At 31.7% G+C, this 72,089-nt stretch overlaps 1 protein-coding gene across 2 annotated transcripts; it reads right to left on the bottom strand.

The window, feature by feature from the left end:
• Positions 1–40,746: 40,746 nt before the first annotated feature.
• Positions 40,747–44,508, bottom strand: LOC142637382 (putative disease resistance protein RGA4). 2 transcript variants are annotated; one of them, XR_012844618.1, is made up of 3 exons: positions 42,825–44,508; positions 42,633–42,708; positions 40,747–41,075 (listed from the first exon to the last, which is right to left on the bottom strand). XR_012844618.1 is itself a non-coding variant. In XM_075811664.1 (2 exons), the coding sequence occupies exon 1, from the start codon at positions 44,448–44,450 to the stop codon at positions 42,855–42,857; it is 1,596 nt and encodes a 531-aa protein (XP_075667779.1). In that variant the 5' UTR covers positions 44,451–44,508; the 3' UTR covers positions 40,747–41,075; positions 42,825–42,854. The 2 variants fall into 2 exon arrangements, 1 of the variants encoding a protein (XP_075667779.1); XM_075811664.1 differs by lacking the exon at positions 42,633–42,708.
• Between the last annotated feature and the right edge of the window lie 27,581 nt (positions 44,509–72,089).

Below are 72,089 nucleotides of genomic sequence, written 5' to 3'. Positions count from 1 at the left end.
ACTTAAGCTGCATCTAATTTGCTTCTATAAGGATTCTAGTTAGCTGCATCTAGATTGCTTCTATAGGGATTTGTAGGACAAATTAATTTTTTACTCATAAATATTTGAAATATCTCTTTATGATTAGCGAGACATTATTTTTGTAATTTCAATATAATAAAACTTGTAATACTGGTATGACTCATAAATTAATGATGTCTTGTGTGGCAACCAAAAAGCCCATGACACAAAACACTCTGACAAAGACGCCATAAAAATTGCAAACAAAACAATGGTTTTTTTTTTTTTTTTGGAGCCAATAAAAGCTGGGAGCATAAACACCCACCAGCTTGTGTTCTTTGTGACCAAACCCAACTCCATTGTTGAAGAAAAATGCGAGCTTTGAGAGAGAGAGAGAGAGAGAGAGAGAGAGAGAGAGAGAGAGAGAGAGAGAGAGAGAGAGAGAGAGAGAGAGAGAGAGAGATTGTTGAGACTTGAGAGTGTACTGTTTGAGCTTGCATTGTGGTATTTTTGAGAAAGAAAGATGGGTCACTAAGAACAGCACCCAACCATAGGTGAGAGAATCAATCAATGGTTGTAGGATTATCTATGTTAGTTAATGTTTGTAATGATGCCCCTCTCTATGTCTTGTGTTTTATTTGTGTGTGTGTGTGTGTGTGTGATTTAGATTGGTAATAGATTGAGCTAGAGAAGAAACTATGCAGCCAAAGATATAAAATTTGGGCTTTTAGCCTGGGCTCTGTCTTATGCTAAAGGGTGTGGAGGAGATTGCTGTTGCTGTCAAAGTCACCATGGGTCCTAATCACACCATTCCTTAATTCATATTTTGAGTATTTTGGAGTAAAATTTTATTGTAGACCATACAAGAAGTTCATTACTTAATTGGGGGAAACGCTTTGAAATCATTATTGGGATCACTCGTGGGATTTTGTATCTTCATCAAGACTCAAGATTAAGAATTATACATAGGGATCTTAAAACTAGCAATGTTCTCGTAGATGGTGAGATGAATCCAAATAGCTCATATATTCAAAGGGGACCAAATTCAAGTCAAGACAACTAGAGTTATCGGAACATAGTAAGTACTTATGTGCACACAAAGCCTTGCACACTTTCCACAGATCGAAAATGAAGGCCTATGCAAAGCTTAACTCTTTTTTTAATACTATTCACATGCAGTGGTTATATGTCACCGAAGTATGCAGTATTTGGGAAATTTTCAACAAAATCAGATGTTTTTAATTTTGATGTCATATTGTTGGAGATCATTAGTGGCAAGAAGAATAACAGTTCTTATCAAACACACCCTTCCTTAACTCTGATAGGGCATGTATGTAACAAAAAAACAATTGTCTTTTCCATTTGCATTTATAATACAACCCCTTTTAGATAATGCTATAAACCATACAGGTTTGGGAACTATGGAGAGAAGATAGAGTCTTAGATATAGTTGATTCATTGATTACTGAGTCATTTGTTTCTCATGAAGGTTTGAGATGCATTCAAATTGGGCTCTTATGTGTGCAAGAAGATGCAACGGATCGACCAACCATGTTGGCTACTCTTCTCATGCTAAGCTGTGAAACAACCATTCCTTCTCTGAAACAACCTGCATTCGTTTTTCAAAAGACCAACAAATGATTTGGGATCAATCACTAAAAAGGGGTTTTATTCTACAAATGACGTGACAATAACTATGTTTGAAGCTCGCTGAAAGGTAAAGATTGTTGCATCTAAATTGCTTCTATAAGGAATTATGGGAACAATTAACATTTTACTCCGTTTATAAGAACAAATATAATTCTTATTCTTTTTTTCTTCTTTCTTTCCTTTTGTACCAGGTGATTCTAAAGTAAAATATAAGTGGTAGAGAATTTAGCCTCCTTCAGTGGACTATACTTTCCCCTAACCTCTGAATATATATATAACTGCAATGTAAGCCTCATATGCTAATAAGTAATAGTTGAAATATATTAGAGAATGATGTAAGCTACAGATAATTTCCTGTGCTCCAAGCATAAGAACTTTTAGGAAAGCCAAAAGGCAAACATGCAGTCTGTGGTGGATAATACTGTAGAAACAATGTTCTTTCAAATTTTCAAGTAAATATCGTCGTCATAATCAAATGACAAGACTGTGTTTGCTGTTTATTCTCACTTAGTAATAGCTTATTTAATCTAATTACCTGAAACCCTTGGATATTTTGATTTTGTAATGTATGTCAAGTTCAAGTTTCATAGGCCTAAGATGCAGCTCAAAAGAAGACTGTTGTTTATGAGTAATTCGTAATTTAGACATCTATTCAATCGGTTGAAAGATGATTTTTGAGGGATGTTGAATTTGATAGTGGCTCGATGCATTGAAAATTGTGAAAACAAAATCTGATTATGTTCATTAAGTCGATTGCTGCCTTGTTTTTCACTCCGTACATGACATCATATAAAAGGCTTATTATAGCATGACTTCAACAAGAGGTTTAGAGAGAGAGAGAGAGAAGACCTAAACTTCATTTTGATCAGCCTATGATTCAAAAGTCTTTATTCAACAATGGAGTTGGTATTTTGGTGATCAAGAGCTAAAGTCACAGAGACTATTATCTCAATAGATTGCAGCAGAGAACAATTTTTTATGGTGGTCCTTGGAGTTGTTTAGAGGGTCTAATTGTGATCACAGATGCAGATTGTGAGAGAAGGGAGAGAAGGGTTTCATAGGCAAGAGTCCAAAAGGTCTGAAACTGGGGTGGGGTCATGAGAAATGACACAGAAGGAATTCATAAATTGTATTATTCTAGCACAAAAACTATCAAAGAAAACGAAGAGATAAACATAGAATCATGGGTTTGTACAATGCCCTTAAGTGTTTGACAATGTCTTTTTAATGGCTTAATGCACATACTCTTCAAAGGGTATGTCTAATTTTAGCTAAGTATTATGCCTCTCACACTTGACCATACGGAATTTTTTATTTTATCAAATTATTTATTGATTCACAAAATTGGATTCCCTTAGTATAATAATAAGGATTTTAGTGTCCCGCTTGAAAGTTCAGTTTTGATTATCTGTACAAGCTATTCAATAGCTACCTAATGATGAAAATTTGTGCTGAGATTTGGTGCTGCAAAAGATTACGACAGAGAAGAAACTAAGCGAAGAAGAAAATTGAACAGAGACTATGAAATCTTAACTAACTTGAGATCAACTCTAGCAAACTGAACCGACTCATAACAACTTTTTTAACCTGCTCACTATAACGGCTACATAAGATGACACCGTTCAGTGCTTTACGCTTAAAAAGGCTTTGTTAAAACGTCATGATTTGTACCATTAGTAATTTCACGTGGATAGGCCACTCTGTTTTAATGACGGCATGTGAGGCCTAATAAGAAAACCCATTGTTAGGTTAAAATGCAAATTACATCTTTTAAGTTTTCAGTCTTCTAACTTTACTTTCATATAATCGAGTTTTCTAAATTTAGAATTTATTCAATTTAGATATTTTGTCCAATTCCATTAAAAAATGTCATTAAATATACCGTTAACTAATGGAAAAATAATTATCACTTAAAAAAATCTATAAAATTAATAAATAATTTTATTTTTTTATTTGAAAACAATATTTTTTAATTACATTTTTTTTAACAAAATTGGATAAAAGACTTAAATTGAATAAATTTGAAAATCACTGACTTAATTGAACGAAAGTAAAGTTAAATAACTGAAATATCAAATTTGAGATCAATTAGCATTTAGCCTTTTTTAAAATTATTTACTATTATTTTTTTTATGTACATTTATGGTTCTTTATGGGTTTTAGTTAGTTTAATTAGTAAAATCTAAGATGATTAAACAAGAGATTTGGATTCAATCTCTGCCTACACCAAAAACCAATTGGTGTCTTAGTATGATTATAATGAGCTATCCTCCGGAGCAGAAGTCATAAGTTAAAACTCTTTAAAAAATATTTATAAAAAAAATGTTGCTTCTGTTGGGCCTAAAACGATGTTACTACCACACCATTAGTCACACCCTAAACCCAAAAGGCTCTAAAGCATGAAAAATTGAGCCTTCAAGAGATATTGTAGGGTTTTTTTTTTTTTTTTCTTTCCATTTGATAAAATAAGTAAATATACTAATCTCTCCACATTATACGTCAAAGCTCTATGACACACTTACAAACAATACAAACTATAAATCATGTCTCCAAATATACATGAAAATCCAAAACTCCAAATAAATAAACACAAAGTCATGATCCTCTCTAAAATATGTAACCTCAATAAAAAATCTAGGCCTATCACACCCAAGGCTAACAAACCTTAGGAGCCCAACCTCCAATAGAATTAGCTATGGCCTCGAATAATTTGGTAAGTTGAGTTACCAACAATTTATAGCACAAATCTCTTACTTAGCATAGTACTCTAATCACCACCAACAAAATAAGCTCCATGCCTGACATGTAGCTAATTTATTTGTAAAAGTATTGGAGAGTGGAATGAGTTAAGGTCGAGCAAGTAGCATAATTAAAGGGGGGCATGGGGAATGCAAGTCTCATGACAATTAGCATTTTTACAAAACACAAAACACGTTACACTTCAGGAGTTTCCACTTAATTTCTGCAAAATCAATCTTCATGGATAAAATGACAAGAATGATTGAAACAGTGTACAACAAAGTTTTTTCAAGATATCTACATGTGAAACTACATACTATATATTGTGAGCAATAATAACACCATTCCAAAACCAGAAAATCCAACCCAAAGCCGAAACTCAATCACCATCACAAAGCCGGATATCATTGCCGACACAAAGCTAAAACTAATCTACTAACACAAAGCCGAAACTCATTACCGACACAAAGCTGGAACTAATTCGCTAACACAAAGCCAATACTTAATAACCATCACAAAGATGAGAGCTAACATACCAATGTCACAAACTATAGTATCTAGCCAAGTAATCACCGGGTAATCACATGTCACGGCCTAAGGGTAAAAACATAAAGAGCTCACAATTTACATGAAATCAAAACACAATTCAATTCCAAGTAGTTTAAAAAAAACCTTTGAAATACCATACCAAACATATTCACAAGGTTCTCAAAACCTTCAAACTCATTGCTTGTCAAGAAGATATTGTATCAATTTTCCAAAATATCACAAGTCAAGATAAAAGCATCTTTTAATTTTGCAAATAATGCAATAAATCCATAAAATCCATTCTCTAGAATTTAATCAAAGATGCTAGTCTTTCCCATGCTAACAAATCATGCGTTTCCCCATACGCAATAAGAAATATGACACACTTTTGATACTTCATGCATTTTCTATGAATGATTAATAATAGTACACATAGTACGTTTTAAGAAGGCCATGAATAATGTTCCAAAATGAGTTTAACCATGAATACTTGAGTGCAATAATAATTATGTTTCGAAAATCCCATTAAGAAGTTACTTACCTCAGAAGGAAAACTAATTTACCACAACCAGGCACCATGAAATCAACCAATCCCATCACTAGGTCCATCATAAAAAATCTTGGAACCTAGAAACAAAATGATCAAGCCTATAAACAACAATGTCCATCACAAATTTCAATCAAACTTGTCTCCATAGAGTTTATAAAAAAAAAAAAAAAAAAACCTTGTCCCCAGAGATAAAAAATGTCCCATAAAATCAAATTGAGGGCCTAGAGCTTAACTTGACCATCCAAAGGCACCTATTCCCGAAGGATTCCAAACAAGCATATAAATGATCCAAAGGACCATAACACAACCAAAGCATTATAATACGCTACTACAAACAATATGCATTTATTAGATAACATAACACATCACTTTAAAAATGAGGTAGCTAGTCTCAAGAATTTCTTTTGGATACCAACTAATAAAACCAAGCCATTATAACAATTCTTATAAATTCCCAAGTGTTCACAACGAAACAACCATGTTTAAGTGTTACACTGACTCATGTATTAATAATGTCAATACATATTACATCACATAGGAATCAATTATAACATCATCTAATTTTTTTTTTGTTGATAATCATCTAATATTAACACATCTAATTACTTTCAAAGTTCTAAAACTCAATACATATCTCACAAAGTCCAGCATTGAATTGAATAACTCCATGAGGTAAAATATCAAACACTTGACGTGCAAAAAGCAAAACCTCAAAGCACCCATACCATCAAAGTTTTAAAACAAATTCATAGCACCCATACCATCAAAGTTTCACGTACCAACCTCTTCACAACTCCAAGACCTCCATACCCCCATTACCCAAGACAAAAATCGTGATTGGGTGAACACTCAAGACCAAACCAAACTTTTCATTCCAAATAAGAATTTCTTACATAAACCCAATAAGCTTGCTCTAGCACAAACCCCGTAGCTAGATTTTACTTAGTTTTGTTTGGAAAATAGGAATTTCACCTCAAATTCCTTGCTTGGCCGAATGGGTCCCTCTCTTCCCAAAATCTTTTCTTCACAACCGGTGGTGGTGGCTTGAAAAGAAACTCATGGCTGAAGTATCTTTAGTGGAGAAAGAGAGAGAGAGAGGGAGGGATTCAAGTGAGAGAAAGGGAGAGGGGTGGCAGCCCAAGAGAGAGAGAGAGATAGAGAGAGACGTGAATGTGAAAGTGATGACACCATTTTTTTTTCTCTTCTGGTATCATGGTCAAAAAAAGAAATGGGAAAAGGAGATTCGCCGTTATTTAAAAAGTATCAGATTTCACATGAAAGTCAGGTACTCAATGGGTGATTCTAAGTTCAACTCATGTTTTTAAGATTACTTTCACTTCAGGCACACAGTGGGGAGTTTATTAGAGTACTCTCTCCATTGTTGTCCGACATTTTTCTCTGTGTTGTGTTTTATTTGTGTGTATACGATTTGTTTATTTAGTTGTTTTTGTTCAGTGTTTGTGTGTGTGTTAGATTGGTAGTGGATTGAGTTGGAGAAGAAACTATGCGGCCAAAGATATAAAATTCGGGTTTAGGCCCATTCCTTTTAGTCTTATCACTTAATGCTAAAGGGTGAGAAGGAGGTTGCTGATGCTGTCAAAGTCACCATGGGTCCAAAGGGCTAAGGAATTCTACGGCTACCTAATCACATCATTCTTTAATTCATATTTCTGACTATTGTTATCTATGCAATTCATATCTTAAAAATAAGTTTGATTGGCATTGGTGTTTCTACTCACTTTGGGCCCAAAAATGAATCATTTGTTATATAATAGATATATGTCAAATTGCTTATTGCTTGAGTGCTGAAGATATTTGTGATTTTACTTTTTGTCTGTTTGTGTTAGTGTGATTGAAAGAAATTTTTAGAATTATTACTTTACAAGTCCTTTAGAAGAACTACAAATGATTTGGGATCAGTTATAGGAAAGGGGTTTTATTCTATAAATGACGTGACAATAACTATGTTTGAAGCTCACTAAAAGGTAAAGATTGCTGCATCTAAATTGCTTCTATAAGGATTTATGGGAGAAATTAACATATTACTCTGTTTATAAGATAAAATATAATTCTTATTCTTTTTTTCCTTCTTTCTTTCCTTTTGTACTAGGTGATCCAAAAGTAAAATATAAGTGTTGTTGAATACTGCCTACTTCAGTGGACTGTACTTTCTCGGTTTCTCCTAACCTTTGAAGATATATAATTAACTGCAGTGCAAGCTTCATATGCTAATAAGTAATAATTGAAGCATGTTAGAAAATGATGTAACCTATAGAAAATTTTCTGAGCTCCAAGCAATAAGTCATAGCCAAACATAAGAACTTTTAGGAAAGCTAAAAGGCAAACATGCAGTCTGTGATGGAGAGTACCGTAGGAAAAATGTTGTATTAATTTTCCAAGTAAATATCCTTGTCATAATCAACTGGCAGGATGTGTTTGTTGTTTATTCTCACTTTTTAAAAGCTCATTAAATATAATCACCTGAAACCCTTGGATATTTTGATTCTGTGATGTATGTCAAGTCCAGGTTTCAAAGGCCTAAGATGCAGCTCAAAAGAAGACAGTTGTTTAAGAGTAATTCATAATTTTGACATCCATTCAATCGATTCAAAGATGATTTTTGAGGGATGTTGACTTTGTTAGTGGCTTGATGCATTGAAAATTGTGAAACCAAATCTAATTACGTTAATTAGGACAATTGCTGCCTTGTTTTTCAGGCCTTACATGACGTCATATAAAAGGCTTGTTATAGCATGACTTCAACAAGAGGTTTAGAGACTATTTTCATGTGCCAAAGAGAGAGAAAGCCTAAACTACATTTTGATCAACCTATTATTCCAAAGTCTTTATTCAACAATGGAGTTGGTATTTTGGTGATCAAGAGCTTAAGTCACAGAGTCTATTATCTCAATACGTTGCTGCAGAGAACAAATTTTTAAGGTGGTCCTTGGAGTCATTTAGAGGGTCTAATTGTGATCACAGATGTAGCTAATGAGAGAAGTGATTCATAGCTAAGAGTCCAAAGGGTATGAAAGATGAAACTGGGGTGGGTTCATGAGAAATGATAGAGAATGAATTCTAAATTGGGTTTTAAGGTAGCGTGTTTGTTTGTATTAATTTAACACAAACCCAAAAATAAATTGTACTAACCTAGCACAAAAACTATCAAAGAAAATGAAGACGAAATATACAAAAAGAGAATCACAGATTCATGGGTTTGTCTGCTGCAAAATTATAGAAATCCAATTTTATGTTTGCAGTCTTGGCAGTGGAGGTAATGGTGGCGGCGGGTCTGCCATGGAAGCTGCTAGTGGTCCTGTGGGTTTATATGTCAATTATGAAAGGTATGTCCAATTTTAGCTTCCCAAATAATATGTCCAATTTTAGCTATGTATTATGCTTCTCACATTTGTTCAAACGGAATTTTTAATTTTACCAAATTATTTATTGATTCACAAAATTTGATTCCCATAGTATTACTATGAAGGATTTTACTATTTTAGTGTCTCACTTGAAAGTCCAGTTTTGATTATCTGTATAAGCTATTCCACAGCTACCTAATGATGAAATTTTGTGATCTTTGCTGAGATTTGGTGACGCAAAGATTGTGATAGAGAAGGAACTAAGCGAAGAAGAAAATAGAACAGAGACTATGAAATCTTAATTAACTTAAAAGCAACTCTAGCAAACTGAACTGACTCATAACAGCTACATAATACATATGATGACATCATTTGGTGCTTTACATTTAAAAGGCTTTGTTAAAACGTTGTCGTTTGTACCGGTAGTAATATTAGATGGGCAGGTCTCTCTGTTTTAAAGACGGAACGTGAGGCCTAATAAGAAAGAGTGATGTAAATTGGATCCTTAAAGCATCTGGATGACATTGGATCCAACTCTCTCTCCGCTTATCTTCAAACCCTAATCTGTCGATTCTCTTTTACCCTAATATTGTATCTGTTTCTGTTTATATATAGTATATGATTTCGCGGGAAATAAAAGTCGGTTCGCTTGGGTTGGGCTTTAGTCTTTTTAAATGGATTTTTTAATTGGGCTGGGTTGGGCTTTTTTGTCTTTTGAGTGAAATTCCAAGGTCAAATTAATTGGTCGTTCTCGGTGGACCTTTTAAAAAAAAAAAAAATATTAAAGACGAAGGTAGCTGCACAATGGATGGAGGTGTTAACTAAGTTCAAAAGGCCATCTTCCAATGAACCTTGGAAGTTGGAAGCCCAATTAATATTGGGTAACCGATCGATCAATCGAAGGACTTCGTTTCTTCTATTTCAACACTCGTGGATTAACCAAGTTCTATTTATTAGTTATATCTGCTAGGTGTTTGGCAAAATGCCTCTAGCAGCAGTTGGTATTTTTGCATCTACATAGCTTTGAAGTCTGTACATGTGTTGAGATAATAGTATAGATGAACTGTTATAAACTATTTGATGATTACTCACTAAATTATTTATTTACATCTAATATGTTAGACGTTATATTCTGCTTTATGCAGATTGGGATGTGTTGAATTGGGTTTGAATTCTGAAAATTTAATTACTATAATATTTGACAATTAATTTTGTCTAATAAACCTTAATAATAAGATGTTGTGGGAGTTTTCTAATAATTATTGTTGCTATTTAATCAAATGGGCTGGAATTACATGTACTATTGGGTCAGAGTGCTTTTCGGATTGGGCTCATGGCCCACAATCCTCTTTACTTCGCAAAATAGGCTCACAGCCCTTATATTTTGAGAGGTGCTACGTCCACAACATTTTTACAACAAATCATAGGTGGTTAGTTGTTATTGGTTCAAATTTGAACCTAACACTAAGATTACTTTTTTGCCCCAACAATAACAACCAGTAACATCCTGCCACTTAGGATTTGTTGTAAAAATGTTGTAAAAATGTTGTGGACATATCATTTCTCTTATATTTTTCTTATCATATAATGATTTCATACTTTATATTATTTCTTCACCTCATGTATTATTTCCCGTGGAAGATTAAAGAAATACTTTAAAAAAATTGTATTAAATTGCTGCATGTTGCACATTTCACAAAAATTCCATGTACAACTCGAGGGGAATGTAGGAAAGTATAATTTACTTTTTATGTCATTGAAGACCAAAAATCAAGTAAATGATTGCCAAATAAGATAAAATAACATGAATAGTTGCTGGCAAAAGAGTTGTGAGATTGATGTAACTAATTAAACTATAATTTAAAAATCAAAATATCATTGTCTTTTTGTTAGTAATCCATGTTATAAACATATATTCCATTTTAATGTATTACCACATAAAAAATTTGAGGTCAAGAGTCTTATAGCTCAATGACATGATATCATCTTTTTTATAAGCTCCTCTTCTCCATTGTTGTAATTACCAAATTTATAAAAAAAAAAGTTCAAAAAAAAAGAAAATATAGTTTTTTAGGGTATCACCATATGAATATAGGTTATAACTTACATAAGGTAAGCTTTAGAATCTTCTCACTTCCATTTTCTCAGTCACATTATCACAACTTTCTACAACTACTCAATGTCCCATATATATGAGCCCATATAAATTGAACTAATTATGACTTGTGAGATGATCATCTTTTAAAGCAAACCATTAGTACCTCTTTGGATAGTTATCTTCTTATACCATATCAAAAACTCAAAATTCCTATTCGGTCCTCATTGATTCTATTCGGTCCAGTTTGTCTTATTTGGTCTATTCCGTCCTATTAGTCCATTCTGTCCACTAAAGTTCTATTCGATCCAATTCGGTTCATTTGACTTTATTTAGTCCTATTCGGTCCACATTAGTCCTATTGTGTTCACTTTGGTCGTATTTGGTCCATTATGTCTACTTTGGTTTTATTTAGTCCTATTTTGGTTCACATCGGTCCTATTCGATCCATTTTTTCCACTTCAATCCACTTTAGTCCTATTTGGGCCATTCAGTCGACTTTGGTCCTATTCGGTCCATTTTGAATCTATTTGGTCCATTAGGTGCGGTGGATCGTAATCTTTAAGGTACAATATATCATCACCATAAATTCTTATGTTTATGGTTTTCTTTTTTAAGTAATTAATGGTTTCAAACTCGTCGTATGAGTGTAATTTATTGACCACAGTGTATTTTGGTCCCTTCATGTGCATATATGTTGAGAATCTAGTTAGTTTACTTCTATGACTTTATATTTTTGTGCATATATATGTGTGTGTGTGTGAGAGACAAGTTTTGACTTGAATTCCATAAGTCCCCTCTCGATTTTCTTTTTGTTCAAAGCATGTTTTGGACAAATTTAGTCTCTATGTTTGGTTGGTAGCTAGGGGTGTAAAACAAGACAAGTTGTGAACATATCAAATTTAATACGTATAGATGCTCATCTAAGCTTGTTCATTAACTAAGCGAACTAAGTTTGACGCTTGATGACTGGTAAAACGAAACCTAGAAAAAACCTAATTAAGGTCAATTTGATATTTGTCTATGAGTACTTGAAAACAATACTTCCACAATTCAATGTTGAAATTTTATTTTATTTAATAAGTACAAACATATTTAATTTAAATTTAATTGAAATAAAACTACAAATGTTGAAAATTTATTGAAGAATTTATTAAGAAATTTCTTTAATCTCATCTTTATAGTCTATACAAAAAGTGCAAATAATGGGCAGTTTTGTCGAGTAAGGCGGTTCTGTCTAGCATGTACATGATGTACTATGTAAAATAAAAAAATTATGTAGTTTTTGTGAGTGGTTCTATAAGTACCTGGTTTTTTTTTTTCTTTTTTGTAGTTGTTTTAGTTAGGATTGGGAAAAAAAAAAAAAAGATTTTGTACTTTGAGCAAATTAAGCTTTAAAAAAAATGTTTGGGGTATTTGGTATTTTCAATTGTTTTGCAAGGTTAGCCACAGTAAATCTGAAAGAGAAGCAACAATAGTACACACTTGACAAGTTTTAATGGAAGTATATGTTAGTACTCACACACTCACAGTCAAGTATTTTAAGTTGTTGGTCTGTTTCTGTCACTATCTGTAAATCCTAGAACTTAAGAATATGTTTTCTAACACTATTGAATCATGTAGCCCATACTATGGCTAAATACTCCTTAGGTGTTATTAATACGCCTTATGGTTGTAATATGTATCTTTCATCTCAGCTGCTGTAGGAAAGCTTGGAAGATAGATTTTGAATTAAGAGTTTAGCACAAAAAAAAAAAAAAAAAAAAAGAAGAAGAAAGTTGACAAGGTTTTACATACCCTCCTTTCACAAGTGGAAATCCAACACCTTATCTTCAAAAATAATCTTTTCTCAACCCATAGTTAGTTTCTAGGCAATCAATACTTTAAAAGTAAGAACTAACAAAATAAAAGAAATTAAATCTCTCTCTCTTTCTCTCTCCCCCCCCCTCCCCACATCCTCTCTCACATATTCAAACTGTCTTCTTTTTTTTCTTTTTTTTTTCTTTTTTTTTTTTCTCATTTGTGTCCACCTTATTTGATTAGCTTTTGATTTTTACTTTTTATGTATAGTTTGTTAAAACTTAATTTTACTTATTTTTTAAAGTATAAGTATATTTTAAAACAATTTCAGAAAAAATAATCAATAAAAATTTAAATAAGCTGATCTCTCTCTCTCAGATTCAAACTCTCTAGAGGCTAGAACATGTTAGGTGAAACTAACATCCAGTATTTGTCATGAGTTCTATATTTCCCTTGCCCATACAGTGAATCTAAACCTAAGTCTACTACCCTTTTTTTTTTTTAATAAATGAAATCCGGTCAACTAAACTTGGAATAGAATTAGTCATTTATCAATCTAATTGGAATTCTTGCGTAGGCTTCTCACACATAAATTGTTACTATATGTTTGTTGAAATAGCAAGAAATCAAAGAGGGAAAATAAATCACTAAAAATAGCAATAAATCACTAAAATACAGCATTGTTATAGGGAGGCAAACAAATGTGCTGACGCCCTTGCTAGGCGAGGTGCCTTACTGTCGCAAAATTTTGTAATTTTCCATTCCCCCCCAGCTGATGTTCTCTTTTGATTAATCTTGATGTTGTTGGGACTATGTATAAGCGTAAATGCTCTTCTATTGATGTTTCTTAGTTTATGAATTTATCCTGGTTACCAAAAAAAATCACTAAATAATGACCTCAATAAGTTAACTCTTGCTAGAAAAACTTAGAATCATTAATTCGAACATCTTAATCCAATATAATCAACAATTAATAATTTATGATATGGACCACAAGAGTTAAATTGGCATTTTTTTGTGTGGCTGAGGATGGAGGAGATAAGAGGAGTACGTGTGTGGAGGAGAAAAACAAAGAGGAAAAAGAAAAAAAAAAGAAGAAGAAGAAGAAAGAAATGTGTATTTGGATCATGAAACCAAATAAGATAAATAGGAAAAATAAAATAAAGAATAATAAGAAATTAAAATTAAAAAATGTTACCATAATATTTTTGCAATAAATTTTAAGTGGTAGGTATTACTATCTAATATTGGTGAGATTTTTTTTTTTTGATGGTGGCGGTTGCGGTGGCGGTGGCGGTGGCGGTAGTGACAGAGATGGTGGCAGTGGCTGTGATTGTTGTTTATTGTAGAGAATATATTATTCTATCATGTGGCGGCAGTGGCGGTGGCGGTGGAAGAGTTGGTGGTGGTGGCGGTAGCGGCAGCGGTAGCGGTAGCGGTAGCGGTTGCAGGTGGTTGTGATTGTTGTTTATTGTAGTGGATATATTATTTTATTCTAGTGGATATATTATTTTATTGTGATGTTTATATTATTTTATTGTGTTGAAAGCTAAAATAGATTTACTGTTGCAGCATGTTTTGTAAAGTGAGTAAGTAAAATAGATAAAATAACTTTTTGTGGAGCTAAAAAACTAAATTTTTAGCTCCACTGCTGTGGATGCTCTTATATGTATAATATAAAACAAAAGGTAAAATCTGACTTTATTTTTAACAAACTGAAATTTAAATTATTTCAAATAAAACTGATAAAAAAATATTATGAAAACCACAAACAATAAATAATTTAAGGGGGAAAAATCTAACTTAGTTGATTCTACTAACTTACAACTTACAACATCTTATTAAAATTCTGCTCTTTTAAATGTGTGGTGTTGAAAGTTAAAACAGTGACAAGTCCTAATAAATTCGACAAGCCAAGACAAGTACTGTAGGGTATTTATGGTCGTAAATGGAGAAAAAGACCCATTGAAGAGAATCCAAATTTACTGATCTTGGCAGTAGTTTTTTTGTTTATTTTTTTCGCTTTTTCCATCAGTAATAAGTTGCAAGTGAGTTAAATGAAACTGAAAGTGAGATGTCAGTGAAGATAAAAGTGAAAAAATGGCAAGCTGTTGAAGAAAGCTACAGCCTACAAATGGCTGACACATAATCAATTGTATTTCAGCTCTGAAATCGTTGCAAGGGTTTGCCATATTTTTTTTTCTAAAACAAATCTCACAAATTTTATTGTTTCTTCGTATCATTATTTATAGGGTTGTATTAATGGCCCGTTAACAACAATTTTTTTTAGTAGTTTTTGGCAATTTTATTTTTGACAATTTTTTTAACAATTTTTTTTTTAAGTGAGACTCATATAGGGAAATTTTAATAAACTTGTTAACATTTCCCTTTTATATTATTCCAATTTTTGCTTGTTCCAGAGGCACAATGACAATAGTCTTGCAAATAGAAAGCTAAACTTTATAAGTGCAAAAGCAACATGTCATATTGTGCCCTTATAGAAGGCCTACTTCCTACACATTCATCTTTTCTTTTTTGAGAAGAAAAGTAAACAGAACAACACACACACAGGGAGTGGGGACAAATCACACAACTTACCCCTTACAAAAGCCAATAACTCTTGTAAGGTGTATGAAGGCTTTATACCCGATTTTGAACTCACTCTTAGGCAATGTGAGACTACCCATGTTTCTTTTTTTTTAAGAAGGAAAGTAAACAGAACAACATACACACACAGGGAATGGGGACTACACATCCATCTTGATCTATTCATCTTCGGTCAACTACTTTTAATTTAACTAACATATTTATTATTAAAGGAAGATCATTTTGGAACTGATAAACAGATGATCCAATATTTGTTTGGTTCTTGTTATGTAACTGATAAACAGATGATCTAATATTTTTTTGGACAAACAAATATTAGATAAACAGATGATCCAATGTTATTTAAAAAATTATTCACATTTTTTTATTTTCCCATAAAAACTTTTTTCAAATGATTTACTAATGTATGTCTTAAAGGCATACATTAGTAAAATCTTATTAGTAAAATCTTTTTTTATCTACATTATTTTGTTTAAAATTTTTTTCTAGATTCTACTTATAATTTTATTTTATATAATCGCTTCTTAAAACACTCATATCATATTGTTTTTCTTATACTTTATTTTATTAGAATATTATTTCTTTTTTCATTTGTTTATTATTCTCTCAAAGTATTTCTCTTTTTACGAATGCAATCAAATAAGTATTAGAAGATAGATTTACGTTGTTACTAATAACAACAATTCAAATTTACACAAGTTTACATAAGTTGATGAGGATGAATTTGTAAATTAAATTTGTAAAATTTACCTCTTATGCTATAACACGAGTGTTTTTAGTGTTTGTTTAGAAATAGTTTCTTTTAGCTCTTTGTCCAATTTTTTTTCTTCTGAAAATGTACTAAAGTATACTTATACTTTGAAAAAGTAAGAAAAATTAAGATTTTAAAAAGCTATATATAAAAGCTAAAAAGCAAAAATATAACTTAAAAGTTCGTTTAAAACACACCAATCTGTAATTAATGACCACGTTGTATTTTCCCTTCATGTGCTTATGTTGAGGATATGGTTAGTTTACTTGTTTGGCTTTATGTTTCTGTGCGTATATATGTGACATGTTTATTAAGATTTTAAAAACTGTACATAAAAATCAGAAGTTAAGCTAATAAACTCAAGCCAAATGGACCCAAATCTTTGTAATGCTACTTCTGAATTTTTTTTAACCCTCGAAATGAAATAAAATTCGTTCAAAACTTAAAAAAAAAAAAGAAAAAAAGATTGAGAGAGTTAATTCAGACCTTCACGGTGTGGAGATAAAGCTTGTTGTAGGTAGTGGGAGTATTTATTATTATTTATTAGCTTAGCTTGAGGAATTATATATGAGCTTCTAGTTAGGGGTTCGATCAAACGAAACCCTTTGATGTTTTCTGATCTATTACAGTCGGCCTTGGATTTTTCTTTTGAGCAGTATATACAATTTTTTTGGCCATATGTTACTTTCTTGCTCAAAGTTGCAATTACCTTCCTCTTAGCTAAACTTACTTTTTATATGGGCTAAACCCCCCAACTCAGTGAACTTCCACTCATTTGGTATATGGGCCTTGACGGATTAGTTTGGGTTTGGGTTAAAAATAAATGGTCCTAAATGGCTTGCAAGGGGTCGAGTCGATTAGATTACAGGTCAACTTGTATTTTCGCATGTAGCAATAATAATAATAATGATGATGATGATGATGATTATGATGATGTATTTTTTTTGTCTTCATTTTAATATAAATAAGAGAAAAAAATGCTAAAAAATAAGTAATATATAACATATAAATGATTAAGTTTACATAATTTAAAGTGTTACTAATAATATCATCACTATAAAAAAAAGCAAAAATAAATAAATAAAGTGCTGTGAAATTTTTTTTTAGGTACAGTATATCGTCACCAAAATGCTTACGCTTACGGTTTTTTTTCCCCAAATAATGGTTTCAAACTCACGTATGGGTGTAATTTCATCAAATAATGGTTCCACCCTAATTTCAAAAAAAAAAAAAAAAAGGGATTTAAAACACGACAAGTTGTACACAGATCATATTTAATATGTTAAGGTGCTCAGCTAAGCTTTTTTTAAAGACATTTTGGTTCCAACTTCCATTAAAAAAAATTAATATGACTATGTACTTTTGAAAATCTAACCATTGGATTGTATATTATACTCTTAACACATGTCAAATTTTGTATCATTGGATATTATTTACTATATGATCTATAAACTTATTTTTTATGCATAATTTTCAACTTAAAAAATTTGCAATTTAAATTATTGATTGACGGCATAGTTATTGATTTTTAATCCTTTAGAAATTTTGCAAGTATAAGAAGAAAATATAATTCAATGGTAAAATTTTCAAAATTCACACTTAAAAAAAAGATATTGAGTGAAGTTGTAGTTTTAAGCTACAATCAAGTTTGTAACCAAATTTGTCATTTTTTAAAAGTGGAAACGTTAATGAAGAGTTTATTAAAAAAATTATTTCATCTCATGTTTTACAAAAGTTATTACTACCAAACTGTAAATGTATTCGTTAGTAAATTGTTAAATATATATAGTCTGATGCCTAATACGCATTCCCAAAGTAGATTTCTTAAGTAAAAATTTTAGCAATTCTAATCTATCAACTTAACAAAAAGGTTCAAGAACCTCATTCCAAAAATTAATGAACTATATTAAATATAAGGAAAATGTTAGAAACAATTTTATAATATTTTTTACAAACTACTGATGTTGTGAGTAGTTATTGGTAAGTAAAAAAGTAATGTTAATGGTAAGGATATATGAGAACCAGCCGCAGTAGCAATAATTTGTAAAAATATTGTATAATAGTTTGTGACTGTAACATATTGATGTGGTCAATTCTTACTAATTTTTTCACTACTAACATCATTTTTTCACTTACCAATAACTACTCACCATATTAGTATTTTGTAAAAAATGTTATAAAATAGTTTGTAACTCTAGTGTTTTCCAATATAAAAACTTAATCTCAATATAAGATTGAACACCTCAACTTGTTAACTACTATGTATAGGTGCAGCCAAGAATTTTCACTCGGGGTCGAGATATAGTATTAATACAATAATCATAATTCATAAATACGTGGAATACAATATCAATTTTAATATAACCAATTAAGTTAGTTAGAGATTTTTAGCATCAAAATTATGCCTAACAATAGTAGCATCTTTATTCTTAAAGCATACACCAATTGTTTATGACTTGCTAAGTATTTGTTTTAGCTTTAATATGACTCAAAGAATTAACCTAAAACAAACTTAAAAACAATTTGTTTTCTCATTTATATAAATGTTACTCCGGGTTAAAAAAAATGAATTCCACTATTATTTTAAGTACTATCCACCTTATCGTTCGTATTATTAAAATTTTCTTTTACCCATTTCTTTTTAACGAATTATCCACCCAACACTGCACAGCCCCACATCCTCACACAGTTACAAGGTTCAAGAAGATGGTCAGATGAAGGGAAAAAAAAAGAAAAAAAAAGACAGATCTTTTGTTACTGATTTCGAGGGTTTTGTTTGTTTGTCAGTTTGTGTTGAGATGGAGCTTTGATGTATTCATATTTGATAACAACTAAACAATGAGGGCTGGCATGGCAGGCTTGGCAGCAGCTTGAGAATTGTGAATGAGTATGAAGAGTAAAACGTAAAGTTTTGTTTTAAAATAGGCTGACATCTATCTATGCCATTTTGGAGAGAAATGGGTAATGTCCTTTGGATTAATTACAAGTCAAAATGGACAAGTGGCGGGTTCAACTTTTATTTTATCTGAGGAGACCTTCTGCTATGCATGCTATAGAAAAATTTTAAAATTTTGGGGGGCCATCCTTTCTAGGAATCTCTTTGTAACAATAGAATGGAAATCCTAGTAGTTGGGAACACTGTAGCATAGTAATTTATAAGGAATGAAGGAACACAACCAAACAAACTGATCTTGGCAGTTTGGCTTCTTTCACGTGTACCTTCAGTAGGATTGCAAGTGAATTAGTTGAAGCTGAAAGTAATATGTTCTCACCAACCCTCTCCTCGTCTTTTAATTCATATCTTTCTGATATTGACCCATCAGTTTTACTCACCACCCTTCTGTTCTTGTGATTGTTACTTTCTCAGTGATTAAAGTCAGTGTGTTTGTGTGTGTAAACAGGTACTAGGTTTTGCACGATTATAAATGCGCATAAATTAATGCACACTTCATGAATTTACAACTATAAACCAATTATGAGTCACGGGTGTAGTTGGTAGTAATTGAAGACTGAGCCTCACTGTTTACGTACTCTCTCAATTGGCTATAAATAGAGGAAGAGTTGATTAGTTGAACAGCACAGAAAACTCTAGGTGAAAACAAAGCCAAAAATGTTTTATTTGTTAGTGTGACTGTGAGCATTGTGGGCATAGATTTCGATAACTTGAGCAAAGCTTTGCAGTTTCCTTCTTCTCAGAAGAACAATCGGCTATTAAATTACCGATTGTTCCAAAAGGTTAAGCTATTGGGATATGGTAAATTTAATCATTTAACCAATACTTTTAACACTCCCCCTCACGTGTGGGTTGAAACTACCTTTTAATAGTTGAGGCCCAACATGTGGAAATTTAAATGGAAGGTAGAGTGGAGGAGACAAGGATCGAACTCAGGATCTCATGCTCTGATACCATGTTAAATTACCGATTGTTCCAAAAGCTTAAGCTATTGGGATATGGTAAATTTAATCATTTAACCAATACTTCTAACAGAGACAATAAACTTACCATCGACATGTACAGTGGCAACATTTTGAGTTGTGTCAGAAGCAAGGAAAACAAGTTGACATTAAGTATTGAAAGAATGGGGAAAAGAATGTTGCAACTGTACATGTTGATGGTAAGTTTATTGCCTCAGGTTCTTCTGAGAAGAAGGAAACTGCAAAGCTTAATGCAGCAAAGCAAGCTTTGCTCAAGTTAGTGGAATCTAAGCCCACTAATGTTGGGAGGTTATATTTTTCTTTTCGACTCAATACGTCATTTGAGATTGATGGAGCAAAACAGAAGTTACATGAGCTTTGTGGCAAGAAAAAATGGCCTAAGCCTATTTCCAGGTACGAGCTTCTTTATTATGAGCAGTGAAGCAATAAAGTGTGTGTGTGTGTTCTGAATTATTTGATGATGAGCCCGTTAGTTTTGTGAGTCTTCAAGACAAACCGTAGCCCTAAGTTTTGACCTCTTGTATAAAAACTTTCTTTTTAATATACAAGACACCTGAACCAATTCATGCTCATCGATGCCAAGATTAAGCTGCTACTATAGACAAAACTAGATTTTAACTTAAAAGGTGCCAAAGCACGAACCAACAATATTTTTTTACATTTGATTTTTTTTTTGAGAAACTACATTTTAACTTTATTTACATTTTTTTTCTTGTGATGTTAATATATATATTCAAAAAAAAAAAATTGATTATGTATAATTTACGTTTCTTAATGATTGTTCTAAAAAATTTCATAAAAATGCCAATGTACTTACACACTATTAAGGCTCACAAGGTCTAAGAAGCTAAATGTATAGTTGTATACACCTCTAGCATAACATAGTTTTTCGACCGGTAGAAACCTTCAACTGTAATAGTCTAATATTTTGATATGTGGTGCATTCTTTAAATGATATATATGTGTGTGTATGATTTTTCATATCATGTAAGACTTAAAAAAATCTTGTAAAGATATTCCATAAATATACATATGTACATATGTATATTCACAAAGTTTTCCTCTAACATATAACACTAACTCATAAAATTATCTTTGTATTATTCATATAAGGCACCTGATTATCAAGGGTCTTGTAGTTTAGTTAGCCCTTCCTATGCAAAAAGTGTTTGGTAGTAAGGGGAAAAGTGATTCAAAAAATAAATATTTTAAAGTTCAATGATGAAAAACAAAATTTTTCAAATGTTAAGGACTAGAGTAGTATTTACCCTATATTTTATGTTCTTATTTTAAGATCTTTTAATTGTAAAAAAAATTATAAGTAAATATAATTTCAATAATCGCATATCATGTGCTTGATGATATATAAGTATAGTGGATTTCATAAAGCACATGATATATAAGTAATCTGAATATTGCATAGAGCACTTTATTTAAAAATTTGGTGAGAAAAAATTAACAAAAATCGTGCTTAAATGAATCCTAAATCCCATAGAAGCTGTAAAACTTTTTCAATTCTTGATAAATTTTTTTTTCAAAAAAGGTATACTATTGTGTGCCCTTAGGGCACACATTAGCAAAATCCTATATATATATATATACACACACACACACACCCCCGCACACACACCAATAAGATTATAAACTAGTAAAAAAGTTATTTTGTGTCATTAAAATCTTTTATAAAAGATAGGATGATATGTGTGTGTGGAATTAAATTTTCTATTATCAAATTATTTAATTTTCGAATCTACTTAAAATTAAAATTTTCTCTATTAGAGAAAAAAATCTATTAGAGAATCTCAAATAGATTTTTTTGCCATCTCATTAGTGCAACCTGGTGGTGGAATATGAGAGAACAGTCTTAGTCCAGAGGATAATCAAGTGAATCCCATGGAGAAAAAACAAGAAGAGGCCGAAAGCCAAAGCTGGACCTGCAAATTGAAACACCAAAAATTAAGGGAAATGCATCAAGATACTTCATTCCTTGCCAAATAAGTACAGCCCTCACCACTCACGTGATTCTGCTCTTCGCAAGCCCAAGCCGAACTCTTATTGAGAGACCAATGTAGTCTGTCTTACATATTTAAGGAAACCTGTTGCTGCACCTTCAAAATGTAAAAAGAAGACTTCCTCTTTTGTGAAAGTAAAAAGTTTTGCTCTTCTCAAGGTATGCAGCACAACATTTTGATGAAGGCTCTACAAGACAAGCCCAAAGTTTTGTCCTTGAAAAAGCAAAAAAGGTGTCTAGGATGCTACCTTTTATTTTTATAGTCTTTGGGCCCTAAAATTCAGTCTAAGAAGTGCCTTCTTTTGAGTCATGATTCATGAAGATTGGGGGAAATGGATTAATGATGACACAAACATGTTATTAGGGGTGCGAAGAAATCCCTTTTCAGTTTTGGCCACAAATTAATGAGAGTTTGATAGTCATTACCAATAGATATGTGATAAATATGTCCCTTTATCTATAGAAGCAAAACTGTTTTGCCGATGATTTCTCTATGGGATTAACTTTTATAATTTTTCGAAAAACCTTTTGTATATGGTCAGCTCATCAAATTTCCCAATTCAAAAAAACAAGAGATGGTTTCAACATACTCATCATTGTATAAATGTAGAAAGATAAAAGTGATAGTGGTTGATTAGGTAATGGAGAAAAGTGGGGAGTTCAAGTGAAAGTAATTGTTCAACACTTACAATGTACGACCTTATTAAGTTGTGACAAAAGTTGTGGTTGTAAAAATATTCACATAAAAAAAGATGTCAAACAACTAATTGATTTGAAGGATTGATATTCCAGTTAATAAAACTATTAGCAATACTCACTTTATGTCTTACCTTAAAAAGAAGGAAAATTCTTAGGTGCTGGCGGAGTATGGAGAAATGATGCTCCCTCCTCTCACATTTATTGTGGACTCCACCATGAATTTAATGAGTGGACCACACCATGAATGTGAGAGGAGGGAGCACCATTCTTTGTATTCTGGGAGTACCTAAGAATTATTCTAAAAAGAAAACAAAAAAGTTATGATACACATGATGCCAATTAATGAAACTAGTAGTAATACTCAACTCCATTTCTTACATTAATTAATCGAGTGGAGCTAATAATTATATTAAACTAATCACAAAATCATGCGATACATGAGAATAAATTATTATTTTGTAATTGTAATATAATATATAATTTGTTCTCCCTAAAAATTAAATAATTGCTATTCAGTCCCATTCGGTCGAATTGGATCTACTTTAGTCTACTTTAGTTCCATTCAGTCGAATATGGTCTACTTCAAACCACTTCGGTCATATTTAGTCCAATTTGGTCCACTCGATCAATTTCGGTCATAAATATATATATATATATAACACATATAATTCCTCAAAACAAGGTGATTGTTTTTTTACACTAATTGATAATTACAAAAAGCCAACAGTGGTCTTCACCAAAAACACTAGTTGCAGGTCCACATGTTCTCCTGCCCCTACCTTTACTCCCAATGCTGGCATGCATACCCAATAGCTTCATTTCTTGCCTTTACTCTTTCCACCCACTAAATTCATTTTTGGTGGCCTTTTTGCAGCAAGCTGTCCTCTAATCTTCGCACCACCAGTGCTCCTATTTGGAGCAGCAAATATGTCATCACCAAAGTCCTCCCTTGTAGGCCTTCAATAGCCAATCATCATCATCATCTCCTTCAACATTTAGTTCTTCAATCCTTGCACCAATCTCAACATCCTGTTCTTCAACTCTTACACTAACCTCAACATCCTCAACATTCTCAACAACTTCTTCTTCATCATTCTCAACATCTTCTTCTTCCTCCAATACAACTTCATCATAATCACTCTCCAAATCTATTTCATCCACCCCTCCATCACCACCTACACCACCTACATCACCACCTATTTCTACCACTCCCCCTCCATCATCACCTACACCATCATCTGCCACTCTCCCTCTATCAGGATGCTCAACTGCTAGTGGCTCCACATCTATGTCAGTATAGATTATGATTTTGTTAGCTAGCCATGCCCTATGAAGGGTAGTCATGTTCACCACATTTGGATCTATTTCTATGACCCTTAAATCATGCTCTAGATCACCTTCAGGAAGTAAATACTTATATCTACTGTGTTCTTTAGGAGCACCAACTAGATGGCATAAATCTCAAATTTGAAAGAAACTCAACTTGGCAGGGTCAATCTCTATCAATGTATGTATAGACCCACCCACATATCGTAGGGTTGGGTCCTCCACAAAACATCCCCCAACATGAATATCAATGTCAAATGTGAAGCCAACCATCTGCAATTAAAATAAGTAGTTTGTTTACATATTGACATGTAGAAAATGACAACAAGCCAAAAGAGACAACAAGCCAAACATAGTGTTGTTTTGTTGTTGAGAGCATTGTTATTAAATTTGTTTCGTTTCGGCCGGAATGGTCGGAATATTTTGTACCGAGATGCAATTTGGAACGGTAATACCACTTGTTCCACCTCGGGTCCAATTCCGGCCAGTTTCAGGTCATTCTGGCCAATTCTGGTCAATTTCGGCCGGTAGGAGTTTTTAGCCAAAAAAAGAGAATAATTATACAAATCGCCCTCGGCTTACGTCTGAGGAGATCTATTTGTCATATTCGTTCATTGTTTGCATAGATTGTAGCACTCTAGCCTGTTAATCGAACTTCCAACATCCCGAACCTAGACTTCAAACCCATACTTTGCAAATTTTATTGTATAAGGCTCATTGGGCCTGAGTCCAACATTCGTTTTTGGGTCCGGGTACAATTGTACACTTACATATATATATATATATATATATATATATATATAAAGTGGTAATTCCAAAACGGTTTAAAATGGTATGCCGAAATACGCCGATACCGAAATATTCCGTTCCAATAGACAAATAGAAACGGGCATTGAAATGGTATTCATAACAATGGTTGAGAGACAACACACAGACAAAGGACCACATATATCACATGCAAAACCAGATTCCCAACAAATTCATACAGTTCACATTTCACAAACAAGTGTAATCATTGACAAATAAACTTGATTCTTTCAGGTATATGCATTATATAAACAACCATAGCAGTACATTAGCTACATCCTAAGCGATTCTACATATAAATAGCAAAATGCACATTTAACATACACCAATTTTGAGAAAATTTTACAAACCCTAACTATGTGGGTGGGTCGCGATAAAAAAATGCTATCAAGAACCCAAATGCAGATCAACAATAGTTACGCATACCTTCCCTAGCTTCGATGTTGCGAAACTTATGTTTTCTCCCCCTCTAGACACTCCAAATCACGAAGAACATGTTGATCTCACCACAGGTCTCTCTCTCAAAAAGTTTCTGAGTTTTGGGTGTTTTGATTCACGTTATGTTGTGCTTTGGGGTTAAGAGGTGTTTTTGTAATGGGTGGGCTTGAGGTGGGTTACGGAGATTGACAAAAACATACCACAGGTGGGTTAAGTGACACTTTTCAAACCACAGGTAGGCAAAGTGATTTTTGACCAAATCGCAGGTGAGTTATGTGTAATTACCCCTTATTAAAAATATATATAGATCTTAAACTCATAATATCTAAAATTTGAAGCATAACATTTATTTTTGCATCACTTTTGTTGAGCTACATTATTCTAGTCCACTTCAGTCTAGCTAAATTTAAGTGAAAGTCTTTTTAAACTTTAAGATTACAAATATACAAATCTAATCTTTAAGGCGTTTACTCGTTTGTTTTAACATCATTACTTTTAAATTAATTGCATGAGGTTGATTATACCTTCAAGAAAAATAAATAAATGAATAAATAAATAAATAAATATATATATATGTATTTTATTTAAATAAATCATTCAAATTCCTCATTCTATTAAAAGAGATTATTGTGATAATAAAAACTCATAACAAACTTATAATGAATATTTATAATTTATTTTCTAAATTTTATTGTAGATAATTTAGTCTCCTTAAATAATTTTCATCACTCTATTTTTACAAATATATTATTTTCTAATTTTTGATGTTTTTGATTGATATTATTCTTTTACAAAATGGTCATATTCTTCTAACTATTTTTTTATGCATTATATTTTCCTAATTTACTTTGGTACAATTAAAATTTTTAAGTTTCAAAGTTATTATTCAAATTCTTATTCTCTTGAGGATGTTATTATGATAACTAAAACTTATCATCTAATTATAGTTGATATTACTCAAATAATTAATAGTACTCTCAACCTAAACTTGTATTTCACTATTCTTAAGTATGAACACCAAATTTGATTGAAGTGATTTAAAATGGACCAAATGGATTGAATAATTTGAAGTGGGCCGAATAGATCGAGGAATGAATTGACTGACTGGGCCAAATTGGACTGAAGTAGAATGAATAGATCAAACGGACTTTAATGGACCTAATGGGACTAAATTGACCGAAATAGATTGAATTGGACCAAAATTGACCAAAGCGGACTGAAGTAGACCAAATTGATGAAGTGGACTGAAATGCCTCAAATGCGATATTTTTTTTTTGGTGAAACGTATGCGATATGTTATTAGCATAGCAAAGATTGTGTTTTGATAGAAATTCAAATTCTTACTTCCAAAATAATCAAGTATTAACTCAAACAAAATCAAATTAACTAATACTATAAGAGAGATATATATACTACTTGTAATGGGGAAATAAAAAAGATAACACCAAAATGTATGAACCCAAAATAGGGTCATAAAAATCACAATAATTCATCAATATAAAATAGAGTCGCAAGAAAGAATCATAAACGAAGAGAGAGAGAGAGAGAGAGAAAGAGAGAGAGAGAGCAACCACTTTTTAAGAAAGAATGTGGGAGAGAATAATAAGAAATTTATAGAAAATAATATGAGAAGAAAAATTAAAGCAAAAAAATAAAATAAAATATTGTAATAAATACCAAATTATCTAAGTTATGTTATGTTATAATATAACATTATATTTTTCTATACTATCTTTATATATAATTCAATAAGATAACATCTATGAAATCAAAAAGAAGAAAAAAGATAACAATATAAAATTACAACTTAATCACATCAGCTGAAAGTAAAGTTCCAAATTTCAATATATATATAGTAGAGATGCAAGATAAAAAATCCAACAAAAAATGAAAAAAAAAATAGAGAGAGAGAGAGAGAGAGAGAGAGAGAGAGAGAGATTACCTTTTGTGTGTGAGAAGACTATGTATAAGAATCTCAAAAACAACTCTATCTCATACCAATTTAAATAAAGAAAGTTAAGAGATAATTTTAATACTACCAAAGACAAGGGAAATGTAGAAAATTATCTTCACATAAGGATATGAAACCAACATAGCATACACTTTACGTCCTATTCTTGCAGCTCAGCTGGAATAAATTACAAACCAGAAGCAATACCGAACATAAACCTAATTGATGGAACAGGGACTCTTTTTAAGTTCCTATCAAATAATTTGGCAGTGCAGGACTACTGCACTTGCAAAGGAAGCTTAGAGCTCTAGTTGGTCTCATTTTCACATCCTAAATTTGAGTGATTGTGAAGCTCCTTTCTCTACAGATTCTGTCAATGAATATCCATCTTATAATTTAATAATAAAAGCTGCCAAATCTTTCCTAAACTATCGGTTTTGGACAAAATAAAAGAAATACTTTGTTGGGAAAATTAACCTTTAGCCATCATAAAATTCATTGCAGAAAACAAGCCTACCATTGTCCATTTTGTGAGAAGAAAAGAGTATATTACCTTTAGTACCTTCTACTAAATCAAGAGAAAGAGCAAATATCAATGAGTGAGAGAGAGAGAAAGAGAGAACAACCACTTTTTATGAAAGAATGTGGGAGAGAATAATAAGAAATTTATGGAAAATAATATGAGAAGAAAAAAGTAAAAAAAAATAAAATATTGTAATAATCACCAAATTATCCAAGTTATGTTATGTAATAAAATAACATTATATTAGTATTTACTATCTTTATATATAATTCAATAGGATAACATCTACGAAATCAAAGAGAAGAAAAAAGATGACAATTTAAAAACACAACTTAATCACATCAGCCTAAAGTAAATTTCCAAATTTTAATATATATATATATATATATATATATATATATATATATATATATATATTCATAAAACTAGAGTAGAGATGTAAGATAAAAAAAAATCCACCAAAAAATGAAAATAAAATAAAATTAGAGAGCGAGAGCAAGAGCAAGAGAGAGAGAAATTACCTTTTGTGTATGAGAAAACTATGTATAAGAATCTCAGATACTTATGTAAGTTGAAATCATAAAATATTATAACAAGGTAAAAATAATTAGTTAATTAATTAAATTGTTTCCTTAGATATTGCAATAACACAAGTAAGACAATGGATCACACGTATCACATATGTGCAACTTTTCACAACAAATGGATTATAGCGCAATCAAGGATGGCAATGGAGTGGATTTAGTGGATCTCCCTAATAATTAATAAGGATAAATGAGATTTATTTGAAATATGAAATTCTTGCTCAATTTTAGTTTTTTTTTTTTTACAACAATTGTACAAAGGATGATTAAATTAATTTCATAACACCTAATCAAGAATATTAAAATAAAGTTTGTGTTTAAATTAACTAGTGAAAAAATAAAATATTTGTCAATTCACTCAAATAATATGATCATTTTTTTTAGATGCATTAGGATCATACTCTTAATTATAACAAGCTATATTTCCTATTTTTTCAGTTAACTCAAACTGACTAGTGTTTTAGCATGATGATAAAAAGTAATTATCATGGAACAAACGACATAAGTTGAAATACTATTGTATCTATCAAAGGAAGCAAGCATAAACTTTTGCATGTAGTCATCGAGATTATATTTACTACTGCCAAGGGAGTCGATTTCATACCAGAGGCCATATCGGTTTGGTCAATGGAACGATATATTTCGGTACCAGTTAATACCGGTGTAACGTTTTGGAGTTACCACTAATTTTATAATAATAATAATTATAAAAAGTATACAAATTTTTTTTTTAAAAGTTAATACTATTTAACTAATATAGTTTATTATAATATATATATTTTTGATAACCAGTTTATTATATAATATATATATATATATATATATATATACTATTGCACCTTCTTTTTTTTTTTGAGTTAAAGACTATTACTATAACACAATTAAAGGGAATAAAAAATATAGGCCATGTAAGTGGCTTGACCATTTGGGTGGGTAGAAAGTGAACATGAAGACTTGTTTTTTCACTTCCCATCACTGACCACAAGTTTCAAAATTTTGCATTGAGATTCACAGCCGGATAAAACAAAGAAAAAGAAAAAGTGGGGAAGAAGGAACTTGCTAGAAGTAAAAGAAGAGAAGTTCATAAAGAAGGAGAAGAAGTTCACGAGGTAGCATCAGAGAACTGAGAAGCAGTAGCAGCTTGGTCGATTTGCAATGACAGGTGAAGAAAATTTTCAAAGATTCACAAAAGCCTCAACTGCTTCTTCTATTTTTATTCTTCTTCAAAGACCTTCAAATTCTTAGACATCTACAACAAAACAAAGGAGGTTTTTATTTCAGCCGGTATCCATTTACCAGCCAAAATTCGGTATTTGCTTTGGTATTACCAGAATGACTCCGATACGGCCGGTATTTAAACCGGAACGAAATACTAGCGTTTTGGTTCCGGTACAGTAAATATCGGCCATACTAGCCGGCACAGTACAAAATCGACTACATTGACTACCACTCTATTTGTTTTGACATTAACATTTTCTAAAAAATTAATTACTTTCACAAAACATTTTATAGAAAATTATCACATTTTCCTATATTTAGTTGCAACCTTAAAATAAGTTGAAAAATTATCTCTTAACTTTCCTTATTTAGCTTTGCATGAGATATAGTTGTTTTACTTATTTAGTTTCAAGTGGGATAAATTAAATTTCATAAAATTTTACTCATAAACAACTCTATCTCATGCCAAGTTAAATAAAGAAGGTTAAAAGATGATTTTAATACTACCAAACACAAGGAAATGCAGAAAATTATCTTCACAGAAGGATTTGAAACCAATGGAGCATACACTTTACGTCCTATTCTTGCAGCTCAGCTGGAATAAATTACAAACCAGAAGCAATACAGAACATAAATCTAATTGATGGTACAGGGACTCTTTAAGTTGCTATCAAATAATTCGGCAGTACAGGACTACTGCACTAGCAAAGGAAGCTTAGAGATCTAGTTGGTCTCATTTTCACATCCTAATTTCAAGTGATTGCAAAGCTCCTTTCCCCACAGATTCTGTCAATGACTATCATCTAACCAACCATCAAAATAAGAACTTGTCAGATTATGCTAAAGATTGTTGGTCAACAACTTGTCTTTCCATTTGCGGCCAATGAGGTTCGACCAAATTGCACCACCCAAAGTTAGCAATGGCCAACAATATTTGCTACCAGCAAATTGTTTCCAAGCAAGATCTCAAAATTTATAAAAATGAAATATGGAAACTAGATTCCTTTTTGTTTACTCAATCTTAGGAATTCAGCTCAAAAACTTTTAGGCATTTCAAAAACAAAAGCACAACAATTTTCACCACACAACTATTTAAAGAACTTATAATAGCTTTGCGACACAGAGAAATGCTAAACAAATCCCAAGCCATTACAATCAACCAAGTTTAACACACAAGATAGTTCCTCACCTAAACTACCCAAAAGAAACAACCTTGCATGGATTGCTAAAATAAAACTTAAAGCTCTAACTCAAATCATGATAATTTCCTAACTTCAAAAGTCTACAAAATCATAACTTGATACCACTCAAATGGGATTAGGGATCCTCGTCCTCAGTTAGTTTCATCCAATATCTCAATAGTGGTATTTGCTGAATACTTCTATGTAAAATCATCAATTTAATATTTGTGTGTTGTTAACAACTTTAGCCTCAGTTGAACTAATTTCTTTGTACTAATACAATGATGATCATGCCAAAAAAGCATGTTATTGGCATGTTAAATGACTTTCATGCAAAATATGGTTACATTGCTTGAAAATGTTTCATATGTGTTGAGTATTTTATATATAAAATAAAAAATTTTTAAATTTTAAATGGTGTCATTTCTGTCAATTACCTTAATTCAACTTCAAACAAAATTATTTTAAATTCCACTCAAATTTGCGGTCCTTATTAATAGGGCCTAGCCTAGGGGCTACTTCAACACATTTTGGGCCTCAGGCCTTCTCTTATTTTTAAATATTAATTAAATAATATTTATATTTTGATTATTTTCTTTCATTAAAATTTTTTTTTCTTACTTTTGAGATGCAAGATTACTACTAGTTATGTTTTTTTATTCAAATTCCAGTAAATTTTCCATTGAAGTAGCCCCTAGGCTAGGCCCAAAATGTGTTGAAGTAGCCCCTAGGCTAGGCCCTATTATTAAGGACCGCAAATTTGGGTGGAATTTAAAATAATTTTGTTTGAAGTTGAATTAAGGTAATTGATAGAAATGATACCATTTAGAATTTAAAACTTTTTTATTCTATATATAAAATACTCAACACATATGAAACATTTTCAAGCAATATTACCATATTTTGCATGAAAGTAATTTAACATGCCAATAACATGCTTTTTTGGCATGATCATCATTGTATTAGTACAAAGAAATTAGTTCAACTGAGGCTAAAGTTGTTAACAACACACAAATATTAAATTGATGATTTTACATAGAAGTATTCAGCGAATACCACTATTGAGATATTGGATGAAACTAACTGTGAGGACGAGGATCCCTAATCCCATTTGAGTGGACTACCAAATCTTCCCTAAACTATCAGTTTTGGACAAAATAAAAGGATTACTTTGTTGGGAAAATTATCATTTACCCTTCATAAAATTCATTCCAGAAAACAAGCCTACCATTGTCCTATAATAATCAAACGATGGTGCCAGTGACCGGATGAGAGGGTACTGGTAAGAGGCTTCTTGATGTTGATGTTGATGGTGGCGAGATATCGCCCTCCGCAGCATGCTTGAACATCTCTCCCCTTTCCAATTCAAACTTCAAACTTCCCTGTCGCTAATAACAACTTTTCTCATCATCAGTAATTATTGAAAAACGAAAACGGAAACCAAAACAAAAATATACTAGTAGTATAACTCCGTAGTGTAGTGTAAGCTAGTTGCAGTAAATCCAATTCCTAATTTTTCTATCCTTATCCTTATCCTAATAGATAATAAAATACTCTTCTCTATATTAAAAGATCAATTAAATGGGATCATTCAAAAATCAAAACTTGAATTCCGAATCAGATGCTCGTTGTAGTAGCTAACTTCAAACCGTCTTCGCTATGTTTGTGGTGGCCCTCGTCATGAGCTTTGTACATGTAATTCCGGTCAATATATATAATATAATATAGTTTAATTAAGATGAGAATTGCAAAAAAATCAGCAATACATGCGCTACTTTTTTTATTATTCAATTTTAAATATCATGTTAGCAAAACATGTAAAATCCAAGAATTCTTTGATTTTTATTGATTTTTAGGGTTAATAACCATGATAGAATCCTATTTTTAAAATGATACTATTTTCCATTAGTATATAGACCGACCAGTCGCCACCATATTTCAAAGATTTAAAGATATATAAATCAATGGATGCAAAGAGAAATCCTAAAATTTTATTGCAATATAGTAAATGTAAAAGAAACCAAATAAAATATCCTTCATTGTTATTTTTTTTTAATTTCTTTTTTGGAGAATCATCGTTGTCATTTTAATTGTTGTCGTAACTGAGGAATTAATCAACACCGGTCTTGATGTGCAATGCAAGAACACCAAGTTTTTATAATTGAAATGGGGAGGAGAGATTTAAACCCTTAATCACTTGGAAACACCTAAAAATACCAAGCAATTAAACTACAAGGCTCTTAACACAATTCAAGAACACCAAATTAAAACAACAATATCAATAATCAAGATGCATTGCACTATTTAAAGCTTGAAAATCTTCATAAAATTTAAGCAATTCAAAAATAACAATCCATTAAACATTTGGTCAATTTTGGACTCCCTTCAATCCATTTTAGACTATCCAGTTGCAGTAAATCCAATTCCTAATTTTTCTATCCTTATACTTACCCTAATAGATAATAAAATACTCTTCTATGTATTAAAAATAAATAACTGGAATTGTTCAAATATCAAAACCTGAATCCACGAGGCTAGCTTTTAAAAATAAACACCAAAATAGTGTTGAAATGATATGTTCGTGTGTAAATTTGTTTATTTTTTAAAACTAGCCTGCCTCATGAAACTTTTGGCTGTATCAATAGTTTGCAAGTGCCTAATATTATTGGACAAACCTGTAGATCTTAATTTGAAATGATTGGAAAATTATAATACTAAACTCAAAAAATAAAAAGAGCCAATGAGGCTAGTATGTATGTGTGTGTGTGAGTATGTATGTGTGTGTGTGTATATATATATATATTACTTTTTACAAAGGAAAGACATTCATTAAAAGATACAGTGCACAGAAATGTGAGAAAAAAAAAAGTTTAAGCACAAAAATAACACAACAAATAAAAATATTAAAAGGAAAAAGGATGCACCGATTCTAAGTTTAAACTTCTCAATTACAACCGAAACCCAATAATTATTAATTTTTTATAAACCCAATAATTTGTAAATTTTTAATGGTTAGTAGATTTAGCCATCATAATTCATAAACAAATTCTCCAAAAAAAACCAAAAAAAAAAAAAACCATACATTTTTAATGAAATAAAGCAAGGTTTGTAGACAATTGTTTTTTGCACTTCAATTGTCTATAGATGTAGCACTCAAAGAACTTTCCTTGTGTATCTTCAGAAAAATTCTAATTTCAGGGGTGTCTCTTTCTTCTATTCAATTAAACTACGTCCACATCGCTTTTATGAAAAGAAGTAGCCGCCTAATAGAATTTGGTTATACATTTGGAATAGGAATGGATGTAACAAACGATTGAGAAGAGTTTTTTTTTGTGAGTACAGTCACTGCTGACAAAATTCTATTTCAACTAGTTGCGCGTGATCATTTTTTTACAGTGATCTTATTAATTTTTTTTTGGCAATTGTCAGGGACGTTTTGCGACAAGGGCCAAAAATGTGAGGATGACCCAAATCTCCCCTTGGGTTCTTTAGAAAGTGTTTATTGTGAAGAATCAAGCCCAAAATTCCAAATGTATAATGAACAAAAGGCTAATGGTGCTTTTACAAGAGAAAATCAAAATGCTAAAAAACAAAAGTGCAGAAAAGACATAAAAATATAATAGGTCTGAAATTTCGACCCACAGTCATTGAGAAGAGGAAAATAAGGGAGGTTGTGAGGAAGAGAGGGAAGGTTCCCCTGTACCCCTATTTCCACCCCTAAGGTTCGGAATTGTGAGAATGTTTATCGGTTCAGTGGGTTTTTGCTCTCAAGTTTCAGCTCTATGGGGAAAACGTGGTTCAACAGATCTGAAATTTTGACCCACAGTTACTGAGAAGAGGAAATTGAGGGAGGTTGTGAGGAAGAGAGGGAAGGTTCCCCTTTACCCATATTTCCACCCCTAAGGTTTAGAATTGTGAGAATGTTGACTGGTTGAATGGGTTTTGGCTCTGAAATTTTAGCCTGTGGGTAGAACGTGGCTGCCTTCTTTTGAATCTGATTGGGGCTTTTGTATTGAACTTGGGGTGCTCTAAGTGACTGGTTTTTGAGTAGTGGAAGAGGCTTTTATCCCCCATGATACTAATTTGGTGTTTTGGCTTGGGTTTCTTTTGTTTGAGGAAGAGTTTAGCATGCTTTTAGCATGATTTTGGAAATAAAGTGGCTGACTTCATTAGCTATTGTTTCCTTGTCATTGTAGGCTTTTGATAGCTGCATTTGGTGGCTATAATAGGCTAGCTAATTAGTTTAGGGTCAGCTGTGTTTTGGTGTGGAAAATGGAGTTGGGCTGAAAATTAGGGGCACAGTCACCCAGAGCATAAAAGCTCTTTTGAGGTAGAAATTTTGGGTACAAGACCTCCTCCATGAGCCTGAGGTGCTACCAGTGTCCCTTACCCACTTGGTAGCATGCATGGGTTAGGCATATGCAAAAGGCCCGAAAGGAACCGACTCATACCCTCCAAACCACACTTCCTCAATTTCCCCCATAAGTCACATGGGCTTGGGCCATGCTTAAAAGAATAAAATAAAATATAATACATGAATTGAGCCCACAATGAAGTCAGGCTTGGTTGAATCGGGCTTGTAGAAAATGTGTCGCCAAAATGGGTATCAATAGCAATTTAGTCTAATTTAATAAAGAGTAATGCATTTTATAATCATGTTTTCATTTATTATAGGAACAATAAAAATTGTAATATATATAATTTATATCGTACCAAAATCATGAGAAGAATACAATTTTTTTATAGGAATTCAAAAGGCAAGTTAGTGAACATATTCATTTTTTTTATAATATTTTTTTATAACATTTTGTGTATCATTAAAAAGTATATAAAATTTGGAAATTATTCTTTTAGTTTTAAACACACTTTCTCAAACCTTATTTTTTCTACCCTACAATCCAAAACTCCAAAAAACGTATCTAAAAAATTAATAAAACTTAACAATGATTAACTGGACCAATTAGGAAAACAATTTGTTGTTGATAATCTATTGAAGTTATTTTCTTTGTGGAAATTACAAATTCATCTACCAAAAAAGATTCTCAAATAAAAAATTAGAATTAAGTTTCTTTATATGCATAGTTGTAAAATAATAATAATAATGAAAATATAATTGCAAAGCCAAAATATGTCATTCATCCGATTATTTTCGTTTGATTAACCTTTGCTTTTCGTTAAATAAGTGGCATTATAAAATACTTCTAATACAACTATTAGGAATACTTTCTCTACAAAAACTACAAAATGTCTATAGATAAATACTCCACACAAATTTTGGAGGCTTACAACCTTTGGAAGATATAACTATTAATGATAATAATTTAGGAAGTAGAGATGCTGATGAATTGGATTTCTTTAAATCTCTTGTCAATTGTACATACCCAATGGGCTTAGTCCTTTTGGTTTAGAGTGTGTCCATATATATTATATTAATTACTCAAGGAGTCTCTCTAAGATATTTCTCCCAAAAATTCGATCTTGTGAGATACTCTTTTAGAATTTTTTTAATTTATTTAGCCTTCCATCGTATCTTTTAATTGGTTGATTTATTAAACCTTTCACTAAGAAAAAGTTATGATGAATTATTTAATTTAATTAATTAATTTCTATTAGATAATAAATAGTTTTTTTTAATAGGATTCAATAATAAATAGTTATATATAATTATATATCATTCGTAGCAAAAAAAAAAAAAAAAATCCCAAAATAAATAATGTATATATTGTGCACCATAAATGACTTGTCAACATGAAAATACCAAGTATGCAAACTAACGTATTGGCTGATAAATGATCAAAAAAAAATGTGTTCACGGATTATGATCCTCTAAAGTTCTTAGATTACTCTACCATATAGAATTCTTGAAATCCCCACTTTCCTTTTAAAATAAAAGACTATGATTCTGCCATATTATGGATCCCTGTCATAACCATTATTTAAAGCTATCAACAAAAAAAAACGCTCAAGATTATTCACCTTACCAAAATATGAGGTAAATATTATCAAAAGGAAAAATCACCACCGTCGATGGCAGTGGACTTGATGGTTTTGCAAAAGAAAGTAAACAAAGTACGTGGCTTTGTGCAATTGGAATATTATTTATATTCATTTCCAAGAGAAGGGGAGCATTATTTCCAAGAAATTTGTAAGCATTATTTTTGTTCCGAGTTTATTACTGGTTTGTTCTGTTTATCCATGTTACTTTAAATAAATTACAATAAAATTATTGTGATTATTATTATTAGTATTGTTTTCACATAATCAATGCTATTATCAACACTACAAGTCTGCATTTCACTAATGTACACGACCCTGCCTTTTGTTTAAATACTTTGGTATTTTGAAGTTGAATGCAAATATAAAATTTATAATCATTTACTAAACATGAGTTGTAGGAGAGCATAAAAAAAATGTAAGATATTTTGTATTTTGAAACATTCTTTATCTTTAGAAAAAAAATTTCTTCCCATAAAAAAAAAAATCAATGAATTGGGTTTTTTCTCAAAAAAAATTTGCTGATTTAAAATAAAATTTTATTAAAATATTCTATTGGTTCAATTGAAAGATTATCAATAATACATATATGCATAGGAAGATCCTACAAGATGACTGTGGAATTTTCAATTATTAAATATAATGATTTGCTTTTCAAAAATAAATAAGTAAATTGATTATTGAAAAACCCAGTCTCAATTGAAATTATCCTTACTAATTAAGAAAGATTCCATTTAAATAATAAACCCAGTCCCAATTGATATAACTTTTGAAAATACCAAAAATCAAAATAAAAGTGGGTTTTTTTTTTTTTGTTTTGGAAAATTGGAGTCAAAGTGCCATACTTCACCGGGCCTTGAATTGATGTGATGATTTGAGCCCACTATAAGTAGATTGGTACTTTGATAGTCTGATGGGTCAGATTGGCAATCTGATTTCAGGCCTTAAAAAAAATCTTTATTTTATTTGTCCAGTTGTTCTCTTAGCTGAAAATGTTCCTAAGTTTTTAGAAATCTAAAAAAAAAAAAAAAAAGGGAATCACAAAGAAAAGGGAACCACTTTACTTTCAACAATTTTAGAATTCTCTTAGGTAAAAGTTTTGAAATTAATTTATGCGAAAATATATCTTACCATGAATTCTCTTCTTGCAAAGTTTTTCAAGAGTTTATGTTAGGGTTAAATTTGTTTTGTAATCCAACAAGTGGTTATGAGCTTAGTGATTTAAGATTTCTCTCAAAATTCATTTGTTTGTTGTGGTTTTGTCACGGATTGCCAAAGGGGGAGATTATTATGAACATATTTTATGTAATGGGCTAATCTTTTGACAAAATGCACTTTACTTGTAATTGGGTAGATCTAGGATGAGTTTAGTACTTCAAGAAACAAGAGTTCAAGTCAAGTGTTAATGCCATGGAGATCTAACCAAGAAACAAGTGAAGAAAGAGTTGTTCACTAAAACTCGACAGAATCCTTTCTATCGAGATTTAATATTGAAGCTCGACAGAAGTTGTTTCTGTCGAGACTTATGAAATCAGAAATTTAAGATTTACTTTTCGACCCATGCTTGTATATTTGTATAGGGTTTCTTTTCTCACAACTCTAGACATATATAAAAATTATTTTAAAGGCCGTCACAAGTTAATGAAAAGAGAATACATGGAGAAAGTGCCATAGTTCATTATTCTCTTTGAAGAAGCTACTGTGTCTTTATGCCAAGAGTTTTGTAACCAAGGAGCTTCCTAATTTTCATTGTTGATGAACTGAAGAACTTTGCAGCCAACAATCTTCTTCAAGTTGGTGAGTTAGTCACGTACTAGGATCCGTGCATCATTGGTTAGTTACGTACTGGGATTCATGCATTGAACAGAAAGATTGCCGCAATAATACAAGTCCAATTGGGTATTGTGGTAAAGGTTCAACTGTAAGTTGGTATTTCGGGATAAGCTAAAGGGTTTGGTAAGATTCCTTATACTTATAACCGTTTGTGATTGATAATAGTGAATTCTTGGGAGTGGTAACCTTAAAATCACCCAATGGGGTTTTGTCTCGGTGGTTTTCCCCATTTGTAAACAAATCACTCGTGTCAAATTTATTTTTCGCTGCATTTAGTATAATTAGTAATTTGTTTGTGCTGCCACGTTATTGCATGTAATTGAACCTAATTAAATAACTTGAGTTATTAATTAATTTGCAAGGGGTTAGTTCATTTTAACCCAACAATGACCAAAATAATAATTCACCAAAATAAACTTAAACAGTCTATTTAAAACAAAGGTTCTAGATTATGCAACCACAAAGTATTTGGGAGGGAAGATGATGACAACATTTCACAAGTGTGTTAAACTTAAACATGCTTTTTGATGTTTGCTAATTGACTAATAGAGGCGATGTAATTTCAAGCATTCATTTCACAAAAACTGGCCTTCAAGAACTCTATATCATGAATTATGTTATGATTTCTTGAGAATATCACTTAAAATTTATCCATACCAATTCAAGTAATTTTGTAAATTATTATTATTATTATTTTTTTTAGTTCGTATCCTGAGACTTGATGAATAATGGAGATGGAGACAATACTTTTTTCTTTTTCTTTATATTTTCCAATTTGTTCTATTCAATCCATTTGGTCCACATTTGTCCTATTCGGTATATTTGGTCAATTTCAGTTCATTTTGATCCATTTGGTCCAATTTGGTTATCATAATAATTTCCTTAAAAATTTAAAAAATTTAGTTGTATTAAAAAATTAGGAAAATATAATTCATAATAAAAATAGTTAGAAGAATATGGACCATTTCAAAAAAGAATAATAATATCAATAAAAAATATATAAAATTTTATATTTGTAAAAATAGAGTAATAGAAATTACTTTTTGAAATTGTTTAATTTTTAGGAAGAAAAAATTATGTGCAATAAAATTTACATAATAAATTATACATATTTATTTACATAATAAATTATACATATTCAATATAAGTTTGTTATGAATTTTGATTATCATGATAATCTCCTTTAAAAGAATGGAGAATTTGAATAATTTATTTAAAACTTAAAAAGTTTAGTTATAGGAAAAAAAATATAGCATACTATAAAATATGTTTGAAAGATATGGACCACCTTATACAAGAATAATATCAATCAAATACACCTAAAATAATAAAATGATATATTGGTAGAGATAGAAAGATGAAAAGTAATTTGAAAAATTGTTTAATTTTTAAGGAGAACAAAATTATCTACAACGAATTTTAGATAACAAATTATACATTATATTACAATTACAAAATGATTATTTATTTTCACGCATTGTTTGGGTCTGTTACTACTTTTAGGCAAAAGATAAAACCACGAGTATCCATCGTCAGCAAGAATGATATTTTTAGTTTGGCATCAGGTATGATTGTTATTATGATTTTCTTGAATGCCCCCAAAATTTCTATATATAAATACTCCACACAAATGCTCGTTTCTCTCTTCCACTGTTGGTGATTTTTTTATTTTTTATTTTTTTATTTAAGTGACTCAGTAATCTATTTCCCAGCTCTCGTCTTCTCCCAGCAGTGACATTCAACTCAACTCAAATATCTTCGTGTATTACTCTCTGCCAAACTTGATTAGGTGAGGTGAATATTCCATCTTATTAGTCAAATGAACACTAACATGATGTGAAGGCCGAAAAGTATGAGTAGCAGGTAGGTTTGAAGTGACACAACTAGAATTGAAGCTATCACTATCACTACAATTCTCTCTATTCCGCTCTGCTCTTGCCCTAGTGGTTGGGAACACGCATAGAAATCTATGTATATAAGGTTTATATACAAGTCAAAGCACAACTAAATTACAATAGATAAAAAGAATTCTATATACGCAACTAAAACTTCAATAAGCCAAGAATTAATCCAAAAAAGAGTAACGCAGTTAATTTAATGGGTGCAGTCCTCCCCAATATTTGAGCTCACAAATCAACAGGTTAGTCTAACCAGGTTATCAGTTATGATGGTTAGATGGACAGTATGCTGGTGCCACAAATTCTGAGACCACAACTGATAAAACATAACAGAAATTTCAATGCCAGTGAAATTTAGATAAACAGTAAAATTGTGGTCTTCCTATAGCCAGAATTAACATCAATATCAGTATCATACTTGACAAAAATAAAATCTAAGATGTAATGCAATTCGAAAGTGAAATCAGAGTCTATCAAATGAATAAGGTTGCACGGATTTGTTTGATTGTGGACGACTCTCAGTAATCCATCCTCCTGTGCAAACTAGCCACAAAGCTTCCGGGGGAATGATCCTGAGGCAAAGCACCATGTTCACTGAAACACAAAAGCACAAGTTACTTGATTCCAAGCTCCCTCCTACCCAATTCCATTTAAATAAGCAGAAAACACAATAACAAAAATGAAATTAAAAGCTTAAAACTGAATGTGTATAACTGAACAGTAACAGCATCCTTAGTATAAGAAAAAAGATAAGATGTACCATATATGCATGATTCGAAAACCACTAATAAAATGATCAGTCATAGTTTGTTTCATTCCAAGGACAAAATTTTGGCAATGGAAAGCAATATAATACAGAATAGAACAATGGATCATCAAAAAAGCACTCAATATATCAACTAAGGAGGCTCTAAAAAGAAATAACTATATAATAGGTCTATAACTTGCAAGTGAAATGATGGAAGCTGTTACAGGGTTAATTAAGGACCATATCCCTGAAGCAGTGAAGGAAAGCTTGTTAGAGAGGTAACTGAAGTAGAAATCCAGCAAACAATTTTCAGCTTGGGTAGTGACAAAAGCGCTGGTCCAGATGGATTTACTGCCAAATTCTTCAAGGTTCCTGGCTAATAGTGAAAAAAAATTTGTATGTGCAGTCATTTCTTAATTTTCTCTTCTGGAAAGTTTCTTTAGGAGTTTAATTCCACAGCTATTTCTCTTATTCCTAAAGTCCCCAATCCCTCCTCTATCTCAGATTACAGACCTACAACGTTCTGCAAAGTAATATATAAGTCATAACTGTATCACAAAAATCCTAGCTAACAGCTGAAAATCTATCTTGGATGAGTTTGTGAGCTCCAACCAGACTGGCGTCGTAAAGGATAGGAATCTTTCTGAAAACAAATTGCTGTCTTGAGCTGGTGAAGCACTACAAAAGAAATATCAGTCCCGCCATGTGTGCTATCAAGGCTGATAGGAGAAAGGCTTATGATTCTTTTGAGTGGAACTTCATAATAATGTGCCTAGTGCCTGATGGGTTCCCTCCCTAGTTTGTTCACTGGATCAGGTTGTATTACAACTCCTAGATTTTCATTTGGCCTTAATGGTTCTTTTGTGGGGTACTTTCAGGAGGCAAAGAGCTAATGCAGGGGAATTCCCTGTCCCCCTACCATTTTGTAATTGCCATGGAGGATTTCACAAGATTGGTTCACTAGAAGGTCTAAGAATCAAACTAGTAGAATAGATTATTGTTTAAGCATTGGCCAATAGGTTTTAGACACTTGTAGTTCATCCAGAAGGCTGCCAATGCCACACAAATAGTATAAGTACCATAATGTAAGCACTTGTAAATAAGTTTTTGTATGCGAATGAAACAAGCTTTTTAGAGCTTTTCTTGAGAACTTTGTGGTCTTTGGAGAGGTGCCTAAGGACCTATCAATTTGTTCAAAGCAACTCAGCTTCCATTTAGTTCTAATTCATATCACAACCAGTCACTTTCCCTGTGTCTCTATCCTAAACTAAGACAGGAACCTGGGAAATTCCTGAGTTTTGAGGTTGGAGACTGAAAAAGAATCTTCCTATGGTATGAATTTATGGCATAAAAAAGAATATATTAATAAAAGCCCAAAGACAACATAAAAAAGAACAACTTACATTGTTCCCCTTCAATTGTAAATGCAATTTCAAATTTTACAGTGTCCACCGATAACAACCATAACATTGTGAACTTCTACAAAAAAAAAAAGTTAGATAACATATATACTAAACCAGGTCAAATTAAGAAGCTAGTTTACACAAAGGAATCATATTACTTGAGAAAAAAACAACAACAGAGGAATATTGTACCTGATAAAGGATTACTATATGTCTGAAAGTTCAATTTGAACCACTAACATGTGAAAATTTCGGGCAATTGAAAGTCTTTATTTTGACAAGTGGCCGCATCTTAGGGAGATTCTTCAACTTCTTGCAGCTGCTCAGATAAATTTCCTTTAGCACTGGGAAGTCAGTGGATTTGCACTGAGCCCAAGCTTCCAAATCATTCATATGCCAAATTTTCAGTGAAAGTAAAGATGGGAAAGCAATTTTGACAATTCCCCAGCCGTAGAACTTGGGGCCAATATGTTTAACCCCATTAACATTCACAATTTGAAGAGATTTCAGGAGAGGCAATGGACCAAATGGTGGGAGCTCTTGACTTAAACAGTTGGTCAGGGTGATAGATATAAGGTGTGTGAATGAAGGATTTGACACCCAAGATGGAAATTTTGAATTATAGTTGAAAATCTTCAAAACCTTGAGGTTGCAATGAGGTCGAAGATCTTGGGCAATGTCAAAATTTGCATTAGGTTCGTTTCCGGACCAAACCAAGGATAATTTGTGAATACCAGTCTTGAGATGCAACCTTGCTCCCTTAGCCTCATCCAAAGTTGCCACATTCTCGAGATTTTCAATGCTAAGCTCCCCACAAAGGTTATTTAGGTTTCTTAGCTCTCCAATTTGACACCCATCTTTCCTTAGGACGGTGAATTGAAGTAGTGTTTGGAGAGAGGTAAATCTCCCAATAAATGTAGGCATCAAATTCAATTTAACCGGACTAATAATAAGATGTCGCAAGTTAGACAGCAAGTATAGGTTGTCCGGAATGCTGGTCAATTCATGACAACGAAAGAGATTCAAGGTTTGAAGACGGAAGAGGTTGATGATTGATCTACTCAATGTCTCAATTGGATTATAAGAGAGATTTAGAGACCTAAGATGGAGCAAGTCACAAACATAATCTGGAAGACTTTTAAACCCGGCATGTGACAGATCAAGTATACGCAGGTATCTTACCTTTAGGAACAAACGCCCAGCATCATTCAATGAAGAGTTGGAGTAACAGTGGGTGCCTCTCCTCCTAAGGAAGATTGTGCGTAAACCCCTTGAAGGTTGTAGCCATCCTTCAGATATGGAACAGTTACCCACAGATGCATGGCGTGCCTTCTCTGAGACAAGATCATCAAACAGACAGTGGCGCACGAATTCATGGTCCATGGTAAAGCGATCAATGTTTATCCAGTCAAATCTTAGTTTGTACAGAGGAGGGTCTAGGTCTAGGTCCAATGATGTAAGACCTGGTTCAGGGTGATCTGGATATGCGAGCAGAAAGTAGTTCCAAGACACCATTAGATCAAAGTAATGGCCTGCTTCCTCCTCCAAGCTACGTCCAGCAACAGGGTGAACAAGTCCCCCAGCTACCCAAAATAAGACCAAATCTTTCTTGTAAAAGGTGAAACCAGGGGTGAATATGAAGCAGAATTCCAGGCATCTTCTCAAATACCAAGGAAGTAAATGATATCCTGGGTCTTCTGTGGAGGAGGAGGAGGAGGAGAACGGGGGCAGTGAGGGTGAGGGTAAAGAGTGCATTTCTTCTACAAGATTTTCTAGATGTGCCATAACGAGGGACATTCTTTTTACCGTACAAAGCATATGGGCAGGAATATAATTTTCGAGAAAGAGACACTCATTTGCCCTCCGCTGCCTTTGAAGCAATAAAGAGGAGAAAATATTAAAATAGCATTAATTTTCAAACAATATAGTTAGTAGTTCAGTTTTACAAACTATATTTTTTACTAGCATCTCGAGTCTAAAAGACTCGATTTTGGGGCTATAAATCGAGTCTTTAATGCTCGATTTTTATGGTCTGATTCTATCTGATGTGGCATTTTTTCCACGTGGCGACTACTTGGAAATCGAGTATCTAAGACTCGATTTACAAACCAGATGAAATTTGAATTCCAAAAAAAAAAACAAAAAAAAAGGACCAGGCAGAGCGACCTGGGCTGGCCTGGGTCGCGCACCCAGGCCACGCGACCTGGGCGCGTGGTGGCCTGGGTCGCGCCCAGGCCGCGCGGGGGCCTGGGTCGCGCGCCCAGGCAGCGCGCCCAGGCCGCGCGACCCAGGTAGGCTGACTGCGTTTTTTTTTTTTGGTGGTAAATCGAGTCTTAGAGACTCGATTTCCAAGTAGTCGCCATGTGAAAAAAATGCCACATCAGACAGAATTAGACCATAAAAATCGAGCATTAAAGACTCGATTTATAGCCCCAAAATCGAGTCTATTAGACTCGAGATGCTAGTAAAAAATATAGTTTCTAAAACTGAACTACTAACTATATTGTTTGAAAATTAATGCTATTTTAATATTTTCTCCCAATAAAGACCACAATGTTAATGATTGTTTTTGTGAAGGAGGAGGAGGAAGTGCAGAATGTGAATGTTTTTTGAGAGACCAAACGTACTTAATCCTAAGTTCCAAATCCATGCCGTCTTCATCTTCAAGTAACTCTTCAAAGAGCTCACACGATAATAGAGGAGACTCGTAAGACTCGGCTCTAATCTCCAGTTCAATGTCTTCAAATAAATCTTCTACTTCATATACCAAATCCTTCACTTTGCAGTACCACTCACGGAATGGACGCTTGTCTTCGCTTGCGCTGCCAATTTCCCTGTGCGCAGTCATCAACCCAGGCCTTAACATCAATAAACACTCCTTCAGCCTCTCCACATAGAACAAGCGTTCAGCATCTTCTTTTTTCAACAAATATGTGTTCTGAAACTCGGTAATGAAATTCACCAACCAAACGATGGTGCCAGTGAACGGATGAGAGGGTACTGGTAATAGGCTTCTCGATGTTGACGTTGACGTTGATGTTGATGTTGATGGTGGCGAGATATCGCCCTCCGCAACATGCTTGAACATCGCTCCCCTTTCCAATTCAAACTTCAAACTTCCCTGTCGCCAATAACAACTTTTCTCATCATCATCAGCAATTTTTGAAAAACCAAAACCAATTGATGTTTATCAATAACGAATTGATGTTTATCACTTTGTTTTAAATTCAATTATTTTTGTTTGCTTGCAAAAAAAATTTTCAATTGTTTTTGTTTGAGATTTTTTATTTTATTTTTAAAATCGTGATTTTGAGAGGAGAATTTTTTTTTTTTCCTTTCTTCTCTTCAAAGTAACCCAACATACTTATCTAATTTTTTTTTTTTTAAAGAGTAATCGAACAATTAAGAGTATTTGAGTTAAAAAATAAAAAATAAAAAAATAAAGGAAGGATCAAGAAGTAACTGAATTCAAATAGAAAATATACTTATCTATGTGTATCAGATTTTTTTTTTTTTTTTGGGCTTATCTTTTCCTTTTGTGTGTGGATATTTTCAAACTTTTCACTCAAACACAAACTCTTTTTAAAGCATTTGAATTTGAGAAGTTTATCAATAACAAATTGATGTTTATCACTTTGTTTAAATTCAATTATTTTTGTTTGAGATTTAAAAAAATCGAGATTTTGAGAGGAGAATTTTTTTTTTGACATTTTTTTCTTTCTTTTCTTTAAAGTAACACAACATACTTCTCTAAATGGTTAAAAAAAAAACGTACTTCCCCAAAAAAAAAAGATTAAAAAAAAAAGTAACCGAACAATTAAGAGTATTTGAGTTTAACAAAAACAAAAAACAAAAAAAAAATGAAAGAAAGGAAGGACCAAGAAGTAACCAAATTCAAATAGAAAATATACTTTTCAAATAGGGAAGAAGAGATTTAGAAGGAAAAAAAAAATGAGAATTGAAATTTTAAAGGAATAGAAATTTTAAAAAAACAGCAATTTTTAAAGAATAGAGGGAGAGATAAAAGAGGTTGAAATTTAGGATTTGACGAAAAAAAGAATAGTTTAGTTTTACGTGGAAGTTAATGATATATTTTTACTAAATTATCTCAAGTTTTGTTTGTGTTTGAATTCCTATATAAAAATAAAAAGGGAAAACTTTTGAAAATATGTTAGTGAGAGTTTGTGTTGGAATTGCTATTAAAAAAAGCACAAAATTTAAGTATCAAATTTTGTGATGGGAAAATATAGTAATCCAAAATTATAATGGATGCAAATTATTAACATATTTCCAAAAAAAATAGAAGAGCCTCGGAGCACGCGCGTGAGCACGTGCTTAGAGGCTAGTTATTATCTATGTATGATAGAAAACTGAGATTTTTGACTTTTTCAAAGACCTATATTAGAATTAGGATTTAAAAAATAATTATAATATTTTTAGTTAGACCTCACATTAGATTTTTTATATATATATAAAAAAGGACTCACTTTAGGTTTCAATACAAAGAAAAAGAAAAAAGAAAGACTCACGTAAAACTCTCACACTATTTAGTTTAAAACATTAAAATGATGATGTGGAAAATTGTGGGAGTTTCAGATGTTTCGGGTTTAATATTTAAATAAAATAATAATTTTATTTAAATATTAATGAAAATGATGAATTTCAGTTAGATTAAAATGGATTGTTGTTAAATTAATATTTTTATCAATTTAGAAATTATAAGAGAAGAAGATAAAAACAAAACAAAAAAATTATATTTACTTAAAAAAAAAATTAAGAAAAAATTCTGCAATTTGGTGAAGTCACTTGGTTATTTTATTAATGAGCTATGAAATAAAATTTAAAAACAAAAAACAATCACATATACTCAATAAAATTCACCACTCAAATTTCTCAAAAAAAAAAAAAAAAACCACACGACAAAAATTATCACACATTCTTATTAAAAATTAAAAAATAAATCATCATGGCTATTATTAAATTTATGTAAGAATTTTAATATTTGACTAACTACGTTTAATTTAAAAAAAAAATATAACTAATTGGATGGTCAGATTGAGAAAACATAATCATACAAGTACATAGCACATGTCAGTCACGTGCCATTCTGAGATTTGAAATCTAACTGTTGGACTTGAAGAGTGTAATGAAAGGTTAATTTTGGTAAATTATGGTCACAATCAAACGGTAGATTTATCAAAATTCACATTGAATTAAGAAATATAAGTCTGGCTTTATGTTACACCTCATGTAACTTTAAAAAATGTTACACTAACCAATAACTTATTGTTAAATTCATATTTTGAAAATCCAACCGTTGGATCACATTTTCTATATGTTCTTAACATACACGCCAATTTTCATGCCAATCAGATGTAATTTACCATTTGATTTTTAAACTCATATTTTATACGTTATTTTAAACTACAAAAACTTGAATTTAAACAATTGATTGATGAAATGACTATTAATCTTTGGTCACCTTGAAATTTTTTAAACATGAAAAATATATGAAGATAATGTAATCTAACGGTAGATTTGTCAAAGTTCACAACGAATTAAGAAATATAGGGTTGGGTTCAAGTTACGCTTGATGTAACTCTAACAAATGTTACACCAACCAATAACTTATTGTTGAATTCATATTTTGAAAATCCAACTGTTGGATCATATTTTCTATATGTTCTTAACATGCATGCCAATTTTGATGTCAATTGGATGTAATTTACCATTTGATATTTAAATTCATCATTTATGCGTTATTTTCAATTACAAAAACTTGAATTTAAACAATTGATTGATGACATGGCTATTAATCTTTGATCACCTTAAAATTTTTTAAGCATGAAAAATATATGAAGATAATGTAATCTAATGGTATATTTGTCAAAATTCACATCGAATTACGAAATATAGGGTTTGGTTCAAGTTACGCTTGATGTAACTCTAAAAAATGTTACACCAACCAATAACTTATTGTTGAATTCATATTTTGAAATCCAACCGTTGGATCACATTTCTATATGTTCTTAACATGCATGCCAATTTTTATTCCAATCAGATGTAATTTACCATTTGATCTTTAAACTCATCCTTTATGCGTTATTTTCAATTACAAAAACTTGAATTTAAACAATTGATTGATGTCATGGCTATTAATCTTTGATCACCTTGAAATTTTTTAAGCATGAAAAATATATGAAGATAATGTAATCTAACGGTACATTTGTCAAAATTCACATCAAATTACAAAATATAGGGTTGGGTTCAAGTTACGCTTGATGTAACTCTAACAAATGTTACACCAACCAATAACTTATTGTTGAATTCATATTTTGAAAATCCAACCGTTGGATCACATTTTCTATATGTTCTTAACATGCATGCCAATTTTTATGCCAATCGGATGTAATTTACCATTTGATCTTTAAACTCATCCTTTATGCGTTATTTTCAATTACAAAAACTTGAATTTAAACAATTGATTGATGACATGACTATTAATCTTTGATCACCTTGAAATTTTTTAAGCATGAAAAATATATGAAGATAGTGTAATCTAACGGTAGATTTGTCAAAATTCATATCGAATTAAGAAATATAGGGTTGGGTTCAAGTTACACTTGATGTAACTCTAAAAAATGTTACACCAACCAATAACTTATTGTTGAATTCATATTTTGAAAATCCAACCGTTGGATCACATTTTCTATATGTTCTTAACATGCATGCCAATTTTTATGCCAATCGGATGTAATTTACCATTTGATCTTTAAACTCATCTTTTATGCTTTATTTTCAATTACAAAAACTTGAATTTAAATAATTGATTGATGACATGACTATTAATCTTTGATCACCTTGAAATTTTTTAAGCATGAAAAATATATGAAGATAGTGTAATCTAACGGTAGATTTGTCAAAATTCATATCGAATTAAGAAATATAGGGTTGGGTTCAAGTTACACTTGATGTAACTTTAAAAAATGTTACACCAACCAATAACTTATTGTTGAATTCGTATTTTGAAAATCCAACCGTTGGATCACATTTTCTATATGTTCTTAACATGCATGTCAATTTTCATGCTAATCGGATGTAATTTACCATTTGATCTTTAAACTCATCTTTTATGTGTTATTGTAAACTACAAAAACTTGATTTTATACAAAAACCTTACCTATAGTGGCGGTCACAAAAAACGCCGCAATAGATCTCATCTACTGCGGTAGGCCAAAAATGCGCCGCAATAGGCGACATATAGCGGCAGTTTTTGTACCCGCCGCAATAGGCCCGCTGCAATTTCAGGGTCTATTGCGGCGGGTTATTGACCCGCCGCTATATCTAAGCCGAAGGCCACTAAAGCAAGTCTATTATGGTGGGTCACTGGCCCGCTGCAATAGTACGCCACAATATACTAGGTCTATTACGGCGGGCCATTGACCCGCCGCAATAGATCTCATGTACAGCGGCGGGTCGAAAAAGCGCCGCAATAGGCGACCTATAGCGGCAGTTTTCGCACCCGCCGAAATAGGCCAGTTTTTTTGTAGTGGTTGTATTAATGGCCCGTTAACAACAATTTTTTTAGTAGTTTTTGGCAATTTTTTTTTGACAATTTTCTTAACAAATTTTTTTTTTTTTTTAAGTGAGACTCATATAGGGAAATTTTAATAAGCTTGTTAACATTTCCCTTTTATATTATTCCAATTTTTGCTTGTCCAGAGGCATAATGACAATAGTCTTGCAAATAGAAAGCTAAACTTTATATGTGCAAAAACAACATGTCATATTGTGCCCTTATAGGAGGCCTACTTCCTACACATCCATCTTTTTTTTTTTTTTGAGAAGGAAAGTACACAGAACAACACACACACAGGGAATAGGGACAAATCACACAACTTACCCTTTACAAAAGCCGGTAACTCTTGTAAGGTGTATGAAGGCTTTATACCCGATTTTGAACTCACTCTTAGGCAATGTGGGACTACCCACATTTCCTTTTTTTTGAGAAGGAAAGTAAACAGAACAACACATACACACACAGGGAATGGGTACTACACATCCATCTTGATCTATTCATCTTCGGTCAACTACTTTTAATTTAACTAACATATTTATTACTAAAGGTAAATCATTTTGCAACTGATAAACAGATGATCCAATATTTGTTTGGTTCCTGTTCTGTAACTGATAAACAGATGATCCAATGTTATTTAAAAAATTATTCACATTTTATTATTTTCCCATAAAAACTTTTTTCAAATGATTTACTAATGTATGTCTTAAAGGCATACATTAGTAAAATCTTTTTTTATCTGCATTATTTTGTTTAAATTTTTTTTCTAGATTCTACTTATAATTTTATTTTATATAATCGCTTTTTAAAACACTCATATCATATTTTTTTTCTTATACTTTATTTTATTAAAATATTATTTCTTTTTTCATTTGTTTATTATTCTCTCAAAGTATTTCTCTTTTTACGAATGCAATCAAATAAGTATTAGAAAATAGATTTACGTTGTTACTAATAACAACAATTCAAATTTACACAAGTTTACATAAGTTGATGAGGATGAATTTATAAATTAAATTTGTAAAATTTACCTCTTATGCTATAACAGGAGTGTTTTTAGTGTTTGTTTAGAAATAGTTTCTTTTAGCTCTTTGTCCATTTTTTTTTTCTTCTGAAAATGTGTTAAAGTATATTTATACTTTGAAAAAGTAAAAAAAATTAAGATTTTAAAAAGCTATATATAAAAGCTAAAAAGCAAAAATATAACTTAAAAGTTAGTTTAAAACACACCAATCTGTAATTAATGACCACGTTATATTTTCCCTTCATGTGCTTATGTTGAGGATATGGTTAGTTTACTTGTTTGGCTTTATGTTTCTGTGCGTATATATGTGACATGTTTATTAAGATTTTAAAAACTGTACATAAAAATCAGAAGTTAAGCTAATAAACTCAAGCCAAATGGACCCAAATCTTTGTAATGCTACTTCTGAATTTTTTTTAACCCTCGAAATGAAATAAAGTTAGTTCAAAACTTAAAAAAAAAAAAGATTGAGAGAGTTCAGACCTTCACGGTATGGAGATAAAGCTCGTTGTAGGTAGTGGGAGTATTAATTATTATTTATTAGCTTAGCTTGAGGAATTATATATGAGCTTCTAGTTAGGGGTTCGATCAAACGAAACCCTTTGATGTTTTCTGATCTATTACAGTCGGCCTTGGATTTTTCTTTTGAGCAGTATATACAATTTTTTTTGGCCATATGTTACTTTCTTGCTCAAAGTTGCAATTACCTTCCTCTTAGCTAAACTTACTTTTTATATGGGCTAAACCCCCCAACTCAGTGAACTTCCACTCATTTGGTATATGGGCCTTGACGGATTAGTTTGGGTTTGGGTTAAAAATAAATGGTCCTAAATGGCTTGCAAGGGGTCGAGTCGATTAGATTACAGGTCAACTTGTATTTTCGCATGTAGAAATAATAATGATTATGATGATGTATTTTTTTTGTCTTCATTTCAATATAAATAAGAGAAAAAAAATGCTCAAAAATAAGTAATATTTAACATATAAATGATTAAGTTTACATAATTTAAAGTGTTACTAATAACATCATCACTATAAAAAAAAAGCAAAAATAAATAAATAAAGTGCTGTGGAATTTTTTTTTAGGTACAGTACATCGTCACCAAAATTCTTACGCTTACGGTTTTTTTCCCCAAATAATGGTTTCAAACTCACGTATGGGTGTAATTTCATCAAATAATGGTTCCACCCTAATTTCATAAAATAAAGGGATTTAAAACATGACAAATTGTAAACAGATCAAATTTAATATGTTAAGGTGCTCAGCTAAGCTTTTTTTTAAAGACATTTTGGTTCCAACTTCCATTAAAAAAAATTAATATGACAATGTACTTTTGAAAATCTAACCATTGGATTGTATATTATACTCTTAACACATGTCAAATTTTGTATCATCGGATATTATTTACTATATGATCCATACATTTATTTTTTATGCACAATTTTCGACTTAAAAATTTTGCAATTTAAATTATTGATTGATGGCATAGTTATTGATTTTTAATCCTTCAGAAATTTTGCAAGTATAAGAAGAAAATATAATTCAATGGTAAAATTTTCAAAATTCACACCCAAATAAAAGATATTGAGTGAAGTTGTAGTTTTAAGCTACAACCAAGTTTGTAACCAAATTTGTCATTTTTTAAAAGTGGAAACGTTAATGAAGAGTTTATTAAAAAAATTATTTCATCTCATGTTTTACAAAATTTATTACTACCAAAGTGTAAATGTATTCATTAGTAAATTGTTAAGTATGTATAGTCTGATGCCTAATACGCATTCCCAAAGTAGATTTCTTAAGTAAAAATTTTAGCTATTCTAATCTATCAACTTAACAAAAAGGTTCAAGAACCTCATTCCAAAAATTAATGAACTATATTAAATATAAGGAAAATGTTAGAAACAATTTTACAATATTTTTTACAAACTAATGATGTTGTGAGTAGTTATTGGTAAGTAAAAAAGTAATGTTAATGGTGAGAATATATGAGAACCAATAAGAATTTGCCGCAGTAGCAATAATTTGTAAAAATATTGTATAATAATTTGTGACTGTAACATATTGATGTGGTCAATTCTTACTAATTTTTCCACTATTAACATCATTTTTTCACTTACCAATAACTACTCACAATATTAGTATTTTGTAAAAAATGTTATAAAATAGTTTGTAACTCTAGTGTTTTCCAATATAAAAACTTAATCTCAATATAAGATTGAACACCTCAACTTGTTAACTACTATGTATAGGTGCAGCCAAGAATTTTCACTCGGGGTTGAGTTATAGTATTAATACAATAATCATAATTCATAAATACGTGGAATGCAAAATTATCAATTTTAATATAACCAATTAAGTTAGTTAGAGATTTTTAGCATCAAAATTATGCCTAACAATAGTAGCATCTTTATTCTTAAAGCATACACCAATTGTTTATGACTTGCTAAGTATTTGTTTTAGCTTTAATATGACTCAAAGAATTAACCTAAAACAAACTTAAAAACAATTTGTTTTCTCATTTATATAAATGTTACTCCGGGTTAAAAAAAATGAATTCCACTGTTATTTTAAGTACTATCCACCTTATCGTTCGTATTATTAAAATTTTCTTATACTCATTTCTTTTTAACGAATTATCCACCCAACACTGCACAGCCCCACATCCTCACACAGTTATAAGGTTCAAGAAGATGGTCAGATGAAGGGAAAAAAAAAGATAAAAAAATACAGATCTTTTGTTACTGATTTCGAGGGTTTTGTTTGTTTGTCAGTTTGTGTTGAGATGGAGCTTTGATGTGTTCATATTTGATAACAACTAAACAATGAGGGCTGGCATTGCAGCAGCTTGAGAATTGTGAATGAGTATGAAGAGTAAAACGTAAAGTTTTGTTTTAAAATAGGCTGACATCTATCTATGCCATTTTGGAGAGAAATGGGTAATGTCCTTTGGATTAATTACAAGTCAAAATGGACAAGTGGTGGGTTCAAGTTTTATTTTATTTGAGGAGACCTTCTGCTATGCATGCTATAGAAAAATTTTAAAATTTTGGGGGGCCATCCTTTCTAGGAATCTCTTTGTAACAATAGAATGGAAATCCTAGTAGTTGGGAACACTGTAGCATAGTAGTTTATAAGGAATGAAGGAACACAACCAAACAAACTGATCTTGGCAGTTTGGCTTCTTTCACGTGTACCTTCAGTAGGATTGCAAGTGAATTAGTTGAAGCTGAAAGTAATATGTTCTCACCAACCCTCTCCTCGTCTTTTAATTCATATCTTTCTGATATTGACCCATCAGTTTTACTCACCACCCTTCTGTTCTTGTGATTGTTACTTTCTCAGTGATTAAAGTCAGTGTGTTTGTGTGTCTAATGGGGAAACAGGTACTAGGTTTGGACAATTATAAATGCGCATAAATTAATGCACACTTCATGAATTTACAACTATAAACCAATTAACAATGCATTATGAGTCACGGGTGTAGTTGGTAGTAATTGAAGACTGAGCCTCACTGTTTACGTACTCTCTCAATTGGCTATAAATAGAGGAAAAGTTGATTAGTTGAACAGCACAGAAAACTCTAGGTGAAAACAAAGCCAAAAATGTTTTATTTGTTAGTGTGACTGTGAGCATTGTGGGCATAGATTTCGATAACTTGAGCAAAGCTTTGCTGCATTAAGCTTTGCTGCATTAAGCTTTGCAGTTTCCTTCTTCTCAGAAGAACTTGAGGCTGTTAAATTACCGATTGTCTCAAAAACTTAAGTTATTGGGATATGGTAAATCTTTTAACACTCTCTCTCACGTGTGGAAAACTACCTTTTAATAGGTGAGGCCCAACACATGGAAATTTAAATGGGAGGTAGAGTGGAGGAGACAAGGATCGAACTCAGGATCTCATGCTCTGATACCATGTTAAATTACCGATTGTTTCAAAAGTTTAAGCTATTGAGATATGGTAAATTTAATCATTTAACCAATACTTCTAACAGAGACAATAAACTTACTAACATGTACAGTGGCAACATTCTTTTCCCCATTCTTCCAATATTTAATGTCAACTTGCTTCCCTTGCTTCTGTTAGAGTTGTGTCAGAAGCAAGGAAAACAAGTTGACATTGAGTATTGAAAGAATGGGGAAAAGAATGTTGCAACTGTACATGTCGATGGTAAGTTTATTGCCTCAGGTTCTTCTGAGAAGAAGGAAACTGCAAAGCTTAATGCAGCAAAGCAAGCTTTGCTCAAGTTATTGGAATCTATGCCCACTAATGTTGGGAGGTTATATTTTTCTTTTCGACTCAATACGTCATTTAAGATTGATGGAGCAAAGCAGAAGTTACATGAGCTTTGTGGCAAGAAAAAATGGCCTAAGCCTATTTCCAGGTACGAGCTTCTTTATTATGAGCAGTGAAGCAATAGAGTGGTGTGTGTGTTCTGAATTATTTGATGATGAGCCTGTTAGTTTTGTGAGTCTTCAAGACAAACCGTAGCCCTAAGTTTTGACCTCTTGTATAAAAACTTTCTTTTTAATATACAAGACACCTAAACCAATTCACGCTCATCGATGCCAAGATTAAGCTGCTACTATAGACAAAACTAGATTTTAATTTAAAAGGTGCCAAAGCATGAACCAGCAACATTTTTTTACATTTGATTTTTTTTTTGAGAAACTACATTTTAACTTTATTTACATTTTTTTTCTTGTGATGTTAATATATATATTCAATAATAATGTATTTGATTCTGTATAATTTACGTTTCTTAATGATTGTTCTAAAAAATTTCATAAAAATGCCAATGTACTTGCACACTATTAAGGCTCACAAGCTCTGAGAAGCTAAATGTATAGTTGTATACACCTCTAGCATAACATAGTTTTTCGACCGATAGAAACCTTCAACTGTAATGGTCTAACATTTTGATATGTGGTGCATTCTTTAAATGATATATATATGTGTGTGTATGATTTTTCATATCATGTAAGACTTTAAAAAATCTTGTAAAAATATGCCATAAATATACATATGTACGTATGTATATTCACAAAGTTTTCCTCTAACATATAACACTAACTCATAAAATTATCTTTACATTAGTCATATAAGGCACCTGATTATCAAGGGTCTTGTAGTTTAGTTAGCCCCTCCTATGCAAAAAGTGTTTGGTCGTATGGGGAAAAGTGATTCAAAAAATAAATATTTTAAAGTTCAATGATGAAAAACAAAAATTTTCAAATGTTAAGGACTAGAATAGTATTTACTCTATATTTTATGTTCTTATTTTAAGATCTTTTAATTGTAAAAAAAAATTATAAGTAAATATAATTTCAATAATCGCATATCATGTGCTTGATGATATATAAGTATAGTGGATTTCATAAAGCACATGATATATAAGTAATCTGAATATTGCATAGAGCACTTTATTTAAAAATTTGGTGAGAAAAAATTGACAAAAATCGTGATTAAATGAATCCTAAATCCCATAGACTGCTAAAAAAGAATTGAAAACTTTTTTTTTTTTTTGGAATAATAAGAAATGAATAACACTAATTGGATACTCATTATTACATTTTATACAAAAGAACTTTATCATAAATTTGCACTCTCTCTCTCTCTCTCTCTCTCTCTCTATATATATATATATATATATATATGAGTCTGGTTAATGTGTGCTCTTAGAGCACATGTTAAACCATTCATTTTTGGAAACATTTTATGAAGAATTGAAAAAGCTGTAAAACTTTTTCAATTCCCAATAAATTTTCTTCCAAAAAAGGTATACTATTGTGTGCCCGCACGCATTAGTAAAATCCTATATATATATACGCACACGCACACACACACACCAATAAGATTATAAACTAGTAAAAAAGTTATTTTGTGTCATTAAAATCTTTTATAAAAGATAGGATGATATGTGTGTGTGGAATTAAATTTTCTATTATCAAATTATTTAATTTTCGAATCTACTTAAAATTAAAATTTTCTCTATTAGAGAAAAATATCTATTAGAGAATCTCTCTCTCTCTCTCTCTCTCTCTCTCTCTCTCTCTCTCTCTCTCTCTATATATATATATATATATATATATATATATATGAGTCTGGTTAATGTGTACTCTTAGAGCACATGTTAAACCATTCATTTTTGGAAACATTTTATGAAGAATTGAAAAAGCTGTAAAACTTTATCAATTCCCAATAAATTTTCTTCCAAAAAAGGTATACTATTGTGTGCCCGCACACATTAGTAAAATCCTATATATATATATATATATATACACACCCGCACACACACACACCAATAAGATTATAAACTAGTAAAAAAGTTATTTTGTGTCATTAAAATCTTTTATAAAAGATAGGATGATATGTGTGTGTGGAATTAAATTTTCTATTATCAAATTATTAAATTTTCGAATCTACTTAAAATTAAAATTTTCTCTATTAGAGAAAAATATCTGTGGGGAGTAAAAGGACCCAAGCAGGTATTAGGGCCTCTGGGCTCTAGCAAGGAGGGCCGATCTGTTCTTGAGTTAAGGATTTGTTAGTACTGCGAATCGGCCCATACGCCGAGGGTCCGAGGACACATCCGAGGGTGAGTTTCTCCTTGGACAAACCCAAGAGAACTCGGAGATTCACTATGAAGGTCAAGGCAGAACTCTGGAAAGACTGTTGGTTAAGAGGGGAAACCCTGAACCTTCTCGATACACCGGTGTTAGAAAGATATCATGAGCAAAGGCTACCACCTCCACATTAAAGACTCTGCACCTACCTTCCTGGCCGCATTAATGGGGAAGTGACCCCTGAACAGTAGAACTGAAACTTCTGGTTACTATTCAAAGGCACTAAGGGAAGAAATATCTAGGGGAGAGGGAATTTGAGCAACACGTGAATAAAGCATTAGGGAAAGAAGTATTTAAAGGGGGGTGAAGGCCAAAAGGAAAAGGCGGTCAAAAAACAAAGAAAGAAATTAAGAATTGTAATCTTTAAGAAAGAAAGATAAATAATAAAGAAGTAGTCCTCGGCTCACGTCCGAGGAGGTCTATTTGCAATTATCACTTATTATTTACAAGTGTTTGCACACTTTAGCCTGTTATCAAGTTCTCTGTACCTCTAACCTAGATTTCAAACCCACACTCTACAAATTTCATTGTTTAAGGCTCATTGAGTCTGAGCCCATAATTGTCTTTGGGTCCAGATGCAATTGTGCACTTACAATATCTATTAGAGAATCTCTAATAGATTTTTTTGCCATCTCATTAGTGCAACCTGCTGTTGGAATATGAGACAACAGTCTTAGTCCAGAGGATAATCAAGTGAATCCCATGGAGAAAAAACAAGAGGCCGAAAGCCAAAGCTGGACCTGCAAATGGAAACACCAAACATTAAGGGAAAAGCATCAAGATACTTCATTCCTTGCCAAATAAGTACAGCCCTCACCACTCACGTGATTCTGCTCTTCGCAAGCCCAAGCCGAACTCTTATTGAGAGACCAATGTAGTTTGTCTTACATATTTAAGGAAACCTGTTGCTGCACCTTCAAAATGTAAAAAGAAGACTTCCTCTTTTGTGAAAGTAAAAAGTTTTGCTCTTCTCAAGGTATGCCGCACAACATTTTGATGAAGGCTCTACAAGACAAGCCCAAAGTTTTGTCCTTGAAAAAGCAAAAAAGGTGTCTAGGATGCTACCTTTTATTTTTATAGTCTTTGGGCCCTAAAATTCAGTCTAAGAAGTGCCTTCTTTTGAGTCATGATTCATGAACATTGGGGGAAATGGATTAATGATGACACAAACATGTTATTAGGGGTGCGAAGAAATCCCTTTTCAGTTTTGGCGACAAATTAATGAGAGTTTGATAGTCATTGCCAATAGATATGTGATATATATGTCCCTTTATCTATAGAAGCAAAACTGTTTTGCCGATGATTTCTTTATGGGATTAACTTTTATAATTTTTTGAAAAACCTTTTGTATATGGTCAGCTCATCAAATTTCCCAATTCAAAAAAACAAGAGATGGTTTCAACATACTCATCATTGTATATGTGCGAGCACAATTGCACCTGGACCCAAGAACAGCTATGGGCTCAGGCCCAATGAGCCTTAAACAATATGAATTTGTAGAGTGTGGGCTTGAAACCCAGGTTAGAAGTGTATGAGGATGAAATAACAAACTAAAGATCGCAAGTACTTGGAAACAAAAAGGAGTAATGTAAATAGGCCTCCTCGGACGTAAGCCGAGAGCTGTTCTTATCTTATATATCTCTCTCTTTTTCTTTTTGTTTTTAGGTTACAAAAAGTTCCGTCCCGTTTCTGTCCTAGGTCCCTCCTTAAATACTCCTCTTTTTAATACTTTATCCACGTGTTGCCCCCAATTCCCCCCTTAGCCTAGATATTTCTTTTCTTAGTGCCTTTGAACAGTAACTAGAAGTTTCCCTTCCACTGTTTAAGTGTCACTTCCTCATTAATGCGGCCAGGGTGGTAGGTGCAGGGTCTTTAATGTGGAGGTAGCAGCCTTTACCTCTGATATTCTTCCAACATCGGCGCTTCTAGGACATTCAAGGGTTCTCTCCCTTTAACCATTGGTCTTGACCGTGTCATTCCCTAACCTTTACCATGAAGTCTCAGGCTCTTTAATGTCAGTCCGAGGGGAAAACCATCCTCGGCTGGATCCTCGGATCCTCGGCGTATAGGCCGACCCATAGCACCAACAATCTCTAACCCCAGGGTCAGGTCGGCCTCCTTTAACAAGGCCCAAAAGGCCCACGTTCCCACCAGGATCCTTTTGCCCCACACAGTATAAATGTAGAAAGATTAAAGTGATAGTGGTTGATTAGGTAATGGAGAAAAGTGGGGAGTTCAAGTGAAAGTAATTGTTCAACACTTACAATGTATGATCTCATTAAGTTGTGACAAAAGTTGTGGTTGTAAAAATATTCACGTAAAAAAAGATATCAAACAACTAATTGATTTGAAGGATTGATATTCCAGTTAATAAAACTATTAGCAATACTCACTTTATGTCTTACCTTAAAAAGAAGGAAATTCTTAGGTGCTCGCGGAGTATGGAGAAATGATGCTCCCTCCTCTCACATTTATGGTGGACTCTACCATGAATTTAATTACTGGACCACATCATGAATGTGAAAGGAGGGAGCACCATTCTTTATACTCCAGGAGTACCTAAGAATTACTCTAAAAAGAAAACAAAAAAGTTATGATACACATGATACCAATTAATGAAACTAGTAGTAATACTCAACTCCATTTCTTACATTAATTAATTGAGTGGAGCTAATAATTATATTAAATTAATCACAAAATCATGCGATGCATGAGAATAAATTATTATTTTGTAATTGTAATATAATATATAATTTGTTCTCCCTAAAAATTAAACAATTGCTATTCAGTCCCATTTGGTCGAATTGGATCTACTTTAGTCTACTTTAGTTCCATGCAGTCGAATATGGTCTACTTCAAACCACTTCGGTCATATTTAGTCCAATTTGGTCCACTCGATCAATTTCGGTCATATATATATATATAACACATATAATTCCTCAAAACAAGGTGATTGTTTTTTACACTAATTGATAATTACAAAAAGCCAACAGTGGTCTTCACAAAAAACACTAGTTGCAGGTCCACATGTTCTCTAGCCCCTACTTTTACTCCCAATGCTGGCATGAGTACCCAATAGCTTCATTTCTTGCCTTTTCTCTTTCCACCTGCTAAATTCATTTTTGGTGGCCTTTTTGCAGCAAGCTATCCTCTAATCCTTGCACCACCAGTGCTCCTATTTGGAGCAGCAAATATGTCATTACCAAAGTCCTCCCCCTGTAGGCCTTTAATAGCCAATTATCATCATCATCTCCTTCAACATTTAGTTCTTCAACCCTTGCACCAACCTCAACATCCTGTTCTTCAACTCTTGCACTAACCTCAACATCCTCAACATTCTCAACAACTTCTTCTTCATCATTCTCAACATCTTCTTCTTCCTTCAATTCAACTTCATCATAATCACTCTCCAAATCTATTTCATCCACCCCTCCATCACCACTTACACCATCATCTGCCACTCTCCCTCCATCAGGATGCTTAACTACCAGTGGCTCCACATCTATGTCAGTATAGATTATGATTTTGTTAGCTGGCCATGCCCTATGAAGGGTAGTCATCTTCACCACATTTGGATCTATTTCTATGACCCTTAAATCATGCTCTAGATCACCTTCAGGAAGTAAATACCTATATCTACTGTCTTCTTTAGGAGCACCAACTAGATGGCATAAATCTCAAATTTGAAAGAAACTCAACTTGGCAAGGTCAATCTCTATCAATGTATGTATAGACTCACCCACATATCATAGGGTTGGGTCCTCCACAAAACATCCCCCAACATGAATATCAATGTCAAATGTGAAGCCAACCATCTACAATTAAAGTAAGTAGTTTGTTTACATACTGACATGTAGAAAACGACAACAAGCCAAACATAGTGATGTTTTGTTGTTGAGAGAATTGTTATTAAATATGTTTTGTTCCGGTCGGAATGGCCGGAATATTTCGTACCGAGATGCAATCCGGAACGGTAATACCACCCGTTCCACCTCGGGTCCAATTCCGGCCAGTTTCAGGTCATTCTGGCCAATTCTGGTCAATTTCGGCCGGTAGGAGTTTTTAGCCAAAAAAAAATAATCTTAAACTAACAAACCCACCAGCACAGCATGTTTCCACCTAAAACTGATTGCTTGAAGAAGTTCAAATCAGATTTGCTATGAAACTACCAAATGATATGAAAAAAAAAAACAAAGGAAGAAGAAGAGAACAGAAATTTAGAGCAGTTGTGGAGGAAGTTCAAAATTTTAGCTGCGTTTGAAACTTTCTTCTTCAGTCCTACACTTAAACTTCTGATTTGGGTCTCTGAAACTTTCAAAGAAGTCCTTCTGTAAGTGTAAGTAATTGATGGGAATATGAAACGAAGAAGAAAGAATGGAGGAGAAAGTGTAAGTCATTGGCTCATTGCACGTGGGTGATGGAGTGGGGTTGAAAAAGGTAAAAAGAAGGCTTCCTAGAAGCTTCCTATATTATAAATATTAACATGTTTATTTACAAGAATACCCAAATTTGAATTTTAAAATAATCAATCTAATCACTTTATCACATTAATATTATATTTCTTTTAAAACACTATATTACATTCATTAAATGATGATGATATTACATCTATAAAATTTGTTTTGAGAATAGCAATGAGTAATAACATTTTTTATTAATTACTAATATATATATATATATATATATATATATATATATATATATATCTATATAAAGTGGTAATTCCGAAACGGTTTAAAATGGTACGCCGAAACCGAAATATTCCGTTCCAATAGACAAACAGAAACGGGCACTGAAACGGTATTCATAACAATGGTTGAGAGACAACACATGAATAAAGGACCACATATATCACATGCAAAACTAGATTCCCAACAAATTCATACAGTTCACGTTTCACAAACAAGTGTAATTGTTGACAAATAAACTTGATTCTTTCAGGTATATGCATTATATAAACAACCATAGCAGTACAATAGCTACATCCTAAGCGATTCTACATATAAATAGCAAAATGCACATTTAACATACACCAATTTTGAAAAAAATTTGTAAACCCTAACTATATGGGTGGGTCGCGATAAAAAAATGTCATCAAGAACCCAAATGTAGTTCAACAACAGTCACACATACCTTCCCCAGCTTCGATGTTGCAAAACTTATGTTTTCTCCCCCTCTAGACACTCCAAATCACGAAGAACACGTTGATCTCACCACAGGTCTCTCTCTCGAAAAGTTTCTGAGTTTTGGGTGTTTTGATTCGCGTTATGTTGTGTTTTGGGGTTAAGAGGTGTTTTTGTAACGGATGGGTTTGAGGTGGGTTACGGAGATTGACAGAAACAAACCACAGGTAGGTTAAGTGACACTTTTCAAACCACAGGTAGGCAAAGTGATTTTTGACCAAATCGCAGGTGAGTTATGTGTAATTACCCCTTATTAAAAATATATATAGATCTTAAACTCATAATATCTAAAATTTGAAGCATAACATTTATTTTTGCAACACTTTTGTTGAGCTACATTATTCTAGTCTACTTCGGTCTAGCTAAATTTAAGTGAAAGTCTTTTTAAACTTTAAGATTACAAATATACAAATCTAATCTTTTTAAGGTGTTGACTCGTTTGTTTTAACATCATTACTTTTAAATTAATTGCATGAGGTTGATTATACCTTCAAGCAAAATAAATAAATAAATAAATGAATAAATATATATATGTATTTTATTTAAATAAATCATTCAAATTCCTCATTCTATTAAAAGAGATTATTGTGATAATAAAAACTCATAACAAACTTATAATGAATATTTATAATTTATTTTCTAAATTTTATTTTAGATAATTTATTCTCCTTAAAAATTAAATAATTTCATAAAGTAATTTTCATCACTTTATTTTTACAAATATATTATTCTCTAATTTTTGATGTTTTTGATTGATATTATTATTTTACAAAATGGTCATATTCTTCTAACTATTTTTTTATGCATTATATTTTCCTAATTTACTTTGGTACAATTAAAATTTTTAAGTTTCAAAGTTATTATTCAAATTCTTATTCTCTTAAGGATGTTATTATGATAACTAAAACTTATCATATAATTACAGTTGATATTACTCAAATAATTAATAGTACTCTCAACCTAAACTTGTATTTCACTATTCTTAAGTATGTACACCAAATTTGATTGAAGTGATTTAAAATGGACCAAATGGATTGAATAATTTGAAGTGGGCCGAATAGATCGAGGAATGAATTGACTGACTGGGCCAAATTGGACTGAAGTAGAATGAATAGATCAAACGGACTTTAATGGACCTAATAGGACTAAATTGACCGAAATAGACTGAATTGGACCAAAATTGACCAAAGCGGACTGAAGTAGACCAAATTGATGAAGTGGACTGAAATGCATCAAATGCGATTTTTTTTTTTTTTTTTTTTGGTGGTGAAATGTATGCGATATGTTATTAGCATAGCAAAGATTGTGTTTTGATAGAAATTCAAATTCTTACTTCCAAAATAATCAAGTATTAACTCAAACAAAATCAAATTAACTAATACTATAAGAGAGATATATATATACTACTTGTAATGGGGAAATAAAAAAGATAACACCAAAATGTATGAACCCAAAATAGGGTTATAAAAATCGCAATAATTCATCAATATAAAATAGAGTCGCAAGAAAGAATCATAAATGAAAAGAGAGAGAGAGAGAGAGAGAGAGAGAGAGAGAGAGAGAGAGAGAGAGAGAGAGCAACCACTTTTTAAGAAAGAATGTGGGAGAGAATAATAAGAAATTTATAGAAAATAATATGAGAAGAAAAATTAAAGCAAAAAAATAAAATATAATATTGTAATAAATACCAAATTATCTAAGTTATGTTATGTTATAAAATAACATTATATTTTTCTATACTATCTTTATATATAATTCAATAAGATAACATCTATGAAATCAAAGAGAAGAAAAAAGATAACAATATAAAATTACAACTTAATCACATCAGCTGAAAGTAAAGTTCCAAATTTCAATATATATATATAGTAGAGATGCAAGATAAAAAAATCCAACAAAAAATGAAAAAAAAATAGAGAGAGAGAGAGAGATAGAGAGAGAGAGAGAGAGAGAGAGAGATTACCTTTTGTGTGTGAGAAGACTATGTATAAGAATCTCAAAAACAACTCTATCTCGTACCAATTTAAATAAAGAAATTTAAGAGATAATTTTAATACTACCAAAAACAAGGAAATGCAGAAAATTATCTTCACATAAGGATATGAAACCAACAGAGCATACACTTTACGTCCTATTCTTGCAGCTCAGCTGGAATAAATTACAAACCAGAAGCAATACCGAACATAAACCTAATTGATGGAACATGGACTCTTTTTAAGTTCCTATCAAATAATTCGGCAGTGCAGGACTACTACACTTGCAAAGGAAGCTTAGAGCTCTAGTTGGTCTCATTTTCACATCCTAAATTCGAGTGATTGTGAAGCTCCTTTCTCTACAGATTCTGTCAATGAATATCCATCTTATAATTTAATAGTAAAAGCTGCCAAATCTTCCCTAAACTATCGGTTTTGGACAAAATAAAAGAATTACTTTGTTCGGAAAATTATCCTTTAGCCATCATAAAATTCATTGCAGAAAACAAGCCTACCATTGTCCATTGTGTGAGAAGAAAAGAGTATATTACCAATAGTACCTTCTACTAAATCAAGAGAAAGAGCTAATATCAATGAGTGAGAGAGAGAGAAAGAGAGAACAACCAGTTTTTATGAAAGAATGTGGGAGAGAATAATAAGAAATTTATAGAAAATAATATGAGAAGAAAAAAGTAAAAAAAATAAAATATTGTAATAAAGTAATAAACACCAAATTATTCAAGTCATGTTATGTAATAAAATAACATTATATTAGTATATACTACCTTTATATATAATTCAATAGGATAACATCTACGAAATCAAAGAGAAGAAAAAAGATGACAATTTAAAAACACAACTTAATCACATCAGCCTAAAGTAAATTTCCAAATTTTAATATATATATTCATAAAACTAGAGTAGAGATGTAAGATTAAAAAAAATCCACCAAAAAATGAAAAAAAAAAAAAATTAGAGAGCGAGAGCGAGAGCAAGAGAGAGAGAAATTACTTTTTGTGTATGAGAAAACTATGTATAAGAATCTCAGATATTTACGTAAGTTGAAATCATAAAATATTATAACAAGGTAAAAATAATTAGTTAATTAATTAAATTGTTTCCTTAGATATTACAATAACACAAGTAAGACAATGTATCACACGTATCAAATATATGCAACTTTTCACAACATATGGATTATAGCGCAATCAAGGATGGCAATGGAGTGGATTTAGTGGATCTCCCTAATAATTAATAAGGATAAATGAGATTTATTTGAAATATGAAATTCTTGCTCAATTTTAGTTTTTTTTTTTTTAACAACAATTGTACAAAGGACGATTAAATTAATTTCATAACACCTAATCAAGAATATTAAAATAAATTTTGTGTTTAAATTAACTAGTGAAAAAATAAAATATTTGTCAATTCACTCAAATAATATGATCATTTTTTTAGATGCATTAGGATCATACTCTTAATTATAAAAAGCTATATTTCCTATATTTTTCAGTTAACTCAAACTGACTAGTGTTTTAACATGATGATAAAAAGTAATTATCATGGAACAAACGACATAAGTTGAAATACTATCGTATCTATCAAAGGAAGCAAGCATAAACTTTTGTATGTAGTCATCGAGATTATGTTTACTACTGCCAAGGGAGTCGATTTCATACTGGAGGCCGTATCGGTTTGGTCAATGGAACGATAAATTTCGGTACCGGTTAATACTGGTGTAACGTTTTGGAGTTACCACTAATTTTATAATAATAATAATAATAATAATAATAATAATAATAATAAAAAGTATACAATTTTTTTTTTAAAGTTAATACTATTTAACTAATGTACAATATATATAGTTTATTATAATATATATTTTTTTGATAACCAGTTTATTATAATATATATATATATATATATACACTATTGCACCTTCTTTTTTTTTTTGAGTTAAAGACTATTACTATAACACAATTAAAGGGAATAAAAAATATAGGCCATGTGAGTGACTTGACCATTTGGATGGGTAGAAAGTGAACATGAAGACTTGTTTTTTCACTTCCCATCACTGACCATAAGTTTCAAAATTTTGCATTGAGATTCACAGCCGGATAAAACAAAGAAAAAGAAAAAGAAAAAGTGGGGAAGAAGGAACTTGCTAGAAGTAAAAGAAGAGGAGTTCATAAAGAAGGAGAAGAAGTTCACGAGGTAGCATCAGAGAACTGAGAAGCAGCAGCAGCTTGATCGATTTGCAATGACAGGTGAAGAAAATTTTCAAAGATTCACAAAAGCCTCAATGCTTCTTCTATTTTTATTCTTCTTCAAAGACCTTCAAATTCTTAGAAATCTACAACAAAACAAAGGAGGTTTTTATTTCAGCCGGTATCCATTTACCGGCCAAAATTCGGTATTTGCTTTGGTATTACTGGAATGACTCCGGTACGGCTGGTATTTAAACCGGAATGAAATACTAGCGTTTTGGTTCCGGTATAGTAAATATCGGCCGTACCAGCCGGCACAGTACAAAATCGACTACATTGACTACCACTCTATTTGTTTTGACATTAACATTTTCTAAAAAATTAATTACTTTCACAAACATTTTATAGAAAATTATCACATTTTCCTATATTTAGTTGCGACCTTAAAATAAGTTGAAAAATTATCTCTTAACTTTCCTTATTTAGCTTTGCATGAGATTTAGTTGTTTTACTTATTTAGCTTCGAGTGAGATAAATTAAATTTCCATAAAATTTTGCTCATAAAGAACTCTATCTCATGCCAAGTTAAATAAAAAAGGTTAAGAGATGATTTTAATACTACCAAACACAAGGAAATGCAGAAAATTATCTTCACAGAAGGATTTGAAACCAACGGAGCATACACTTTATGTCCTATTCTTGCAGCTCAACTGGAATAAATTACAAACCAGAAGCAATACAGAACATAAATCTAATTGATGGTACAGGGACTCCTTAAGTTGCTATCAAATAATTCGGCAGTGCAAGACTACTGCACTAGCAAAGGAAGCTTAGAGATCTAGTTGGTCTCATTTTCACATCCTAATTTCAAGTTATTGCAAAGCTCCTTCCCCGCAAATTCTGTCAATGACTATCATCTAACCAACCATAAAAAATAAGAACTTGTCAGATTATGCTAAAGATTGTTGGTCAACAACTTGTCTTTCCACTTGGGGCCAACGAGATTCGACCAAATTGCACCACCCAGAGTTAGCAATGGCCCACAATATTTGCTACCAGCAAATTGTTTCCAAGCAAATTCTCAAAACTTATAAAAATGAAATATGGAAACTAGATTCCTTTTTATTTACTCAAAACAATCTTAGGAATTCAGCTAAAAAACTTTTAGGCATTTCAAAAACAAAAGCACAACAATTTTCACCACACAACTATTTAAAGAACTTATAATAGCTTTGCGACACAGAGAAATGCTAAACAAATCCCAAGCCATTACAATCAATCAAGTTTAACACACAAGATAGTTCCTCACCTAAACTACCCAAAAGAAACAACCTTGCATGGATTGCTAAAATAAAACTTAAAGCTCTAACTCAGATCATGATAATTTCCTAACTTCAAAAGTTTACAAAATCATAACCTGATACCACTCAAATGGGATTAGGGATCCTCGTCCTCACAGTTAGTTTCATCCAATATCTCAATAGTGGTATTCGCTGAATACTTCTATGTAAAATCATCAATTGAATATTTGTGTGTTGTTAACAACTTTAGCTTCAGTTGAACTAATTTCTTTGTATTAATACAATGATGATCATGCCAAAAAAGCATGTTATTGGCATGTTAAATGACTTTCATGCAAAATATGGTTACATTGCTTGAAAATGTTTCATATGTGTTGAGTATTTTATATATAAAATAAAAAAGTTTTAAATTCTAAATGGTGTCATTTCTGTCAATTACCTTAATTCAACTTCAAACAAAATTATTTTAAATTCCTCTCAAATTTGCGGTCCTTAATAATTGGGCCTAGCCTAGGGGGAGATTATTATGGACATATTTTATGAAATGGGCTAATCCTTTGACAAAATGCACTTTACTTGTAATTTGGTAGATCTAAGATGAGTTTAGTACTTCAAGAAACAAGAGTTCAAGTCAAGTGTTAATGCCATGGAGATCTGACCAAGAAACAAGTGAAGAAAAAGTTCTTCACTAAAACTCGACAGAATCCTTTCTATCGAGATTTAATATTGAAGCTCGACAGAAGCTATTTCTGTCGAGACTTATGAAATCAGAAATTTCAGATCTACTTTTCGGCCCATGCTTGTATATTTGTATAAGGTTTCTTTTCTCACAATTCTAGACATATATAAAGATTATTTTAAAGGCCGTCACAAGTTAATGAAAAGAGAATACATGGAGAAAGTGTCATAGTTCATTATTCTCTTTGAAGAAGCTACTCTATCTTTACGTCAAGGGTTTTGTAACCAAGGAGCTTCCTAATTTTCATTGTTGATGAACTGAAGAACTTTGCAGCCAACAATCTTCTTCAAGTTGTTGAGTTAGTCACGTACTAGGATCCGTACATTATTGGTTAGTTACGTACTGGGATTCATGCATTGAATGGAAAGATTGCCGCAACAATATAAGTCCAATTGGGTATTGGGATAAAGGTTCAACTGTAGGTTGGTATTTCGGGATAAGCCAAAGGGTTTGGTAAAATTCCTTATACTTGTAACCGCTTGTGATTGATAATAGTGAATTCTTGGGAGTGGTAACCTTAAAATCACCTAGTGGGGTTTTTCCTCGGTGGTTTTCCCCATTTGTAAACAAATCACTCGTTTTTAATTTATTTTCCGCAGCATTTAGTATAATTGATCATTTGTTTGTGCTGTCACGCTATTGCATGTAATTGGACCTAATTAAATAACTTGAGTAATTAATTAATTTGCAAAGAGTCAGTTCATTTTAACCCAACAATGACCAAAATAATAATTCACCCAAATAAACTTAAACAATCTATTTAAAACAAAGGTTCTAGATTATGCAACCACAAAGTATTTGGGAGGGAAGATGATGACAAAATTTCTGAAGTGTGTTAAACTTAAACATGCTTTTTGATGTTTGCTAATTGACTAATAGAGGCGATGTAATTTCACGCATTCATTTCACAAAAACTGGCCTTCAAGAACTCTATATCATGAATTATGTTATGATTTCTTGAGAATATCACTTAAAATTTATCCATACCAATTCAAGTAATTTTGTAAATTATTATTATTATTATTATTTTTTTTAGTTCGTATCCTGAGACTTGATGAATAATGGAGATGGAGACAATACTTTTTTCTTTTTCTTTATATTTTCCAATTTGTTCTATTCAATCCATTTGGTCCACATTTGTCCTATTCGGTATATTTGGTCAATTTCAGTTCATTTTGATCCATTTGGTCCAATTTGGTTATCATAATAATTTCCTTAAAAATTTAAAAAATTTAGTTGTATTAAAAAATTAGGAAAATATAATTCATAATAAAAATAGTTAGAAGAATATGGACCATTTCAAAAAAGAATAATAATATCAATAAAAAAATATAAAATTTTATATTTGTAAAAATAGAGTAATAGAAATTACTTTTTGAAATTGTTTAATTTTTAAGAAGAAAAAATTATGTGCAATAAAATTTACATAATAAATTATACATATTTATTTACATAATAAATTATACATATTCAACATAAGTTTGTTATGAATTTTGATTATCTTGATAATCTCCTTTAAAAGAATGAAGAATTTGAATAATTTATTTAAAACTTAAAAAGTTTAGTTATAGGAAAAAAAATATACATTACATTATAATTACAAGATGATTATTTATTTTCACGCATTGTTTGGGTCTGCTACTACCTTTAGGCAATAAATAAAACCACGAGTATCCATCTTCAGCAAGAATGATATTTTTAGTTTGGCATCAGGTATGATTGTTATTATGATTTTCTTGAATGCCCCCAAAATGTCTATAGATAAATACTCCACACAAATGCTCGTTTCTCTCTTCCACTGTTGGTGATTTATTTTTTATTTTTTATTTAAGTGACTCAGTAATCTATTTCCCAGCTCTCGTCTTCTCCCAGCAGTGACATTCAACTCAACTCAAATATCTTCGTGTATTACTCTCTGCCAAACTTGATTAGGTGAGGTGAATATTCCATCTTATTAGTCAAATGAACACTAACATGATGTGAAGGCCGAAAAGTATGAGTAGGAGGTAGGTTTGCAGTGATACAACCAGAATTGAAGCTATCACTATCACTACAATTCTCTCTATTCCGCTCTGCTCTTGCCCTAGTGGTTGGGAACACGCATAGAAATCTATATATATATATATATATATATAAGGTTTATATACAAGTCAAAGCACAACTAAATTACAATAGATAAAAAGAATTCTATATACGCAACTAAAACTTCAATAAGCCAAGAATTAATCCAAAAAAGAGTAAAAGAGAATATCCATAGTCGCAGTTAATTTAATGGATACAGTCCTCCCCAACATTTGAGCTCACAAATCAACAGGTTAGTCTAACCAGGTTATCAGTTATGATGGTTAGATGGACAGTATGCTGGTGCCACAAATTCTGAGACCACAAATGATAAAACATAACAGAAATTTCAATGCCAGTGAAATTTAGATAAACAGTAAAATTGTGGTCTTCCTATAGCCAGAATTAACATCAATATCAGTATCATACTTGACAAAAATAAAATCTAAGATGTAATGCAATTCGAAAGTGAAATCAGAGTCTATCAAATGAATAAGGTTGCACGGATTTGTTTGATTGTGGACGACTCTCAGTAATCCATCCTCCTGTGCAAACTAGCCACAAAGCTTCCGGGGGAATGATCCTGAGGCAAAGCACCATGTTCACTGAAACACAAAAGCACAAGTTACTTGATTCCAAGCTCCCTCCTACCCAACTCCATTTAATAACAAAAATGAAATTGAAAGCTTAAAACTGAATGCGTATAACTGAACAGTAACAGCATGCTTAGTATAAGAAAAAAGATAAGATGTACTATATATGCAAGATTCG

This window comes from Castanea sativa, chromosome 5 (assembly GCF_040712315.1).
Source record: "Castanea sativa cultivar Marrone di Chiusa Pesio chromosome 5, ASM4071231v1".
Taxonomy (NCBI): domain Eukaryota; kingdom Viridiplantae; phylum Streptophyta; class Magnoliopsida; order Fagales; family Fagaceae; genus Castanea; species Castanea sativa.
The sequence above is the reverse complement of the archived record's forward strand: the minus strand, read 5'-3'. Positions and strand labels throughout refer to the sequence as shown.

Excerpts from the sequence above, each read along its gene's own strand:
- LOC142637382 (XM_075811664.1), bottom strand. The coding sequence starts at position 44,450 with ATGCTTTGTACGGTAAAAAGAATGTCCCTCGTTATGGCACATCTAGAA.